We start from the raw sequence: 72,089 nt of genomic DNA, 5'->3' as shown, positions 1-72,089 counted from the left end.
TTAATCTTTGGTTTGAAATTTTAAAAAATATGAAATTTTAAGACCAATGAATTTGATTATAAATTTAGGTAAATTTCGGGTCTAAACTAGACAATTGTAATGTGGGTGTTGTGAGTTTTGAAATTTTATTGTGACTATTTATTTGAATAGATTGTATTGTTTTGGAAGTCTAATGAAAAGAGAAAGCTCAAGTCCCAAAGTGATCATTCCATTATTTGGGGCAAGTGGATTTCTAAACCTTTGTTAAGTGAATGAAATTCGTGTATTTCTTGTAGTATGTGTTTGGAAGTAATAGGACTCGGTGATGAGTTGATTTGTATGTATTGATTAATTCTAATGATTAAAAAATGGATTATAAAAGGTAATGTGATTAATCGTTGGTGTGTGATATGTTGAGAATGGTTTGAAAGGTTTGTTGAAAGATTGTGTTGTTTGTGAATTGTGCATTATTATGAAAATGATTATCTCCTCAATATTTGCGTGAACATGTCATTTGCATGGTTCTGAGACATGCTTGTGACAAGTGTTATGTGAATTGAGAAAGAATAAGAAATTAAAGAGGATGTACCATTTTGAGGGACGTATCGCTTGCCGCGAAGGATACTATGTATATTGAGGGACTGTCGTGTCACGACCCAAATCGAGCCGTGAGTGGCACCCACATTTTTCCTCCTATGTGAGCGAACCAACCAATCTAAACCCCAACATTTCAAACATAATAAATAGAAAAACAATGCGGAAGACTTAAAACTCATTAACAAAATCAATAATCAACTTCTAAAACTCAACTTATCATTATCCCCAAAATCTGGAAGTCATCATCACAAGAACATCTATCCTTAAATTACTAAAGCTAAGAGTATCTAAGAAACTAAACATAAATAATGGCTAGTCTATGCCAGAACTTCAAGGCATCAAGACATGAGGAAGAAGATCCAGTCCAAGCTAGAAGCTTTAGCTCACCCTGAAATCTGGTATGACGAAGACTGGCTAGAGCTGCGGTTGAGTTGAAGATGACGGTACGTTTGCTGCACTCCACAAATAACAAAGAAAAACAATTACAAGTAGGGGTCAGTACAACCACAAGTACTGAGTAGATATCACCGGCCAACTCAAAATAGAAAACAGTATATATCAGATAATATCATAAAATCAACTACAATACTCAACATGCGGCATTTACAATTACCATAACCCTTGGTCACAACACCAAGCACAACAATGAGGACTCACGCCTCCCCATCATACTCATTTGGGATATAGGTTCTTTTCATTCGAATTTATTATCATAATTTAAAGATTCATTATCTTTATTCCTCTTGTGTCGGTACGTGACACTCCGCTCCCCTACTACTATGTGCCGGAACGTGACACTCCGATCCCCTAATTCTACGTGTCGGTTCGTGACACCCGATCCCCTAATTCTACGTGTCGGTTCGTGATACCCGATCCCCTAATTCTACGTGTCGGTTCGTGACACCCGATCCCCTAATTCTACGTGTCGGTTCGTGACACCCGATCCCCTAATTTTACGTGTCGGTTCGTGACACCCGATCCCCTAATTCTACGTGTCGGTTTGTGACACCCGCTCCACTAATCTCATTCTATTAATTCATCAAGCCTTCTTTTATACCAAGGCATCATCAATCTCATTACTTTAGTTCATCAAGCCTTCTATTAAACCAAGGCATCATCAATCTCATTACTTTAGTCATCAAGCCTTCTCTTATACCAAGGCATCATCATTAACAAGGTAAATTTAGGATTATAGATTCAATAGACTCATCATGCTTATTCATCACAATTATATAATCACATCATGTAAGCACACAATAAAGCATATAGAAGGTTTTATAATACTACCCAACACATATCATTCGCTATTAAGAGTTTACTACGAATAGCATAAAAAACATAACCTACCTCCACCGAAGATTCGTGATCAAGCAAGCAATTTTCCAAAGCTTTGTTTCCTCTTTGTTTCCCTCTTCTCTCGATTGTTCTCTTTCCCTCTCCTTGTTCTTTCTATTTTTCTTATTCAAACTCTCTTTCTTTTACCCTAATTAACATATAATTAAGTATAAAAGATGATGAATTAACCCATTAATTAATTCGAGGTTATCTCCTTTAACCCTCAAGTAGTTAAATTATTAACAGTTGTTGACACCCAATTTTGACCATCTCCGATAGAAATTAATTCATGAGCTTCTTAAATTTTCCAAGCAATTTAAAATAATTAGTTTTATAAATTTTTAAGAAAAAAAAATAAAGTTTGTGTTATTTTGAATAGTTTTGTCATTTCTTATAACTTTTGAATAATATATATATTTTACATAATTATGTATATAATTAGTATATTTTATGATTATTCAAAAAACCAACTCAAAAATATTTTAATTTTAGTAAATATTCTATTTAGCTAATATAGTTTAAATTATGGTTATATTTTGAACCACTATTTTACAATTTAAATAATTATATTACTAAATTAAAGAAGCTCGTTGATTAATTAATACAAATTCGTTTTATTTAAGGTTTAGCCGAATTTATTATCTTAACTCAATTTGGCTATTTATCAAATTTAACCCATTCTTTAAATCCACCAAAAGATCTTAGTTTTGGGCCACTTACACACTCCCTTTAATTTCCAGGCCCATTTGTATTTCTTCTTCTCCCAAACCCCAAGCCTAATAAATTTCCAGCCCACCTCATTCCCTTCCAGGCCCACTTTATTTTCAGACACCCAGGCCCAATTACATGGCCCATTCCATTTTAATTAATTTCCAACCCAATTCCCTTTTTCCCTTTCCCTCCAACCTTACCCCTTTTAAAATTCAAAATTCAAAATTCAAATTCTAACAAATTTCCCCCTCTTTTTGCCATAATTTGGCTTATAAATAATCCTCATCTTCTTTATTGTTAGGGGTTGGTGGAGAGAAAGAAGAAAAGAGGGATAAAGAAAAAGAAGAGAAAAAGAAAGGGATGGTTTTTGGAGAGAATTTTTTTTTTTTTACATCTTGTAATAGAAAAGAATTATTGAAAGAGTTTAGTCATAAGAAGATTTTACAATAGTTTAAGCACACCTATATATCTATTGAAGTTGAATTAAAAACAAAAGGATTGCGGGATTTTTGATTATCATTTGAACTCGAAGTTGTGTAGTGGAAGGTCATCCCCTTGCTCGTTTTGTCTCCAGCTCGCTGCCCCGAAGAAGGTGAAATCCTTTTTTTTTCCTTTCTTTTTTTAGACGTTGTCATTCCACTTGCTAATTTTATTTTTTTTGTTTTGTTTTCTTGTGTGACAATTCGAGTCCACTTAGGATTCCATTCTTGCATTCCTCGTTGAGCCATAAAGGCTCAAAACATATTCTTTGAGTCGTAGACCCCCTCAAAACTGGCGTACAGGTTGAACAAAAGAAGAGAGCTGCTGGAAATTAATTTACAGGTCGGAAAACCAGCAGCTTCAGTGCTGGAAAGCAAGTCTGCAGATTTGAGAAGCTGTATACCAGCTGTATACATCCGTTATATACTGATATACAGTTTGAAATGTGCACAGGAGGTCAAATTCAAAACCTGGGTTGATGTCAGTAAATACGCTGCCGAAAGGGTTTTTTTTTAGTTTAAAAAGTTGAAAAAATAGTCTGATATACATCCTGTATACACTGATATACAGACACGATATACTATAAATATGTGTAAGAAATGTGAATTGCAGGTTAACGTACGGGGATGCCGATTTTGAATAAAATACGGAATTAGGCAATTAATGCGGACGTAGGGTGCAGCCCGTATACATTAGTATACATTATCGGGTGACGATATACACTTGTTAAGTAAGTTTGAAAAATAATATAGGTACAAATACGCGGGGAAATACAGGGAAAAGTATCGGAAAATATGTATTCAAACAGGTTCAGGGATCAAGAGGTCCAAATGAGTCAAATATGTGTTGTACAACATGTATACATTTGTATACTTTATGTCTCTTTTCAGGGAATTGGGCCAGGGCCCTTCAGTCCCCTTTTATCAACAGACCCAATGACCATTTGTTTTTGCAGGTTTTTTTTTTAAAAAAGGGCCCAAATCTAAGTAAATAGATTAGGACAGGTGGGCCAAAGCCCAATTGGATGGATTTGGGCAATCAAGCCCAAGTTCAAATATTTTCCTCTCTTTATTTATTATTTGTTTGAATTAATTAGTGTTTTGGTAGAATTTTAATAATCTCCTAAAGATTAGCCATTTTTCATTATTTTAAATTTTACTATTTTATTCACTTTTATCACCATTTAGTTTTCCTTAAATTAATTCCTCTAAACATTTCCCTTTAGGAAAAAAAAGTAAAAACAATGAAATACAAAATATCAAAATGAATTTTTCTCTTTACTTAGTTAAAAATTTTATTTTAAAAGTCATTTAGTCAAATCGCCGGTCAATCGCAAGTTAGCGGGCATCCCGAGGGCCTAACACCTTCTCGAGATGTACATTGAACTTCGAACCCTTTTCAATTGATTTTTAATCTGTTTTTTAAATCTTTTGAAGTTTTTCTTGATTTTATCGAAAATCAAGTGGCGACTCCGATTTTGAAGGTCGGTTTTTCTTAAACAATAAGATTAATTGATTTTTCGAAACCTAGTCAATTTTTCTCATTTCTCCCATTAAACATAAACAGTAGTATTTTTATTTTTTTAAGTAAAACAGAAATGGCGACTCCGCTGGGGATGTTAAAGTTCTAACCACAAGATTTGATTGTTTGACTACTTGCTTAATTTGTTTCATTTATTGTTTGTGCGGAATTGTTTAATCTTTCATATATTGTTATTGTATGCATAACATATCATACTTCCGTCAAACGACAATTATTTCATTTCCACTAAAGGACGATTATGCGGGTTCGCAGTCGTTTGTTAACCAAAGATTTTCTCGGGGCACCTTGACGAGTGTAGTTGACTACTTGATAGTCAACGATCGTTAATTGTCCCAGCCCAAGTAGTCCGCTTGGGTTACCCATTCCACTTTAAATACAACTCACTCTTAGTCAAACTAAGATAGAGCGAAACGCAATCCCGAAAATAGCGCATTTGCCTAAGATGACCCAATACCCATGGCGTGTTGGGCCCATTAGAAGACCACCTTGAGTCCGAAACGGCCCACGGCCTAAATGGGCGTTCATACTTATGTGTTTAAATTTGAAGGATGTATACGCTGTTTGAGAGAATCATTAATGAAATGTTTCAAATGACGTATACATCCCTCAAATCGTTAGGCCCACCTTTGGCACAAAAGGGTCACATATCTGTTTAGAACGCGCAATATGTGTTACAACTGCTTATGTGAATATGTTGTTTTATTTGGAGATATTCTAGCTCACTCCTATTCAAATACTTTTAGAACTCGTAAGCACAAATATCGAGTCACTATCAAAAGTGCGTCCAAACACTCCTCGAGTCTTTAGTTTCCTTAAAAAAAAACTTCATTTTTCTTTATTATACTTGTCATACCAGAAAATGATTCGTTATTTCGAATCAAAAGAATTTTGAGAAATTTTATCTTTTCCAACTCTTACAAAGAAATTAGAGTTACATCTCAATCAAAAATCAAAGTACGGTGATGAAAGATACCGTCAACTTCGTCTCGACTCAAGTCGACATTTTTATTCACTAATCCCAAAGTCAAGTAGACAGATTCCTGTCTATTTAATCATTTCTCTATATTGGTTTCTCTATACTTGTGAGCCAGTTTATCTCTGAATAAAGCAACTCTTATGTGTTCGCACCTATATGTGATATCTTGTATAATTTACCACCTCAAGGCATTAACATATTGGTCTTTTGAGTTTTTTTTTTTGACAGGTATTTAAGACTGATTTGTGTTGGTAAGTTGGTTTATCATCCGAGGTCTAAGTCTCCAAAGATTCCTTCCCCGCAAATTTGCAAAAGGAAAAGACAGCGATGGGGGATAACAATGAGGAGATTGACATGAATGATGTCGCCGTGGCTCAACCTGCCGCCACTGATAAAAATGAATTGATTGTGCAATTGATGCAACAAATCGCCGAAATGAGGGTCGAAATGCAAAGGATGCAAGATGGGTCTAATCCAGTTTCATCCTTCAATCCTCCAAGAGATGGAAGACCTCCACTCCACTTTCCTCCCTCAAGCACGGAACAAGTTCAAAACCTTCTCTCTAACCCCGCTCAAAATCCTCCAACCATTGACTTAACTACCCCCAACCCCCGTAACGACACCACATCGTGTCAAGCACCACATCATCCTCAAAATACTAACCTTCAAATCCTCCATCTCCCTCAAAACCAAAGTACGAACAATGCTCAGACCTTCCTCCATCTTCAAAACCAAAATACCGATCCTCAAAATTTCCCCCAAAATTATCAAGTCACTCAAAATACTCAGGATCCCTCCATTATTCCACCCATACCTCAGAAGACTACTTTCCAAATTCCAATTCCAAATGAACCTTATGCCAACTGTTCCGAGCTTGATTACTATAAGGAGCAGGAGAGAGAGTGGAGGTCAAAAGAAGAGGTAGTCAAGGTGAATATGAAAAAAGAGATCAGGAAAGCCATGAAGGAGTTGCACTATGTTTCCGAAGTTGATGGATTGAGCTACGAGGATTTATGCATCCATCCGAATCTCGACCTTCCAGAAGGGTTCAAAGTGCCAAAGTTTGTCACTTTTAATGGAACAGGAAATCCTCTAGCACATCTGAAAGTTTATTGTGATCAACTTGTGGGAGTTGGCCAAAATGAAGCATTATTGATGCGTCTCTTCGGTCGAAGTCTAAGTGGAGAAGCACTGGAGTGGCTTACATCACAGGAGCTGAAACAATGGAAGAGTTGGAATGCACTCGCAAAGGATTTCACGGAAAGATTTGGGCATAACATAGAAGATGCCCCAGATCGCTACTACTTGGAGAAGATCAAACAGAAGTCTACAGAAAATTATCGAGAGTACGCTTTTCGTTGGAGAAAAGAGGCCGCGAGAGTTCAACCTCCAATGTCCGAGCGTGAGATCACCGAAATGTTCATTCGTACTCAAGAGCCTGAGTACTATGAAAGAATGTTGTGTATGATGGGACAAAAGTTTGTCGAGATTGTCAAAGTGGGAGAAGCTCTGGAAGATGGTTTCAAGACTGGAAAGCTCATCAGACTTACCGCATTGCGATCTAATGGAAAATCGGCTAGAATAAGTGATATGGATAAATCAAAAGGAAAAGTGGAGGAGGTAAGTATGATCACGGCTACTCATACGAGGTCAGCTTCTCAACGGAAATATCAAAACCATAATGTCAGTCATGAAAAATTTCCTCGCCCCAAATTCAGGAAGGCCCCTAAGGTATTTACCCCATTAAAGGAGTCTCAAACTCAACTTTACGAAAGGTTGAAAGCAATGGGTATGCTCTATCCTATAGAAGGAAGACCAGCCAATCCTTTGGGAAAATTTTACAGAGCTGACCACAGATGTGCTTATCATTCAGGAGCCATTGGACATGACACAGAGAATTGTTCAACTCTGAAGCACAAGATACAAAACATGATCAACAACAACTTGATCAATATCGAGGAAACCACCTGAATGGATGACATATTGGATACTCGAGGATGAGTACAAGATATTTATGAATTGAGTCATTTGAAGATATTCATCATCAAAGGTCGAGAATAAGAATGCCCAACGTTGACCAAATTTTGCATATGAAGTTGTTACCTTTCTTTTGAAAATGTATCGCACATTTCTGTAACGAACTACGTCTGACCTGAATTCTCGAGAACGAGATACGTAGGCGGCCTATGTCGGCTTCGGTCACCCCATTTATTCTCCTTGATTATTCCTTGTGTTGGAACTACGTTCGACCTGAATTCTCAAGAATGAGATACGTAGGCGGCCTATGTCGGCCTCGGTCGTTTCATTATCAAAACTTCCTATTTTGGTTAATCCTTGAGAGGGGAACTACGTTTGACCTGATTCCTGCTCCAACGGGATACGTAGGCGCCACAACGGCTCGGTCATAATACCCAGCAAGATTTCCATTTCTCTTCATAATGGAAACTAGGACAGATTGGAAGTTGGACTTCTTTAACAAAGTCAAAACAGAAGACCAAAATTCTACGAAGATTAGCCTTAGGTGGATCTCAAAAATTACGACAATCTAGCTTGCAACTGGGACAGATTTTTTGAGATGATCTCAAAAATTCCACAAATATCATTTGTTACTTATTGAGGTAAACTGGGACAAAATGTTGAGGAGGGGCCTCAATATTCCAGAATGAGCAACCTCAGAGTTAACAGAGCAAGTTATGAGAGTTCTTATATATTTTAGACCGGGACAAATTTTTGAGGAGGGTCTTCAAAAATACCATCAAATATGTCATATAAAGACGGGCGAGCGTGCAAGCCAACTGCAAGAAGGAGAATGGAGACAAAACCAACACAAATCAGTCTTTCAAACTAAGAATTTTTCTTTGGATGCAGGAACATTGAAGTCAAAAAGTGGCTATGTAAAGCTGTCAAGAATGACAAAAGGCGTCACTTGCACCCATCGTGGACTCCTCAACAAAACCTAGAAAATCTTCCACCTTATTTTATCTCTATTCCTTTATATTGCCTCAAGTGATTTCTAAACAAGTCTCTTTTATCTTGCAGGAACATTATCGAGCCGTCCACCTCGTTACAGTTGGAACATTATTGAGCCGTCCACCTCGATACAGTGGAACATTATCGAGCCATCCACCTCGTTACAGTTGGAACATTATCGAGCCGTCCACCTCGTTACAGTTGGAACATTATCGAGACATCCACCTCGTTACAGTGGAACATTATCGAGCCATCCACCTCGTTACAGTGGGAACATTATCGAGCCGTCCACCTCGTTACAGTTGGAACATTATCGAGACACCCACCTCGTTATAGTGGAACATTATCGAGCCATCCACCTCGTTACAGTTGGAACATTATCGAGCCGTCCACCTCGTTATAGTTGGAACATTATCGAGCCATCCACCTCGTTACAGTTGGAACATTATCGAGCCGTCCACCTCGTTACAGTTGGAACATTATCGAGCCGTCCACCTCGTTACAGTTGGAACATTATCGAGACATCCACCTCGTTACAGTGGAACATTATCGAGCCATCCACCTCGTTACAGTTGGAACATTATCGAGTCATCCACCTCGTTACAGTTGGAACATTATCGAGCCATCCACCTCGTTACAGTTGGAACATTATCGAGCCATCCACCTCGTTACAGTTGGAACATTATCGAGTCATCCACCTCATTACAGTTGGAACATTATCGAGCCATCCACCTCGTTACAGTTGAACTATTATCGAGCCATCCAGGCCTCTTTAAAAATCATGCATTGCAAAAAATCATGCATCGCCAAAAATCATGCATTGCGCAAAAATCATGCATTGCGAAAAAACATGCATCGCGAAAATCATGCATTGCGGAAAAACATGCATCGTGAAAATCATGCATTGCGGAAATTCATGCATCGCAGAAATCATGCATTGCAAAAAACATGCATCGCGAAAATCATGCATTGCGGAAAATCATGCATCGCGGAAATCATGCATTGCGAAAAAACATGCACCGCGAAAATCATGCATTGCGGAAAATCATGCATCGCGGAAATCATGCATTGCGAAAAAAAATGCATCGCAAAAATCATGCATTACGGAAAAACATGCATCGCGAAATCATGCATCGCGAGTCAATAATTATGCACGACGAGAAGATTTCATACATCGTCAAAATTTATGCATCGCGAGAAGACTTTATACCTCGCTGGAATTTATGCTCGACGAGAAGACTTCATGCCTCGTCAAATTTATATATCGCGAGAAGACTTTATACCTCGCTTGAATTTATGCACGACGAGAAGATTTCATGCCTCGTCAAATTTATATATCGCGAGAAGACTTTATACCTCGCTTGAATTTATGCACGACGAGAAGATTTCATGCCTCGTCAAATTTATATATCGCAAGAAGACTTTATACCTCGCTTGAATTTATGCACGACGAGAAGATTTCATGCCTCGTCAAATTTATATACCGCGATAAGGCTTCATACCTCGCTGGAGTTAATGCATCACGAGAAGAATCCATACCTCGTTGAAAATCATGCATCGCGAATTTGAAATTTATACATCTTGGGAAGACTTTATACCTCGCTGAAATTTAGACACGACGAGAGGATTTCATGCCTCGTCGAAATTTATGCATCACGAGAAGGATCCATGCCTCGTTGAAATTTGCACATCGCGAGAAGATTTCATGCCTCGCTGAAAGTTATACATTGTGAGAGGATTTTAGACCTCACAAGAATTTACGTATCGTGGGAAGATATTCATGCCCCACAAGAGGACATACATGGATAAAGAAAGGGAAATCGTGTATCCCAAGAGCAATATTTATCCATCGGCCTCAACTGCATCCTTTGTTTTTGAAGAGAAAAAAAAGAAAAGAAAAGAAAAATAAACATCAAGAAGAGCATCGAAGATGACGACAAAAGAAACAGCAACATTGCATCAGCGTCTATTTATTTATTTTGGCATCAAACGAAGAGTACATTGAAGATTATATCGCAAAACACAAAGCATAAGCTTTATTTGCTGGACGCCAGACTGATCGAGTCGACGTCGAATATTGAGGATAACAATGAAGTGTCGACATGGTAAAAAGACACTATCTCTCATCCTAATTGTATTTTTTAAGCTAACGAGTTTTATCTTAGTCTTTGTTGAGAGCATCCCAAAGGATGAATTCTCCAAAAACCACAGGTGCGGACGACATAAAAAAGGATGCAGCACAACGTGGAACTTTTTCTTAGCAGCGAACTGGGACACAATCCAAAGAGGAATGTCAAACTCTTAGGACGCGAGCAGAGGAGCGACTTCCACCACTATCAAACCACACCCCTATCTTAAGGCATGTGGGTTTTTCTTTAGTTTTGTCAGTTTCAGTCTCGCATCCGAAAATTTCGATTTACCGGAAGCAAGTTTCCAATCTGAGTGACAATGCGCCAAGAGCTTTGGAAATTATGTCCGTGTAAGCTCTTAATTATGGGTGTGAAGCGCGCCACATTCATGGCTAAGAGGTTACAAGCCTCTTTTTCATACTCGTTTAATTTGTCACTTGTTCGAAACCAAAGGTTATCTAGCATAATAGATTTCCTTTTCAACCGATCGAGTCGAACTACACACAGCCTGATTCCTGAAGGTTTAAGGATATGTAGGCGGATTCAATGTTGAAAACTCGGTTGTATTCCAACATTCGCTCTCCAATTTTATTCTCAAGCATTTCGATACCTTCATAATTCGGTATCGAGGTGGTTTTTGAATTTTTTTCAAAATCGTGCGTTAAATCAAGCTTATCGAACTACAAGTGGCCTGAATTCTCATATAGCCTGAGATATGTAGGAAATCCGTTTCAAGGGTTCGGCCACAATTCCTCAACCCTTTGCCAAATCCTTCCCTTAAAGATGAATGAGGTTGGTCAAAATTGGTTTGGTCAATTTCATTTTCCTCGAATTGCTTGCATCAATCCAAGTAAAATGAGGGACAGCTGTTGACACCCAATTTTGACCATCTCCGATAGAAATTAATTCATGAGCTTCTTAAATTTTCCAAGCAATTTAAAATAATTAGTTTTATAAATTTTTAAGAAAAAAAATAAAGTTTGTGTTATTTTGAATAGTTTTGTCATTTCTTATAACTTTTGAATAATATATATATTTTACATAATTATGTATATAATTAGTATATTTTATGATTATTCAAAAAACCAACTCAAAAATATTTTAATTTTAGTAAGTATTCTATATAGCTAATATAGTTTAAATTATGGTTATATTTTGAACCACTATTTTACAATTTAAATAATTATATTACTAAATTAAAGAAGCTCGTTGATTAATTAATACAAATTCGTTTTATTTAAGGTTTAGCCGAATTTATTATCTTAACTCAATTTGGCTATTTATCAAATTTAACCCATTCTTTAAATCCACCAAAAGATCTTAGTTTTGGGCCACTTACACACTCCCTTTAATTTCCAGGCCCATTTGTATTTCTTCTTCTCCCAAACCCCAAGCCTAATAAATTTCCAGCCCACCTCATTCCCTTCCAGGCCCTCTTTATTTGCAGACACCCAGGCCCAATTACATGGCCCATTCCATTTTAATTAATTTCCAACCCAATTCCCTTTTTCCCTTTCCCTCCAACCTTACCCCTTTTAAAATTCAAAATTCAAAATCTAACAAATTTCCCCCTCTTTTTGCCATAATTTGGCTTATAAATAATCCTCATCTTCTTTATTGTTAGGGGTTGGTGGAGAGAAAGAAGAAAAGAGGGATAAAGAAAAAGAAGAGAAAAAGAAAGGGATGGTTTTTGGAGAGAATTTTTTTTTTTTACATCTTGTGATAGAAAAGAATTATTGAAAGAGTTTAGTCATAAGAAGATTTTACAATAGTTTAAGCACACCTATATATCTATTGAAGTTGAATTAAAAACAAAAGGATTGCGGGGTTTTTGATTATCATTTGAACTCGAAGTTGTGTAGTGGAAGGTCATCCCCTTGCTCGTTTCGTCTCCAGCTCGCTGCCCCGAAGAAGGTGAAATCCTTTTTTTTTCCTTTCTTTTTTTAGATGTTTTCATTCCACTTGCTAATTTTATTTTTTTTGTTTTGTTTTCTTGTGTGACAATTCGAGTCCACTTAGGATTCCATTCTTGCATTAGTATACATTATCGGGTGACGATATACACTTGTTAAGTAAGTTTGAAAAATGATATAGGTACAAATACGCGGGGAAATACAGGGAAAAGTATCGGAAAATATGTATTCAAACAGGTTCAGGGATCAAGAGGTCCAAATGAGTCAAATATGTGTTGTATACAACATGTATACATTTGTATACTTTATGTCTCTTTTCAGGGAATTGGGCCAGGGCCCTTCAGTCCCCTTTTATCAACAGACCCAATGACCATTTGTTTTTGCAGGTTTTTTTTTAAAAAAAGGGCCCAAATCTAAGTAAATAGATTAGGACAGGTGGGCCAAAGCCCAATTGGATGGATTTGGGCAATCAAGCCCAAGTTCAAATATTTTCCTCTCTTTATTTATTATTTGTTTGAATTAATTAGTGTTTTGGTAGAATTTTAATAATCTCCTAAAGAGTAGCCATTTTTCATTATTTTAAATTTTACTATTTTATTCACTTTTATCACCATTTAGTTTTCCTTAAATTAATTCCTCTAAACATTTCCCTTTAGGAAAAAAAAGTAAAAACAATGAAATACAAAATATCAAAATGAATTTTTCTCTTTACTTAGTTAAAAATTTTATTTTAAAAGTCATTTAGTCAAATCGCCGGTCAACCGCAAGTTAGCGGGCATCCCGAGGGCCTAACACCTTCTCGAGATGTACATTGAACTTCGAACCCTTTTCAATTGATTTTTAATCTGTTTTTTAAATCTTTTGAAGTTTTTCTTGATTTTATCGAAAATCAAGTGGCGACTCCGATTTTGAAGGTCGGTTTTTCTTAAACAATAAGATTAATTTATTTTTCGAAACCTAGTCAATTTTTCTCATTTCTCCCATTAAACATAAACAGTAGTATTTTTATTTTTTTTTAAGTAAAACAACAGTAACCCACTAAATTTATAATTATAGCAGGAATAGTCCAAAACGTCCCTTAAAACATTTAAAGAAATCCGACTCAGCCTGGGATTACGCAGCCTGTGACGGTCCGTCGTGCCTACGACGGTCCGTCCTGCTGCTTCCGTCACAGAGTTCAGAGACTCAATTCCTTGAAGAGTCTGTGACGGTCCGTCGTTCCCACGACGGTCCGTCCTGCCATGTCGTCACGAAGTTTAGAGAGTCGATTTCAGTACCCAAATTTCAGAATTCTAAGTGTTTTGGAACGAGACCCCCTCGACAGTCCGTCGTGGGATCCGTCGACCAAGACAGTTTTTCCAGAAATAAAATCTGCTGCTCAAAACGACTAAACAGGTCGTTACATGTCGCGCCCCATTTTCGCAGAAAACGGGTTTTGTGCACGACCTAACAACTCTTTTGGGATTTCAAGTTTGGAGTCGCCACCTAACGAATTAAGGCGCGTTAGGGCACCTATCTAACCTAACTAAGTCTAACTAAGGTCAACGAGCCAGAGATTAGGGTAAGGGTTCAAATTACCTCGAGGGGAAGGTGTTAGGCATCCCTCGAGGTCCACAAGTGTGGGTCCCGGCCATATCTCATGCAATTTATGTGGGGATTACAATTAGCAATCGAAGTCACTTCATTTATTGATTTATTTAATCTTGCTAGGTAATAACAAAAAAAAAACAATTAATACTATTTTATTATTTAATTTGAGCATGCAAGACTAGGTGATAGCAATAAATAAACAATCAAGTTTTACTTTTATTTAACATATGAGACTATGTTATAAACAAAATTTGCAAATATTAAGCAATTAATATGTGTAAAAGTAAAGTTTTGAAAATTGAGCAAGTTTTGAATATGAATTTTTATTTAAAAAAAATGTTTGTTTCTTTATAGGGATGATGCCACGATATTGTTGATCGCGCTCCTCCACCATAGAAACAATTTTGATTTGAGGTCGGTTTAAAAAATAGTTTATATTTTTTGAAAAATGATTTAAAAGATTTAATTTGAATATAGGCACATAAACATTTACATATAAATACACATAATTTCTTTTGAAATTCATGGGTAGGTGGTACTTCCGGGGATGCGTCGGGTTTTAAAATTGGAACTAGACCTCGTAGTTCCTTTAACTTTCCCACTAACGATAGGTTAGGAGATAGTGCTTATAATTTATTTTCAAAATAAACAATGTCATAATCAATCCAAAGTTTTAAAGGAAGATTGAATAATGACTTTTTAAGAAAATTATGTTGCAAGGTTTTGATATGAAATATATTTAAAACCAAGTAATTTGTTAAATGACTCTAATTTAGTGTCATTATAAAAAAAACATATTGCATCATAAATGCGGAAATCTTCAAGAAGACAAATAGGATTTCTAATTAAATAATATTAACTAATTTTAGGGGAAGGGCACAAATATGCACAAACAAATTTTATTTTTTATGGATATGTAAAAAGTTATTTACAAGCCTATAGACATGATTTCTAGGTGTTCAAAAAAAAAAGAGTAACACATATATGCATGATTTTGTAAATCTAAATAATATGAACAAATTAATCCTTAGCCATGGTTTCTACATGACAAGACAATGCTAAAAGTTATAATATTTTAAAACACCTAATCAGCCTACTAAATTATTATGATTTGATTTTAACATTCAAAAAATTAATAAAATCTAGTTATTTTTTAAGACTTATTAACAAAAGCGTCAAGCAAAATTGAAAATTGGTTAGATTGTAACACCTACAAACAACAATTCTAGGTGGTCAAAGATAAACCTATAGGCATGATTTCTAACTTTTTTTAAAAAAAACAATGAACAAGTAGGCATGTAAATCTCCCTCCCCTAGACGATCCCCCAAATAAATTTGAATAAATAAAATAAGAAAGAAAAAAATATATAGAGATTCAAATAAACAAATAAATCTTGCTTCAATTAATCTTCAACTTGAACTTCAAGTTTGAAACCTGTCAAAGCAATCAAATAACTACACAAGTAATCACACTTATTAGTCAAGGTGAGACAATATGCAATTGTTTAACAACGGTTAAGTAGATTAGGAAAGATAGCAATGAAAAACAAGTTGATCCAACCTTTACTCGAACAAAAGCAATATAGCAAAATAGCGAAGAAGAGCACTTGAATATTTACCGAAATCTTAATGTATTAAGAGTAGCAAGAGAGCAATGAGAGAATGAAAAGTGATGAGAGAACTTGTGATTGAGAGTGAATGATTGTATGATTTATTCAATAATGAAGGGAGGGGGTCTTATTTATATAGCAAAAAGGGGGAAACAAATAAGGAAAAAAAATATTTAAAGGAATCAATTTAAATGTATTTTCCTTATCATAATATTTTCAATACAAATAATATATCAAACATAGACAAGTAAGGAATCTAATAAAAATTAAATTAGGCAGAGTAATATTTTTTTTCTTAAATAAAGAAGAGTCAAAATCAGATTTTAAATTATTATTATGTTACCAAAATAAACAATAAGAATAAATTAGGAAGACTAATATATTTCCTTAAATACAGAGAAGTCAAAATAACAATACTATTTCAAGATCAGCCAAATATAAATTTATTTGAATATATATCAGTAAGCATCAAATCAGCCTTAATTAAGGATCTACAATCAATTACCAAGCATTACTAAGCAAAAATCACCTTACCACAAAATCTTCTAGGATTCGTACAAGGCAACAAAATCATCTTAGTACCACTAAATTGATATCAATCAAGCAAGTAAGAGGGAGGAGAAACAGTGAGATAACAATATTACATGAAAAATATGTATTAATCCGTCATATAAGCAATCTATAGTTATTTACACCAACGGTAAATGTCAACAGAGCAATATTAGTAAGTATATGATATAATCATCAATAACTCCAAGATTAATTGAAAAGTAAGAAAGCTAAAAGGAAATACTCGATTTGGAGCCAATTAATATCTCCACCGAATCAGATTCAAGAAGGGAGGAGAGTAAGAGAAGATTTCTAATATCTCATGAACAAATTAAGAACAAGAAATTACTAATTCATAGTATAATCAAGTATGCAAGAATTAGAAAGCTACCAGTAAACCCACATAGAGGCAAACATGAAGAATAAATCCTAAGTTTTAGTAGTCAAATTAACAAATTTATTAAAGGATGAAATAAATTTAAACAAGAACTAACCTTCAAGAAACCTGAAACCTTTGAACCGCGCCGACTCTCATTGTTTTTGGTTGCTGTTCACGATGGTCGGAGCTGCTGCTTGCTCGTCGGTTGAAGCTGCTGCTCGCCATGGTCTCGCCTGGCTGCTGGCTGTTGCTTGTCGCCTGATAGTTGTCGTCGCCGGTGGTCCTGCAAAGAGATAAAAAGAAGAGGGGAAGAGGCGAAGAGAGGAGAGAAAGAAGAAGAGGGAGGCGGAGAAAAGGGGAAAGGGAGAAAGACGAAGGGAGAGGGAGAAGAATGCATAGAGGAGAGGGAGAGAGATGGGAGGAGGCTGGTTTTGGGGCTGCTAGTCGCAGCTGCCTGGCAGCTCGCCGGTCACTGTTGTGCGGCTAGCGGGAGGCGCTGGAGAGAGTGGTGGAGGTGGAGGAGAAGAGAAGGGAGAAAGAAGGTACGAAAAGGGAAAGGGAAAGAAGGGAGGAGAGACAGGCGGTGTTGGGCGGAGAAGGGAAAGAGGGATGGTTGGAGAGGAAGAGGGGGAAAACGAGAAGGGAGAGAGGGAGAGAGGCGGCGGCTGGTGAGGAAGGAAGAGGAAGAAGAAATGAGTTAGAATTTTAGGTTTTGGGGTCTTTTGATGTTTAGAGAATAGGAGATCTAATCACAACCACTGATCTAATTTGAAATGAAGGGCTAGGATTCAATTAATAAAATAGATAGATGAGATTAAGAGATGAGATGTATTGAAATTAGATTGGGTTGAATATGGAATGGCTACAATTGCAATAAAATGGCTAGAATTGAAATGAACAAGAGGCTATGATTGAAATAAACTCGAATTCAAGTGGCTAGAATTGAAAGAAATTATGACAGAATAGGCTAGAATTTAAAATTTAGGGAAAGTGTAGAAATTACTATTTAATTAAAATACTACATATATTAAAATATTTTTATATAATTGAAAATCATTTATTTTTTTAAAAACATTTGAAATTCATTAAAAAATTTAAAATATAAATATATTTATAATAATTTTATAAAGTAAACGATACTAAAATATATAAAAAAATTTTTGAGAAAAATCGACTAAAACTTCAAAACTTTAAGTAAATTTTAAAATACGTATTTAGTCGAATATAATCCTAAAAATGGTTAAAGGTCGGTCAAAATTGGTTGTCAACAGGGACGTATCGCTTGCTGCGATGGATACTATATATATTGAGGGACGTATCGCACGTCGCGATGGTTACTATTATCGAGGGTCGTATCGCACACCGCAATGGATGCATGGACATATATGTCCCACATAGGTCCCAGACTGAGAGACACGGGTGTGCATCACTAGGTTAAACATGCATCATTATACTTGACATTGCATTCCATTGCGTTGCACATACTTTATTATCATTAGTGAACTTGATATTGTGTTTTGCTGATCTTGTGAGTGCCTTTATGTGAAACTTGTGATTGATGAATCCCGAGCTTGTTGTTGAGGATATGTAATTTGTTAAAGTGTTGTTGAGAATATGTAATTTGTCCAAGTATTGTGTTGAGGATATGTAATTTGTCTAAGTGTTGTTGTTGAGCTATGTTCTATGTGAACTGTGAGTTGTTAGGTTGAGCTGATTTCTATGCATGTTGTTGTGGAGGTTCGCTTCGGGTAGTAGGAGTACCCGTATTTCATCCCCTTAGCTTGTGTTTATAAGTTTACTTGTTGAGTACCGTGTGGTTTGGTACTCACCCCTTGCTTCTACAATTTTTTTTAGGTTACTAACTCAGACCTTTGTGATATATTCTTTTTTTTCGAGGCTTCTTGGAGAATTATGAAGTAATTGTTTGCCATCTTAGCAGACCTTCTTACTCTTGTTTATGATTTTGTTTAGCTCTAGAAACAATGTCATATGAGATTTATATTTTCTTTTAATTCAAGTGTAATACTTTAGATACTTGTACACATGACAACCATGTTTTTGGGGTATAATTTAAGTTGATAGTAATTTTTTTTTGCATTTTTATTGTAATAGTTGAGTTTTAGGCTGAATTGTCTTGGCAAGATAAGACGAGTGCCATCAAGTCCATTTTTGGTTCGTGACATCCGTTTGTATATTTTGTTTGCAAATATACAAACAAGGTAAGTATATACAAATTCTGCATTTATACATATAAGAAATTTTCAGAACTATTGTGCTTGTCAATATACAAACATAGTAATTTATTACTCCCTTCGTTTCAAAAGGATGACCTAGTTTGACTTGGAACAGAGTGTAAGAAAAGAAAGAAAACTCTAATCTTGTGGTTCTAAATTAAAGTTATGTCAAATGTACCAAAATGCTCTTTAATCTTGTGGTCTTAAATATGACACGTGGAAAGTTAAAGTTTAAGTGTTGCCAAAAAAGGAAAGGGGTCATTCTTTTTTAAACAAACTAAAAAGGAAATAGGAACATTCTTTTTGAAACGGAGGGAGTGTATATATATATATATATATATATATATATATTTATTTATTTATAAATTGTATATAAATAGCTTGAGTAAGCATATACAAATTCTAATTTTAAATTAAAGACTGAAATATACGAATTTTGGATTACACTAATTAGGTACCCGACCTAGCTAGGTGCTTGATTTTAATTGTGATCATACTCAATTTAATCAATAGTCTAAAGTTAAAATTTACAATATGTCATAAATTTTAAGATAAAATTCTAAGTAGGATTTTTGTTTTGTATTCACTCGGTCATTTTTTTAGATGGTAAATTGTAAATTTACATACACTTTTTTATTGGACGTGTAGATGTATTTTATTCTTAAAAAATTATAGTGAGTATGAGTGCGTTGAGTATCAGTTTTTCAAGTTTTTAAATAACAAATTTCATTATCTTCTTGTATATTAACATAAATATAATTTTCAAGACTTTTTAATATCAAATTTCATTATTTTCTTTTATTTAACACAAGAATGCATTACCAACATAAGCTATGGTGCACTGGTGGGATTGCTTTACCCTTAACCAGATGTCTCAAATTCGATCCCTGGGTATGGAGAAAATCTTATTCGGAGTGCCATCTCCGAAGGGTCCTGGTGCGATCCAAATTTAGTCGAAGCCCTAATATATACTCCGAACACCGAGTGAAAAACAAAAAAAAAACAAAAATACATTTAATGTTCTTTCAAAGTTGAATTTTAATTTCTATATTCCAAATTATATTTCAGTTTAATTTTTAGGCAAACACATTCTTATAACCATTAGAAAATGGGATAATGCCCAAGTACCCCCTCAACCTATGCTCGAAATCTCAGAGACACACTTCTACTATACTAAGGTCTTATTACCCCTTGAACTTATTTTATTAATAATTTTTTACCCCTTTTTAGCTTACGTGGCACTATCTTGTGGGCCCAACGATTGTTGACTTTTTTTTGAACTAGTGCCACGTAGGCTAAAAAGGGGTAGAAAATTACATATAAAATAATTTCAGGGGGTAATAGGACCTTTGTATAGTATAAGTGTGTCTCTGAAATTTCGGGCATAGGTTAAGGGGCTACTTGGGTATTTTCCCTTAGAAAATTAATGTCTCAAAAGATCACAATGAATATTTAATTTGTATTGTCATGACATTAGAGATCTAGTAAATTCCTTTATAGTTTTTAAAGTTTTTAGTTAGAATATTTTTTTTTATTTTGTTTTTGTAGAACTTTGCCTACTATTTTAGGACCTTGAATTAAATTACTTAAATATTATCTCTATAAATAAGATTTCGGATAACAAATTCAAGGTATTGTATTTCAATAAATGGCTAACATTTTATTAATCTGAAAAAAATACTTGATAAAATAAATAAAGTGTAAAGGATAAATATAATTTATTTATTTTTTGTTATATTTCGTGTGAATCTGAAGTGCTTCGTGATATAAAACATCGAACATAGATATTTGTTTTAATGAATTAATAATGATATAGTTATAAAAAAAAATAACACAATTCAGTATTATCAATATTCAAAAGTAACTCAATAATGCAAAATGTAACAATATTTTTTAAAGATTTATTTATGAAATTTTTTAAAAATAAATGGAAAAAAATATAAATTCAACCGAAAATATTAATCTCTCTGTCCCTTTTTAGTTGTCCAATTTTAAAGTGACAAACATATTAAGGTACCAATTATTATTATAGGTTAATTACAATTTTACCCTTAACTTAAAAGATTATGCAATTTCTCGAATATAATAAATCTTGTTTCAAAAAACATGCATTACAAGAGTAAAATTACATTATTTCTTAATATATGTACAAAATAAAAACGTGACATATAAAATGAGATGAAGGAAGTAATTATTTATCATAATTAATATTGAACATTATGGACTTTTTGGCCAACTAATTAAGATTTAGCTAACTTTTAGAACTATTCAAATCTTAGTTAATTATTAAATGAAAAAAAATAATATATAATTTGCTGTTGACATTAAATTTTAATCGATTTTTAATCATTTTAGAAATATTATTTGATTAAATATGTATTTTAAAATTTATTTACTATTTAGAATTTTAATCGATTTTGCTTGGAAATTTTATATTTTAGTATGTTTACTTTATAAAACTATCGTAAATATTATTAAAGTATTTTAAAATAATTAATAAATTTCAAATGTTCTAAAATTCAAGTGATTTTCAATTATATAAAAATATTTTAATTTTAATCAAATAGTAAATCCTAATTTTTCCTCAAAATCATTTAAATCTTGATATATTCTATTTTAATTTCTTTCAATTCTAACCACTCGAAATTCAAATTTTATATCAATTATAAATATCTTTTTTCAATTCTAATCGATTTTATTATAATTTTAACTATTTCATATCCAATCGAATTTAATTTTTATGACTCCATCTTTTGATATCATTCATCCATTTAATTAATTAAATCCTAAATTAAATCGTAGCCCTCATTTGTTCTAAAATCAATGGTCTAGAGTTAAATCTTCCATTCTAAAGACCAAAACCTTTTTTTCAGTCTCTTCCTCTCCTCCCTCTCTCCACAGCCGCCCCTCTTTCTCCTCCTCACCGCTGCTCCTCCGACCACCGCTGGAGCCAGCGAGCCAGGCGGTGCCGCCTTATCCCTTCGCCTCTTCACCCCGGCGCCCCTCTCTTCCTCCTCTCCTCCGCTTCTTCCTTTTCTTTCCAGCAGAAAGCAGCGACTGGTGAAGCTGCCAGCAAAAGACAGAAGCCTCCGACAGTAAACAACAGGAGCAGCAGGAGACGACACCAGCAGGCTCCACCGGCATCAACCAGAAGCGCCCAACGGCAGCAATAACTTCGAGAAGCAGCAGCAGCTACAACGGACAGCAGCTGCCACTGCCTCTGTTTGCCTCCGTCTTCTATCTTCTCCAGCCAGCAGCAGCCGACAAGACCATCAGCAACTCCGACCAGTTGAAGATCCGGTGAGGCTCGAGATTTCAGGTTTGTTCAAAACGATCTCGACAGATCCAGTGAGGTGTTTTCTGTTTATTATCCATCTATCTCCTAACATTTTTACTGAATTAGATTATGATTTTCTGATATCCTCTATAATTGTTTACTCAAAAATAAATAAATAATGGTTGTCAATCTAGTTTTTTTTTTAGCATGATTTGTTGGATCCCTTGATTGCTAAGTTGACTCAGATATTGTGTAAAGCCTCGATGTTGTGTTGTATATTGATTTTATTTGATGTTAGCAGTCGATCCTGACTAAAATTGATAGTGTACTTGTTTCAACATGAGATTGTTTGGAGGATCACTGATTTATTGCATAAGTTTGTCTCCAAATTTGCCCGTTAATATCTATGATAAAACCAGCAATGTAAGCTGGAAAACTTCTCACTACTCCATTAATGGAGGTTGAGCTATAAACAGCAAAACGAAAGAAGAAGAAGGTGCCTTTTGATTTAGAATCCTTGCCTTGATCAATGTAATGTATGTGTATATATACACATCAATGAGAAACAAACTAACAGATTTAACAAATCAACAAAATACAAAAAAATGTGAATGCTAACTAACTATAACCAACTAACTAACTACTTGAAGTGAATAACCAACTATAACTAACTAACTAATTAGTAACTAACTCACTAATTAAACTACTAACTAATTAAGCTAGTTTTATCACCCCCCTCAAGTTGGAAGTGAGCTACTTACAGACAACTTGTTCAGTAAACTAGTATGTTTAATTCCAGTTAATGCTTTGGTGAAAACATCAGCCAGCTGAGAATCTGTTGGAATGTATTGGAGTGTAATGAGTCCTTCTTGTAGCTTTGTCCTGACAAAATGGCAATCAACCTCTATGTGTATAGTTCGTTTATGAAATACTGGATTCTTAACAATGTGTACTGCTGCTTGGCTGTCACAAAATACGTGTATAGGTAAAGACACTGTCACTGAGAGTTCACCAAGTAACCTTTCCAGCCACACTACTTCTCCCACTACTTGTCTCATAGCCCTGTATTCTGCTTCTGTTGATGATAGTGACACTGTGGGTTACTTCTTAGACTTCCAACTGATAGGACTATCTCCCATGAGAACCAAATGACCACTCACAGACTTCCTTGAATCAAGACAAGAGGCCCAATCTGAGTCACAATAAGCATTGATAGTGATATCAGGTTTATTATTGATAAAAACTCCTAAAGTAGGATCATGTTGTAGATACCTGAGTACATGATAAGCTGCCTTTAGATGAGGCTCTCTAGGAGATTGCATGAATTGGCTAAGATGCTGGACACTGTATGCTATATCCATTCTTGTGTTGGCAAGAAAATTAAGCTTGCCTACTAATTTTCTGTAGTAAGTAGGATCTAATAACAATTTGCCTTCTGTGAGCCTCAGTTTCTCAGTAGGATCCAATGGTGAGGTGGTAGGCTTGTAGTGCATAGAATCAAATTCCTTCAAGAGATCAAGAGTAAACTTTCTCTGTGAAATGAGAACACCATCCTGTCTATACAATATTTCTAATCCAAGAAAATAATGTAATTTGCCTAAGTCTTTTATTCTGAATTTCTCATGCAAGAAGAACTTCAAAGACTCAATCTCCTTTGTATCAGTACCAGTTAAGATAATGTCATCAACATATACAGCCACAAACACTAAAGATTTTCCATTTTTCTTGTAAAACAGTGAGTAATCACTGTCTGAATGGATGTAACCCTTTGAACAAAGGCTATTGGCCAGTTTCTCATACCATTGTCTACTGGCTTGTTTTAGACCATATAAAGACTTCTTCAATTTGCAGACCATATCACTACTGTCCACTACCAGTCCTGGGGGTAATGCCATATACACCTCTTCATTCAAATCACCATGCAGGAAGGCATTATTGACATCCAATTGATACAAGTTTCAACCTTTCTTAACTGCCAATGAAATTAGTGTTCTGACTGTAGTCATTTTTACCACAGGTGAGAAAGTTTCATTGTAGTCTATCCCAGCTTGTTGAGTATATCCTTTCACCACTAGTCTAGCTTTGAACCTTTCTATGCTCCTATCTTCCTTATGTTTAATCTTATACACCCATTTGCATCCAATGACATTCTTTTCTTTTGGCATTTTAACCAGCTCCCAAGTATTATTAGCATGCAATGCATCAAATTCTTGTTTCATTGCTGCTTGCCAAGCTGGATTCAGGATTGCCTCTTCATAAGATGTGGGTTCAATATCATGTGAAACATTATGAATCAACTGCTGACTCTCAGAACAAAGTGTAGAGAAACAAACATGATCAGGGTGATTTGTGAATGATGTGAGTGAATGTTGAGAATCAGTATTATCTATAGGTGAAGAGGAATGTAGCTTAGGTAATGAATAAGTATAGTCTTTTAAGTAGCTTGGAGGGTGACAAGATCTAGTTGTCCTTCTAGGTGTAAGGGATACACCATCAAGGACAGGTACATTTGGTTCAGTAGAAGATGTTGTAGGTTCAGTAGAAGATGCTGTAGGTTCAGTTATAGGTGTATTTTCAGATATAGGATCTTGATCACAAGTAACTTCATCCAGTGTGTGAGAATTCAACATTTCATCATTAATAAAAGTATTTGTTTTACTAGACATGCAAGGCAACTCATCAGAATAATGAACAAGGAATTGTAATACAGAATTAAAGTTGGAACCAGCAGGAGCAATAACAAAAGGAAGAACAGTTTCATAGAAAAGAACATCTCTAGACACATGAATTCTCTTGGTAGCCAAATTTAAGACCTTGTACCCTTTTGTATTAAAAGGATATCCAATGAAAATGTGAGGCACAATTCTTGGTTCAAATTTGTCTTTATGAGTTCTTAAAGTAGTTGGAAAACAAAGACATCCAAAATTTCTAAGATGAGAATAAACTGGTTTCTTTTGATATAACAGCTCATATAGGGATTTCCCTTGAAGTAGTTTAGTAGGCAATCTATTAATCAAATAAGTGGTAGTCAGCACACATTCTCCCCAATATCTCATACGCATTTTTGATTGAAACAATAGTGCCCTTGCTGTCTCAAGAAGGTACTTGTGTTTCCTTTCTACTACCCCATTTTGTTATGGTGTGTAAGGACATATTTCTGATGTATTATGCCTTTTTCTTGAAAGAAACATGTTGCTTCAGTACTTGAGAATTCTAGGCCATTATCAGACCTGATGGTTTTCAATCTGGTGTGAAATTGGTTTTCTATTAAAGATATGAAGGCTTTTATAGTATGTAGAGCATTACTTTTACACCTAAGAAGCTGTGTCCAAGTAGCTCTACTGTAGTCATCTACCATAGTTAAGAAGTAATGATATCCATCATGTGTTGGTACATTATATGGTCCCCATAAATCAACATGCAACAATTCAAATATTGAACCAGTTGCAGTGACACTTTCTGGAAATGGCATTCTAGTTTGTCTAACCATTGGACAAATTGTGCAAGTGAAAGGTTGCTTGTTAGAAAACTTCAAAGGAATGGTATATATATTTTTCATTTTCACAAAAGGTACATGTCCTAATCTATCATGCCATAAGAATTCATTGTCTTGACTGAGAGAAAAATTAGCAGCTGAATTTGAAATATGATCAGTGGAACAGGCTTCTTTATTGATTATATGAGAATGTCTTACACATGGTGGTGAAGACCTTTTGCAGTAGTTAAGAAGAGAAACAGATTGACAATTTTGATGAGAAGTAGCATTATCATTTACAGATAGAATGTGACACTTTGGACAAAAGAAATACAAACCATTCTTTGCCTTACCAAGTGCCAGAGGGCTCTTCAGAGAAGGGCCCTGCAGTAAGCAAGAACCACTGTTAAAACTAACTATTCCTTTGAGTTGATTAACTAAGCAATAAACTGATATTAAGTTGAACTTGAAGCTAGGTATGTACCACACTTTATACAGAATTAATGTTGAATTCAAACATACATCACCAATTTCAGTCACTTTAACTTTGTATCCATTTGGTAAGGTGATTAAGAAAGGATAAGGTAGAGTCTTAAGGTTTGTGAGATTGTCTTTTGTATAGGTCATATGGTGAGATGCCCATGAATCAATGATCCAAGAGCCAGCAGTCAATTTATCACATTTACATGACAAATCACCTATCTTACTGATGGAAGAATAGCAAGCAAGTATACATGCTAGGCTTGCAGCTCCACTTGACACATTGTTTGAGTAATCAGATTCATTTCCAACATGCAGGGTTCCAAGCAGATTAAGTAATTGTTCATATTGGCCCTTTGACAGATTCACTGGTACTTGTTTTCCCTGCTCAAAATTCTCTTCACATTGACTTCCATCACCTTCAGAAGTATGTACATTTGCTGCAGATCCTTTGCCTCTTCCTCTTGGATTTCTTGTGTTGGTTGGGTAACCATGGAGTTTGTAGCAACTGTCTTTGACATGTCCAGTTTGTTTGCAATATTCACAAAACATATTTGATCTATTTCCAGTACTAGAGTTCCCCCTAAAAGTATTAGTATTGTTGTAACCAGTGCTGTTATAGCTCCCATTACCCCTACTTGTGCTTCCTCTATAAGAACTAGAATTAGTTGCATTATTTTGAGATGACATAAAAGCATTCAGTGAGGTAGAAGCATTCAGTGAGGTAGACTCCAAAACCATATGATTTAGAGGCTTCATTTCCCTCTGCCTTTCCTCCCGTGATAGTATAGCAAATGCCTGTGCCATTGTAGGCAAAATAGACATCATGAGAATGTTCCCTCGCACAGCAGTATACATTTCGTTTGGACCCATTAGTATAGTAACCAGTAACATCTAAAGTACCTTGTACCAAATCATTTATTTCCTTCTGTCTGTCTTCTGTCCTGCTCAGCCTTATACATTTTTACTTTTCCTCCACAAGTACACACACAACTACACTGTGAGTTAACATCAATTGCACTCATTTCCTCCCATAATTTCTTCATTTTAGTATAGTAACCAGTAACATCTAAAGTACCTTGTACCAAATCATTTATTTCCTTCTGCAATTGATATAGTTTGCATCCATTAGTCTGATCATATCGATCCTCCAATTCCTCCCACAGTTCCTTAGCATTGTTAACATACTGTAGGCTATCTCGCAGCTCTGGGGAGAGGGAGCTTAGGATCCAAGATGTCACCATATCATCACATCTTTCCCATTGCATGAATGATGGATCTGTAAAACTTGGTTTCACAATCTTACCATTAATGAATCCTGTTTTATTCTTAACAAACAATGCTCTAAGAACTGTTCGTCTCCATGATCTATAGCTAGTTCCATCAAACACCACAGGAAGCAAAGTAGAAGCAACATTCTCAGATGGATGTAGATAGAAAGGACTATTGAAGTCTGGTCGTTTTAAAGAGTTATTGGTGTTCACATCAGTTGATGTATCACCCATGGAAAATAGATTGACAGAAACAGAGTGCAACAAATGGAGATTGATAAATCAGCAACAAGTAAGGAAAGAAACAGAGAAGAGAAGAGAAGAAAACAAATCGAAGAATCGACTTGAACAAGAGAAATCGATGAATTGATTAACAGCTAGATCAAGAGATCTAGTGTGAGCAACCAGGCTCTGATACCATGATAAAACCAGCAATGTAAGCTGGAAAACTTCTCATTCCTCCATTAATGGAGGTTGAGCTATTAACAGCAAAACGAAAGAAGAAGAAGGTGCCTTTTGATTTAGAATCCTTGCCTTGATCAATGTAATGTATGTGTATATATACACATCAATGAGAAACAAACTAACAGATTTAACAAATCAACAAAATACAAAAAAATGTGAATGCTGACTAACTATAACCAACTAACTAACTACTTGAAATGAATAACCAACTATAACTAACTAACTAATTAGTAACTAACTCACTAATTAAACTACTAACTAATTAAGCTAGTTTTATCAATCTAAATGCGATAGCTGCATATTGTTCCTCTCCTAATTGATAATTTGTGAACATTAGCTTGCTTAATTTTATCATAGACTATTATATAATGGATTCACTTGATTAGAATTTAGGTTTGGTAATTAAATGTATTTGATTCCGTGATTTTGTTAGTATATTATTTACTGTTATCCTTGACTGACCTCCATTAGAGGTTTATACATGGTAAAATATGGTGTTATTATATAGAAAGTATATGTGCTTCATTACTTGTATAAAATTGTAATGTTTTCTTTTTAAATATATTGGTCTTCTTAATTATATCGCATTGGTGTTTACTGGTTTAGTTAAGGTAAATAATGTTGCTGATTTTGTTTGAGTGGGGTAAGGAAATAAAATCTCAAGATTGCTTTTAATTTATTGTATTTCCTATTTTGTGCTCCTATCTAATTTCAAACGGCTAATGTTTGTAGTTATGGTAAATTATGATTTGATTGTATCAGTGCGATTATGGTAAATGTTTGTTTTTTCCTTCTAGAGATAATTCTTTGTCCATATGTGTCATTTATTTTTGGTAAAGGACCTCTATTGATTGCTTTATATTATTTGTTTAAGAAAATTGCCAAGATATGCTCTTCTTAATTTATTTTCTCCCTTAATTATGTTCCCCTCTTTGCTATATAAACAGACACATCTTTCATTCTTTTTCTCATCCATGCTCACTCTTACACTCTTGAATGCTTACTCACTCACGCTCTATAGGCCTTTACCATCAAAACTCTATTACACATTGCTCAAGGATTCAACATTTGCACATTCTAGCAAGTAATAAATTCTCCCTACTCTAAATGAAAAGAAATAAAAACAAGTGTCTTGTGAATTCTAAGAGGTTCTCCAATCGATTTTGCTCTGGCCGGATCGATTCTTGGAGTAGAGTTCGTCTACATTGTTGACATTAGTTTTACCAAACTAGGTTTGTTTTCCGCATTAATCTTGTTCTTTACTTTGAATTATTTGTCATGTGTGTTTGTTGTATGTTCAAAAACGAACAAAAGGAAGCATCCGGTTTAGCTTCTTACCCCTTTTGCTCTATTTGTGATTTCATGCTACTCCTAATTGTCAGAATGCTTGTATGTCTGTCTTTTACTTATATATGTGAAACAATTAATATTGTTCAAGTGAGTTTGATAATTAGTATTATTATATCATTGTCTTTATGCATTGTATACGCCTGTATGTTCTTCTTCTTTAGCAGGTTTGGACATTCTGTCCAATTTGAAGAGTCGCCCGGTTAGGAGATTTGAATGAAGTTATTATTATTATTTTTTAAAGTTTTTTTGGGTGTTGGGTTCGTTCCTATTCGGTTCTGTAATAATCCTTCAATAACTCTTCAACTCTCTCGTATTTGAAATAATTTGGTAGATAAGCTATAAGGGGATGTGTGTGTGCGCGCTAATTGTTTTCTTTGCTTATTCTAATTTTAATATGTGATTGATACAAATATTTTGTCTATTACTAATGTCATTAGAATAGGCAACATATTGGAATCACCCAAATGATCTATTTAAAATCAATTATTTGTTTGTCTTGTTTAATTAGCTTGAATCAACGGGAGCTTGATAACCTTAGTAAAGTTAGTAACCTAGATCTTACCTTTTATGTGTTAATAATTTTTTCTGCATGCTAATGAACTTAACAAGAGAAAGCGAACCTTTTAAAAGTATCGATGCCATAATTATTAATGTAAACCTTACTAATTTCGGCATGTTCACCTAGAAATTATGTTTATAGGTATTATAAATTAACAAGGTTTCTACATGCCTAATGTTTTGTTTAACTAATTTAAGTTTTGATAATGAGTTTTAAAATAATTAGATTCTGATAACTTTTGCATGCTAAAATCAAATCTTAACAATTTAGTAGGCTAATTGGTTAGATGTTAATAATTTTATGTGTTAATAATTTTTCAGCATATTGATCATCTAGAAATCATGTTAATATGGTTGTAGATAATTTTCAGCATATCAATAATATAAGAAAAAACAAACAAAAAAATTGTTGTGCATATTTTCTGTCAGATTATGCTTTTCTGTCCTTTCATAGACGATTTATCAGATTATACTTCATCCTTTCTGTTTCATTTCACAGGTTGGCAGCAACAACTATGGCGGGAGTTGTTAATAAGTTCTTTATTACATCGTTGATTATGTGGGCAGCTCCAGTTGCAATTTTGTATGCCTTCAACCACAACTTAATTCCTGGTAAGCTTACCCTATTTTTATTTTTTTAAGAAAAGCTTCCCTGAATTTTTCTGTTAAAAAATTTACTTTATAAAAATTTTATTTAAAAGTTTGGACTATCATATGTGCGAGAAGTTGATAGCCCGTTTAAAGTAGGTATTGTTTGGTCTTAGATAACTAATGTGTTTTCTTCTGACTAATTCATTATTTAAAAATCTTTGACTATGCCTTTCTTTTCATTTTATGCAACCTTTTCTTTTTTGTGCTTTTACATTTTATCACAGTGGTATTCCGTTCATATTCCCATCAGTTCATGGAACATGAGAGTGAGTGTGACAGATTTATATGCCCATTTATGCTCAACTATTGTTGCCCTGCAGTCTTTGGTGCTTGCGATGATAATTTCTTTGCCTATCTGAGTCAATGTATCCAAAGGAACTAAAGGTGTTTCACATTTTTTGTCTTAGTTCCAGGGACAATTATTGTATGCTGGCTTCACATTATGTTCTGTCAATTGAATTAATGGGATATTAGGGACGGTTTATAGTAGTTATATGTTATGCTAATTGTGTGATTATACTGACATTGATCTCTGCTTGAGAATGGGAGAGGTTGGTCATGGTGAATAGAGAATTCTGAAGTCTTTTGTCAAATATTCAAATGAAAAAGAAGAAAACTTGTTTTGTTGGCTGGGGGTTGTAAGGTTTGGTAGATCACTCTTAAGTGTGCCCCTTGCTTATGTCTTAAATAGCAGTATAGCACACACGATATTTTTTTTAGTTCTTTTTTTGAATGACCGTGGTGTCCAACCCAGCTTTTCTTTGAGTAATATTACTTTGTATTAAGACAAGTACTTAGGTAGTATTGAAAAACCAATTTACAAATAGAATAGATATAGGATATACCAGATATGAACCAAACCTAAGTGGTGCCTGGGACATCTAGGATTGATTCAGTGTCACCAGAACACAGTTTGGTGAACCAAAAACAGGAAAGCAAAATGCATTTTAGCTTAATACCCTGTACTAAACTCCTCCTATCCTCAAAACATCTATCATTTCTTTCCTTCCAAATAGTCCACCAAATACACGATGGGGTGATCCTCCATCTTTCTCTGTTTCTTACACCTGCTCCGGCTTCCTCCTCCCAGCTAAAAAGAGTGTCAGCAATCTTGCATTCTTGCTTGGCATTGTCTAGGCTATGCCTTTGAATATTGATGAAGATATTCCATGGGAACAAACGGTTTACTGTCTCAGCTCCTTTTCACAAGGAAACATCTAAAGCAGAGAGCAATATTCCTTTTGATCAAATTTTCATGTGTCAAAACTGCTTCTTTAGCTAGAAGCCAGGTGAAAGTGTGAAACAAGATACTTTATAAGGTATCTTAGTCTTCGTAATATGCTCCCAAGGCCAATTGGTACTATGTGGCTCTATCTGGTTCAAAATCCTATACCCTAAGTGACCTTATATGTTCCACTTTCATGTCCGCTCCATCATAGGTAATCTGCACCTTCTTGCAACCCTTGAAAACTCTCCAATTGGTTAAACAGTTCCACAAGTCTATGTATCTCCCAATCATTCAACATTCTTCTGAATCTAAGGTCCCACCAAGGTCCCACCCTTGTTATGTCCACATCTCGGCATACGATTTATGTTGGTGTGAGGGTATAACATATAAATTTGGAAACATTTCTTTAAAGATCCTAGTCCCTATCCATTTGTCTTTCCAAAACCTAGTCTTGTTCCCGTTAACACTCTGATGTGGGAGTGTTTTTTGGGAAAAGGTCAATAGCTTCTGATAGTCTTCCAAAGATTGATTCCATATGGAGTATTGACCTCCTTGGAGACTCAATTGTCCTCTTCCCCATACTTGCTCTTTATGGCTCTGCTCCATAGTGTTTGAGGAGCCTGTGAATATCTCCAGAGTCATTTGAGCTTCAAAGCTTTGCTATGATGCTTCAAATTCCTGATGCCAAGTCCCCCTTGTCTCTTGCTTCTGATGATTTCCTTCCACTTGCCTAGGTGTAAAGCTTTTTCTTACTTGTCCTTGCCAAAGGAAGAATATCCTGATCTTGTCAAGTCTTTGAATGACTGTAGAAGGGATTGGGAATAGAGAAGCATATACGTAGGCATCCAAGACAACATTTATCAGAGTGGAAGATGATGAAATATAGCAGGTACTTATGACAGATTTGTGACTAGTTCGCCTCCTGGCGCGGCCAAGTGTAACTGTGCTGAGCTTCCTGGATACATATCTGGCTGATTACCCAATCAATGCTTGCTGATTCCTGCCCTATCTATTAATATTTTTATATAACAAAAAATTGTCAATGAAATGCATGATACGATAGCTAGGAGAAGGGAAGTATAATATCCATGCTATGGCAAATGGCCTAGCTCGAGTGGCAAAACGTGGAAGATTTGTGGCTTACGTCGCAGGTTCAAGCCCCACACCACGCAAAGTGAAGCCTGGTAATTTAAGTGAGGGTAGAGGGGAAGGCGGCGGCCCCATCATCCACTGAGTTTAGAAGGCTGTGATTGGTCCAAAGGGCGGGTCACAGACGAATTTCTCAGTTATCAAAAATATTTAAAAAAATATCCATGCTATGTCTTTCTCATAAAAAATATCCATGCTATGTAGACCAAAGAACCTGGATAATTTTATAAAGAAGCTACTGGAAACTTCCATGCAATTATTATGAAATGTTCTAGATGGATGAGTTTTTGAGACACTTTTTGTTTATGTAATAAGGGAATCACAACAAGATATTGTCATCTTAGATTATTAAGTTGAAATACTGAGCAGTTAGATGGCTTAACACTATCTCCTGTTAATTCTAAACCTCTGCAGAATCTCTGTTCTAATGACTTCTATAAACATTTAACCTTTTTCATCTTTTGTTTCTCATTATCATAATAGTTCTTTTTGTTGAGTACTGTTTGGATTTACAAATCAATTCCCATCGACAGCACTGGAAGTATGGAATGCCATTTATCTCATAATTGAAGACCTGCTGTATGGTCGATGACAAAATATGTTTTATCTTAACTGACTGTAGTAGTAATTCAAGTCTATGTCTTACGAGTAAATTTTGTAAATTTTTGAGGTTTCTCTATGATTACGAGTACTTAACTTGCTCCTGAATAGTTTTGTATGTCGTACAAATTTCACTCATTTCAAGTTCTTTTTCCCCTTTGTTTTGAAATGGTAACATAATTCATTAATAATAATAAGTTCAGCATAATGATACTGCTAAGAGAACCGAACCCTAACATACGAAACTTCCAAAAAGGAGAGAAACCAAAAGCAGAAGACAAAGTCCTGTGTCAGTTACAAGGACCCAATGAGGTCAAGTAAGGACATCTTGTACTAAAGCTTGTTTACACCAAAAGTGAATAAAAATATATAATTCATTTGAATCTCCTGTTCAGAATCTGCCGAGTCTTCAAAACATCTGGAGTTTTTTTTTTCCATCCACACTGTTCACTATATACATGTTGATTCTGGGATGATACCCAACCACTTCTTCTGACTTGGCTTGAAGCTAAGTTGTCTTAGCACACCAAGGAGCCGTTTGGTAGTGTAAGGAAATATAATGCATGCATTCGGTGTGTGTATTAGTAGTACCTTGTTTGATACACTTTTTCTTGCCATGTATAACTAATGTTTAATGCAAGCATTAGTTATACATTCTATTGTGTAATAAGTTGTTTATTGCTAATACCAAGTAATTCTAGGTATTAGTAATACATAGCATGTTAACACTTGCATTAGATCAAATAATTACAAAACTACCCTCAAAGCCTTTTTAAAACATTTCCTAACATTTTCTCCCTTCTCATATGTTTTTATTTTTATTTTTATTAGTTTTTGAATGTTTTTTAATTTGTTGGCGTCTTAATAGACTTTATGGTCTCGTAAATCTTTTTTTTTAAAATATCTAATTTCAAGATAGTACAATCAAAATTTTTACTGTTGTGGCGATAAATTTGATAAAAAAAAATTCTTTGCCAACTTTTCACAATAATATTGACTCAAATAGTACAACTATTTAATATTATTTTTGAAAAAAAAGAAGACCTGATGATATTTTAGTAAAGAAATCTTTTTTAATGTTTTAGCAAAGAACTATGTTACAAAGGAAGTGTAAAAATAAATAGCGTGAACAGTATTTTTGTAAACATATATTTTTATATAAAAATTGTGCAAGCTTTGTTATTTCCAATACATCAAACCAAACGGTGTATAAGAAATAATGCTTGCATAACTAATGCAAGCACTACTAATTGCAAGCATTAGTAATACATCCTATTTTGCATTATTCTTATACACTCTACCAAATGACCCCTAACAGTTCCACAGTATCTGTAGGCACTACCCAACTCAGTCCTTTAATACTCAAAATAGCTGCCAGTGTCTATTGGTTACCCGACAATAGAGGAAAAGATGTTTATTTGTTCCACAATAAAACATTTTGAACATAGATATATTCATCTCTTCATTTAAGCTCACATGTGTCAGGAGAACTTGTTTAACCAAAAACCAGCAAACACAGTTACTTTGCAAGGGGCCTTCAACATCCAGATATGTTTCCATAGCCAGAGCCCTTGTTGGTATACTGAGCTATTTAAAATCATCATACATTTTTGTTGCTATTACATGACAGTCTATGCACTTGCTCAATTGGTCCCTACTTTCTCGTAGTTGTCCAATATCTTGAGGAACTCAGTCACTCTGATTACCTCCCAGTCAAATAGTAGTCTGCTGAAGCTAAATTCCAACTGTGCTGGCTCCATATTTCAGCAATAGAGGCATATCAGGCTGCTGTGCCAAGTAGTACAAATCAGGGAAGCTGCTTTGAGTGGACAATTTCTATCCCCCACCTTTATGCTGACGTTGGGCTTGAGAGTTTGCCGTACTCATAGAGATCTGATAGATCTCCTCACACCAACTCCATAACCACTGCACCTGAAGTCCACTATCCCTCCATCCCATATTTTCTACATATCACTTTCTTCCACAAAGCTCGTTCCTCTAGGGAGAATCTCCAAGGCTATTTCATAAGTAATCTTCTATTATGAAGTCCTCCATCCCTCCAGCTAGTTGTGAGGATTTTCCATTACTTATATCAAGTTTCCAGAACCAAATTGATTTTTCTATATGGATGAGCTAAAGCTGTCAAATTTGATCCATTAATGTTCAACCCCGCCAAGTTGTAAAAGGTTGGGTCAGTAGTATTTTTATTTACTGGGTCAATTGGTGTTGTAACCCAAGATTAGATGTTTCATTTTGGGATACCTAATGGGTCAATCAATCAACATGTGAAGAGCAACACCTGTTTTTTTTTTGAAATAGGTAAGTTGAAGAGCAACACATGTATCTTCTTTCAATTCGTCCGTGTTAACAATAAAACAAGAAATCCATAAGCATGCAATGTTGTAATCATCATTTGTGCCCTTTTACACTTTCATTCGATCCTATCTAATTTTTGAGTATATATTAGTCATAAAATCTTTACTTGCAAAGACTGAGAGAAGCATAAGTTACTTCATAAATTTTTCTCATTTTCAGTTCTAATAAGAAACCGACAGTTAATGAACCATCTATGTCAGGAACAATTATAAAAGAGATTAATGTAAATCTATATAATCATTAAGAATCGTTGTGGAGAGGTGATTAGACAGGACTAGGTGCAACTTCATTTACCGAGGACTTGACTCTAGATAGGAAGAACTGGGTTCGCATATTAGGGTAGAAGGTTTGTAGGGGTGAGTGTTGTCTTGCCTTGTGTAGGTTTAGGTTTGTTAGTACATGTCGTAATCCTAGTTGTACCCTTGTATTTCTTGCCATATGTTGTGTATTGTGTTTCGATTATCACATTATTTTGCTGTTGTTATTGTCTCTTTGATCTAGGATTTACAATTCCTTAAAAACACCTACACATTCTTCATTGTTTTCTTCTTCTTTTACTTGAGTTTGATGCACTTGAGCTGAGGGTCTTTCAGAAACAACCTCTCTACCTCATCGAGGTAGTAGTAAGGTCTGCTTACACTCTACCCTCCCCAGACCCCACCTAGTGGGATTTCAGTGGGTTTGTTGTTATATAATCATTAATACTAATTGAGTAGAGAACAAAAAGTATCTCAGTTGAAATTTTGTAATTTGGCCACACAATTACTCAACTCAGAACTTGTGAATAAGTATTTGGGTCAGTTTTATAATTTGGTCCATGTATAAAGAGAGAATACTCAGGTTATGTTGGGTGGGTTGGATTATGACCCGTTATTTTATGCATATCCACCCAACCCATATTGACCCAAATAAAATTTATCCGTGTTGGATTATGACCTGTTTCATTGACTGACTCAATCCACAAAAAATTGACTGGATCCATCCATTTGCCCCCTCTAGAATTATTGGTTAATACTATTATGGAAATATAAAGAATAAGCACTGGATTTTAGATGGCTTCACATCAGCCTTTTACCCCAAGTGTCAGACAGCCACAAAGCAGAACCTATTAATACAACCAATTATTTTTCACCGGGATGAAAGATTTGAGATAAGGTTTAGTGCTTCATACATTGTTCTAGAGAGAGATCTTTCAACTATGTCTGATGGATATATGAGGTGTGAATCAAACTATGAAATAGTAAATAGTGTCATTGTTATCACAACTATATTACGTCTAAGTTATATTCCCCTGATGTGCATTTCAGAGAGCTGGCAACAATGTTCTTTTCTTGTTCTTCTTGCTTCTATTAGCATTAAGATAAATAATTTCTTTTCTTTTTAAACTAGAAGGCTGATATCTTCATAAGCTTATTATGCTTTTCTGGACTGATTTTCTAAGTGGACTATGTAATTATGATTCTAAACTAATCATTATCAATTTGGAACAGGCGTGACCGATATGTCTCCCCATTCTATGACATTAGTGAGTGGATTCGTTGCTGTCATATCTGTCAATGTGGTTATTGCATTTTATATTTGTCTGGCAATGAGAGAACCCTCAGATAAACATGAGCCTGATCCTAAATTCTTGGCAGAGGCCAAAGCTAGTGTAAAGCAGTTGGGCCAAAATCAAGAAGGGGACTCGTCGAACTCCCGAACAAAAAAAGAGTGAATGTAAGGATAAAGGTAGGCCTTAATGTTCTTGAAGGCATTGGACACAGTTCTAACTTTGTGGGAGTAAGCACAATGATTAAATTTTTTTATAATTTTGATCATTTGCAGGGAGAACTTTGTTGCTAGTTTAACTTTTGGTAATATTGATTTGTTGTGAAGTATAAAATTCCTTATATATTTGGGTTATCCTTTATCTACTTCCTGCAATATTTTTTTTTGTTATTCATTTGTATTTATGCTATCTATATATATCTGGTGCATGAGTTTGTATTTGCTTTATCAGAATATAAGTAATCATTTGAAACTTAACAGGCTCTTTTCTTGACCCTAATTTTTTGGTTACTGAGGCTATTTTTTTTTTTTTTTGTAAAACATGTTTAGCAGTTCACAATGATGAACCATTTGTTTTTCTGTAAGATTAAGATATTTAAATTTTTTTCATAACATAATGTATGTTTCTTTGAATTAATTTGACATTCTACTTCAAGGGACCTGGTCTATTCTTCAGTGTATTTTTGGGTATTTTAAAATAAAATGATTAGGACTTTCACACACATGACACATACTCCACCTCTCTTCTTGGGGATCATTTTTTTCATTGAGTACATCCATAGATTAAAGTATAATGCTACGTGGTCTATATAAAATTTGAGTTAAGATCTAAGTGTTTGTTGTAAAGGAAGGTACAAGTAGCCCTTAATCTATAACTGAATTTTCAGCATCAGTTCTGTGCAAATATCCATCGTTTATTAATTTCAACTAAACCTTCTTTAAAGAAGTTTAAGCTATACTTGAGTGATCAAATTGAGGAAAAAAATTATTTATGTTTAATGGGTTAATAGTTATAACTGAATATCAATGACAAGTATGAGTATGTGATTAATATATAATATTGGCTATATAACATATTTTTTTGTTGTTGATTGTTATCGATTACTCCCTCCGGTCCCATATTATATGTAACTTGTATTTGAGTTTTTGGCTAAAAACATCTCTCAAATATGACTTAAATTTAATGTACAACCTTATATTATCTAAGTGTACAAAAAACAGTAATAACACGTATCATCCTTCGCGCTATTTTTTAACTAAGAAACTGATTGAACCAGTAAAAAAATATCTTTTTTGTTTAAATTTAGTCATGTCTTAGCCACGATGAGAAGATCAAAGTTAACTAAAATGAATAAGAACATGGATAGGAAATGAATCTTTTATTCTCAGGATTTAATTTTTGTGTGTTTTTAGTTTAAATGTTTATTGCATTATCAAGTAAATTGACTTGCAACAGTATATAAGTCTTGAAATATTTAACAATAGGTTCGATAGTTAGAAAGGTAATGTAAAAAATTTCATTTAGAAAATATTAAGTCCGATTAATTAGAAATTTTTTTGAATAAAATATTTAATACGTACCTTATATACAATGCAACTCACATCTTATAAGATATACATAAATGTTGGAAATTTAGTGATATTATATAGTGTTTTGTTATGAAAATAGAAAAATAATTACTTTATTTGAAATTGTTGAAGTTGGAGTTTGTGATTGGCTATACTTTTTACAAAGAATATTTAGAATTTGAATATATCTTGTCTAAAATGATTTAAACTCTCAATTTCTAAAAATTAAAAAAAGATAACTTGACTAGCTTAACCATGCGTACATTTTTTCATTCAATTTGACACATTTTCTTTTGTTGGTGGCGTGAGTTTCTTACAAAATTAGATAGAAATATGAAACTTGCAACTTTTTGGATAGTGCTAGGACGTTTGTTGTTCACTTATAATCCCTCCGTCTGGAATTATTTGTCATGTTGCGCTTTTCAAAAGTCAATTTGACTAATTTTTCAAGTTAAATTAAATCACATTAATTTGATATTTTAAACAAAAAAATTAGACATTCTAAAACTATATGAAAAGTACTATAAATTGCAATTTTTCGCATATTAATATGATGAAAAATATATCTTAAAGTGTTAGTCAATGTTTATAGTTTGACTCTAAAAATAGAAACCATGACAAACGATTCCGGACGGTGAGAATATAATATAAGGATGTACTTTAAGTTTAGATCATACTTAATGGATGATTTTAGCCAAAAAATCGCTCATATTAAATGTTTGCTTATGACAACTTTATAATAAATGATGAAATGTTAGATTTCAATTGCATTTCGATGACTTTTTAAATTTTAGAGTTTATTTTTGGAGCTAAAATTTTTCACCAATTAATCCAAAAAAAAATTGAAAATCAAGTTTTCCCCACCTCAATTTTCATATATATTTTGTGTAAAAAGTTTTTTTAAAAATATATTTTTATATATAAATTCTTAAAGTAAATATAACAACATTAGAGATGATTTATGTAGTTGTAACCTTCATTTTCCTTTTTTATTTTTAATTTATTTGTTAATATCTTCATTTGTATTATTTAGTAGTATAATATTTGGAACTGAATCCATCTTTGTCTATCAATAGAAGTTGAGACACCTATGAACAAGACTTCTAAATCTGTTGAAAATATCATTGTTGCAAAAAAGGTTTGGGGGGGGGGGGGGAGGGTGGTTCAGGATAAGGTGAAAAAATAAATATTTGAAGTTGAAAATATTTTTTAAAAACAAACTTAATATTTTGGGGGTAGGGGGTTGGTAGGGGGATGATGGCAGGGGGTTCACGGAAGGCTGAAAAAATAAATATTTGAAGTTAAAAATATTTTTTAAAACTAAAATTAATATTTGGAGGGTGGGGGGCTGATACTGGGTAGGGGGTGGGGATGAAAAAAAATGAAATTTTGAAGTGAAAACATTTTTTAAAAAACAAACTTACATTTTTTTTTTGGGGGGGGGGGGGGGGAAGAGGGGGCTGGTAAGGGGGTGGGGGTGGGGTTGAAATATTAATAGAGACCCATGTATGAAAATTTTGAAAAATCGCTTCTAAAACTTGGCAACAAACGGTTTCTTGACAATTGAGAAAACTTGCAATACCCATATATGACCCGTAGTTTACCCATAAAATACCCATATTCAAAAGGGAAAATTACGTGGCTAAGCAAACTTATACTTTTTGATTACTCATCGTAGCTATATTTTGCTATAATTACCACTTGCGATAAACATTTACATTAATTACGTGGGTTGACTTCGAGTTTGTATAATTAGTCACCTTTATATGTGTATAGTTCACCAGGATATAAAATACATATGTATGATATACAATTATTTAATCTATATATATATATATATATATACACACACACACACACACAATTCACCTCTCTCTCACTCTCTGCCCTCTCTCGCTTGCCTCTCTCCTCCCTCTCTCAATTTCACTCGTCTCTCTCCTCCCTCTCCCAATCTTGCTTACCATACATACAAATGCATATGTATAATGTACAATTATATACAATTATATACACATACAATTCACCTCTCTGCTCTCTCTCGCTCGCCTCTCTCTCTCGATATTGCTCTCCTCTCTCCTCCCTCTTCCTATCTCGCTCGCCTCTCTCCTTCCTCTCCCAATCTCTCTTTCCATATATACAAATACATATGTATAATATACAATCATCTAACCAATATACATATACAATTCACCTTTCTCCCACTCTTTTACCCCTCTCTGTCGCCTCTCTCCTCTCTCTCCCAGTCTTGCTCGCCTCTCTCCTCCATATAACATGTAGCTACAAAATTGTAAATTATCAAACTATAGCTATGGAGGGTAATTAATTACTTTTAAGTGGCTATATGTTGAAGTTTTCCTATTTAAAATCACTCTTTCAATCCATATTTGATGGACTATTTGAACGGATTAGTGAAAAGTGGACTTAAATTGCGAGCACTAATTGTTGCTACGATGCTCAACAAATATAGCTATCAAAGACATATAAGTGTTTTGATAGTCACATTTATTGAGTATCACAACACAAATAAAAGACAAGTCCCATGATCATCTACCACCAAAATGTTGATAATTTAAAATAGATTTAGAAGACTTCTTCATAGGCGTCTGAACATCGATTAATAGACACAGATGACTTTGTGCCAAATATTATACTAGTTAATAAAGAATGAAGATCTATTAGATCAAACTAAAAATGTCAAAAAGAATACTTTTATTGAAAGTTCAAATGTCTAGATTTTCTTACCATATTATATTAGAATATAAATACCATTTTACTGATTTTGTTACTATAGTTTCAACATCCACTATTAGATCTTTTGCCTATAGCCAGTGTCACCCATTCATTTTTTTTTTAATTTGTACATATTTTTTGGTAAGATTTTAAGTGGATGGTTAACTAGTTGATTATGATTTCACATTATACACACTTGCATGATAGGAATTTAATTTGATTGATGACCAAGTTTGAAATGGCTTTAACTAAAGCAAAATGTTCTTAAAGTACAGTAAGTGACATTACTTGAATTTCGTTGGTCATCTTTTTTTTTTTTTTTTTAAATACTATATCTCCAAAGTGATATTGTTGTAAGCTTAATTGAGTCATACAAATATGTTTTACTTAACAATTAAACTTTTAGATAAGGTTGTTATACTCTGAAATATGATCTTAGCATGCGCTTTCCCCTTGTTACGAAAACAATCAACTATCACCTACTTTAAATCAAGTTGGAATGCTTTATGCACATTCGCTTTCCCCTTGTTATGATACTAAACTTGTTCTTCGCCTATAAACAAGTAATATATATAATACATAATTAAATCCAAATGACCTAATTACATCTGGATTAGAACTAAATTCCAAACTCCAAGCCAAAATCATAATAATCCCATTAGATTGAGGGCTTTTTCCACCATTAATTCTCCTAAAACTACCAATTCGATGGTCACATCACTGAATTAATGTAAATAAATTAAGAAAAAATATTTTTTCAAAATAACCTGAGGCCTTACAACCCAAGATCTTCATAAATCTAGATTTTTCCATCTTTGGATGAATAGAAACCCTCCCCTAAGGCCATAAATAGCACCTCCAAGGCCTAGACATCAAAGTACTAAAATAGGGGACCTTCCACTATAGAGGAAATTAATTCAACCGCTATGACAACTTGATTGGGACAGAAACTCAGAAATCTCTTAAGAAGTTTTCATTCCGCGACACACTTTCGAACCTTCACGTTCTAAGCCAGTCCCTTCACGCCAAATTCAATACTAGAAGTCCTAGTCGCCCGAATTTGCTTTTGAACAGTCCTACATACTTCTTAACCTCTTAGCTAACAGAAAAATCAACTCAAGCTTAGAAATTTTACCTAATTCTTCCCTGGATTTCTAGACCTCACATTACTTAGATTTTATTTGGTCTAGCCTAACCTGAAATTTTTAACACACTAGTCACTACTCCAAAAATTTTCTTGCCCGATTTCTTTCACTAACCACTTACCCATAACGATAGGGAGGTTGTTACAAAACGAAACAACAATAATACTCCCTCTGTTTACTTGTTCACTATTCGAAAACTAGATAGGTAGGTACTCTCTCTCTATATAGCACAATCTTTAGTTTTACTTAAAATTTGTACTCTATAAGGTGCTTTTTCATAGTTCAAATTTTTAATTGACACCTTCATTAATTTGATCAAGTAACATAATATCCTTAGCAAATAGCATTTTCCTTGGGACCTTAATTATATTATATTTGTTAATTACTTATCCTTTATTTGGGTATATAGTGGCTCAATGTTGATGCCTTTTGTAGAGCCACTATTGTGGAAAATTTCTTTGCATCTCCAGCAACTTTTCTTACACTAGTGATGACTCCATTGTACATATATATTTAATATGATTTTTTTAATGTTAATCATCCAAATAAAATCGTTGATGCTGATGCAATTAACGAGTGATCTATTATGCAAGAAAAATATAGAAACATTACCAAACTTTTAAGAATGTTATATATGGTAGATTTTCTTACAAATGTATTCACACTTGATTTTTGTATTATCGTTTTCTCATCCCGCACCTCCCCTTGACCCTCCTAAACCCCACCCCTCATCAACTTAATATTTTGCTAGATAACATTTAAATACTTTTGAGATAATAATATTTTTATTTATCTATTACATATGAAAAATAAATAAGCAATTCACTTATTTTCGAAAAAACATATTCTAGGGGTCTAGGTCAAGTCCTCCGCCACGACCGATTGCTCTTATCCTTCCTTCGTTGACACTGAAGAGAGAGCACACTCCCAAGCCAAGGATGAGTGCCAAAGAGAAGATGTGTAAGCTAGAGAAGATGTGCAAGCTAGTCTATCAGAAGGAGAAAGCGAGGGAGTGATATTTTAGGTTTCATTAGGGGTGACTGAAGACCAAGCCAATCTCGAAATAAAAAAGAAAACTTGTTGCAATACAAACGTGAACATATGCTTTCTCATAGACTATCAAACACAATTGCACTGTATTCATGCGAAAATATCGAAATTCTCTTAAAATTAAAGGAAGAACACAAATCTTTTATCTCATTAACCGGCTAAACAAAAAAAGCTACTAAGAAACCTAATGAAAGATAATAGAAAATTGAGATCGGAGACACGTGGTTTCATCTATTTTGCTCTACTTATGATAATAGTGGCACATATTTATTATATTGGTTAAAAACTATTGGATATAATTTGAAAAAGAAGTGTATAGACGTTTTTCAAATAGATAAATACTATCCAATTTGAATGAACAAATCGATTCCACTTTAAATTTAATTTCTCGAACTCAAAATGGAGGCTTTCATTACCAAGAGAGGAACCAATACCAAGTATAGAAATAGGGTAAAAATAAATGGAGTCTACGAATTAATTTTTTTTCTTAAACTAAAAGGCATTTGTAAAAATAGAATCTTGGCATAGTATAAGAAATTTCCTCATTGGTTCCCCTTCAAAACTAATTAAATATATAATAATCAAATATACAAATCTAAAATGTAATTTTCAATCGTGATAACTAATGATTTTGATTAGAATAAGTATAAGCAAATGATTCAAAAAGAAAAAGTAGAGCAAATGACACAATAGAAATAGAACGAGACAACATAATAACTAGTTAAAACTAAATAATAATAAAATGTTCAAATCAACTTCAACTAGGAAATAGCAACACTAATATTAAGAGCTAATGAACTATCTATCACTAATTTCTAGATCTGTCTCGTCAATAACGATAATAATCATAAAAATTGGTTCTTATCTAAATCATCACAATCATAAATATTGTAATTAATCTGATCAGACAAATTGGTGTTTGGTTCATACTGCATGTTATCAAGAGGAAATGGTGGTGGAAGGTTCAATACATAGTTTAATGTTGGATCATAACAGGAATAAGGATTTATGGCAATATTTGGATTATTCTGATAAGTTGGCTGAGATTCTCCACATGAATTCATAGTTTCTTCATAAAAATAATTCGCGATAGCCCCTGAATTGGTAGGATTCCATACCTCCGCCCCTGAATTGATAGGGTTTTCAACCTCCGCCCCTGAATTGATAGGGTTCTCAACCTCCGCTAAATTGATAGGATTTTCAACCTCCGCTAAATTGATAGGATTTTCTTGCTCGTGGTCATCATCCTTTTGAGGAGGAGTTTGAGTTTTGGATGACTTGTCAACTTTTTTGTAAATCCTACATAGAACCCAATCGTCGAGCTACAATAACATAAATGATAACTATAATTATAGTAAAATCAAAATTAAAGTATAATAAAATAAAACAGATAACATGTTTAATAATATACCAAACAACTAATTAAACACTATTGAATTCAAATAGAAATGAAATACATAATTTACCCTCATATCAGATGCATGAGTTTTGATCATGCGCGATTCATCCACTCTAAATTCGTGCATAATCCAATTTGTTTTAATGCCGTTGGGAGGTTTACCTTCGTAGAAAACCAGAGCCTTTCGAAATCCAACTTTAACATTTTTGTGTATAATAGGCTTGTCAGCTCCAGTAGCCTTCCAATAGCCTGTTCCAGCAGCACGATTTGGCCTTTCACCATTAGGATATTTCCGACGCCTTGGAGTAAAAAAGTACCATTCCTTTTCTCCCAAGATTGGAAAGTTCTCTATTTCATTTGTCAAAAAAAGAAGAGAAAGAATTAATATATGCAAAATGAGTAAAAATGTAAAGATCCATTTATGAATTTTTTCAAAATAAATGGGAAAAATATATACAAAAAGTTTATATTATGCAATTAATTGAGATATTCTATAGATAATTTTAGATGTTTATAAAAGGTAAAAAAGGGTATGTAGTATAGAAAAGATGTTAGATCTGTATAAATCTAAACAATATTTTAGCAGGAATGGAGCATTCATCACAATAAATTCATTACTAGTTCGTGTGTTTACTATAGATAATTTTAGATGTTTATAAAAAGATAAAAAGGGTATGTAGTATAGAAAAGATGTTTAAATGTGATTATAGATATATATATATATATATATATATATGAATAAACATAATAAACAATTTTATGAACAAATATGAACTATAAGAAAAGATTTATTTTACATATAAATAAACTCTAACAATTGAAAATTATTAGGCATGAACAAAACAAGACTTAAAACTTAATTCATACCGTCACATAGACAAAAACAAAAGCAATAATGAAATTTTGAATATGAACGATAAAACTACAAGAAAAGATAACAAAATAATTAGGAAGAAAGAAAACCTGCAAGCTCATTAGGACAATACTTGTAGAGATTAACGTCTTTGATAATGTTGTATGGTAAAAATTCGTTCATTACTTTTTTCTTGAGATAATGAAGAATAAGTTCTTCATCATGAGGACAAAAACGATAACCTGGTGGATAAACAAAGTTATGATCCCTTGTTTCAACCATATTAGGGTTTAGGAGAAAACTATTTGACAAACAAACTTAATAATCCATAGACTTCTAATGTTTCACAAACAAACTTATACCTCATGGACTCTTATAATAGACTCCTTAATACTCTAATACGGTTAAAACAAATTGTAAATTTGTTTGAATTTCAAAAAAAGATTTAGGAGATATTTATCTTATCTAATTAGTTAGGCATTTAGATATTTAAAAAAAGAAAAAAAAATGTGGCTATCTTCTAATTTATTTTTATTTTTTAAAAAAAGTCGATCATCTCTTAATTAAATAAATTTGCGATCAATGTAGTTTATCATATTATTTTTACTATTCCCTTCGTCTCATTTTATAAATAGGTGAATCATAATACTTGTCATTTTATATAATTTGTATATAAATTATCATATTTTTTCTTTTATACCCTTGATAGAGTAATTAATTAATCATGAAATTGTAATCACCATTTATTATAAAGTTTACTTAAGAAAATATTAAATAAGAATAAAAGGGTAAAATTACATCATTTTTTAATCAATGTAAAAGGGTGATGTATAAAATGAGATGAAGGATAGCAACTATTTGGCCCAATAATTAAGATTTAGCTAACTTCTAGAACTACACAAAAGTTTGGTTAACTATTAAATGAAAAAAAAATATCCTTTATTTTCAAATCATTTTTCCGGTAAATTTTGTCATCTGATTTGTGTGTGTTATTTTCTTAAAATCAGTATATTTACAATTTAGTTGATATGAGTAGTATATATCAGTATATTTACAATTTAAATCAAAACATGATTCGATAAAATTACTATTTTAGAACTTTTTTACCACTATTACTATTGCTATTATTACGATTTTTTTATTATTATTAATGATAAATAATAATACTAAAAATAATAATAGTATATTTTATATAATATTAAAGTTAAATAAATTCAAATATCATATATGAAATTAAATTTTGTGAAATAGTAAAAGTTTATTTTTTATATCCTTCTGATTATGAATTTCTATTTTTAATCTAAAAAAGTTAGCTCTTTTTTAAAAATTTAATGAATTTTCTAATTCACATACTTTCTATTCAAAATTTTACTGCTATAGTTGTTAATCTTGTGTTAAAATTATCGAGTAATTTTTCATTAGCTTACCACTTGACTTAATCGTATTGCAAATTATTCTCCTTTATTTTAGTAACTTAAGCGGTTGTCACTGTAATTATTTCAAATTAATTTCTCTCCTGCAAACTGGTATGTTATGCATCTTTCTGCACATATACACCTGTGGACATAATTTTTATTTCATATATACGATTAACAAAAAGATAAAAACAAATTAACAAAAGATACAAAATAAAAATAAAAATACTATAATCATAAAGCTTGTCCAGATTACTAGTTCATCTAGTGAATAATATTACTCCAAGAAAACAACAATAATCAATAGTCTAAAATACAACAAAAAAATAAATAAAAGAAACTCATATCATAATTCACAACCATGTAAAAAGATTACATTTTTATAAACGAATGATGTGATTAATCAAGACAATTAATTTTTTTTTCACACTGAACTGAAAATCATGTTATATTTGTTCAGACATATGCTCCTTTGTTGAAATTTGGATATTTTCATAATTAAGATCAAAAATAAAATTCAAATTGGTGTTATTTGTATGGCTCATTCTTATATATTTCTTATTCATCAACTTCTCACACGTGGAACATATCTCTTGGTTGTAAGATATATGGTTACACACCATTAATCATTAGTTTCATCATCAATATAGTAGATCATATTTGCTTATGATGTTTCTATATAACATTATTAGAATCACACTGCTGGCAAATTCAATCATTTCCTCAGCTTGAATCTCGTTTAATCTATAAACATGTGCAATTCAATCACCATCCTCGCAATAGCTGGTGTGAATTAATTTAGAAAAATTACATGTGTGCCATTGCTTTGTTATGAGTTAAATTATTCATGAGTTGAGAAGAGCCAATGTAATTGTTCAGAATCTTTTCGAGTTTATGTTATGTTTAGCATTTCAACTCGCATACTCTTACATTCTGTTGTGCAGAATTCGAGATAATATGAGAAAATATAAACGCGAAAAAATAAGACAACAGATTTACGTGGTTCACCAATAAATTGGCTACGTCCACGGGGAAGAGAGGGAGCAATTTTATTATGGAGAGGCAAGAACAGAATACAGAATAGGGTTTGCCATAGAGTCTATATATAGTGCTAAGCTACGCCCTAACAAGCTTGGGCCCAAAATACAGAATTGACAGATAATTAAGGGCCCAATACAACAACAACGAAACCCCCGTTCTTTCTGTTGTAATGGGTCCGATTCAAGGCATTCAACAAATCTCCACCTTAACTTGAATTCTCCAAACAGATTCTTCAGACGCACTATGATAGTTTCAGGCCTCCCCTTCTTCCTTAGAATTGCCCCGCAGGGCAATTAACAGCTTCTGATGTTGAGCAAGTCCAAACAGTGTTGAAACTTGCTCTGTGGAACCGGTTTTGTGAACATATCAGCAGGATTATCAGCAGTTCCTACTTTCTTCACCTTGATTCTCTTCTCACTTCTCAGAAAATGATACCTCACGTCAATATGCTTGGTTCTCTCATGATGGACTTGATCCTTGGCTAGACAAATTGCGCTCAAACTGTCACAATACACCGTAGTCTGATCATGATGCAGACCAAGATCACTAACCAGCTCTTTCAGCCAAATCCCTTCTTTTGCAGCCTCTGTCAAGGCCATGTACTCCGCTTCCGTAGTAGACAAAGTCACTGTACGTTGCAAAGTTGCCTTCCAACTGACGACAGATCCTCCAAGGGTAAACACATAGCCAGTTATCAATCTTCTTGTGTCAACATCTCCAGCATAGTCAGAATCAGAATAGCCAGTAACCAAGCACTGAGTATCACCTCCATAAATGAGACCAACGTCAGATGTACCTCTAAGGTACCGAAAAATTCTCTTCACAGCCTGCCAATGTTCTCTCCCTGGTTGTCCCATGAATCTGCTCACTACACTGACTGCATGTGCTAAATCTGGCCTTGTACAGACCATAGCATACATCAAACTTCCTACGGCACTGGCATAAGGGACTCGTGACATATACTCCTTCTCTTCTTCTGACTGTGGAGCAAACATGACAGTGAGATGGATATTGACAGCACTGGGGGTATCAATAGGCTTAGATGAAGACATGCCAAACCTCGCCAAGACCTTCTGAATGTAGCTTCTCTGTGACAAGAAAAGTTTCCTTCTCTCTCTCTCTCTAATGATCTCCATCCCTAGAATCTTCCGAGCGGCTCCCAGATCCTTCATCTCAAACTCAGCACTAAGTAAACCCTTCAGCTTCTGAATGCCATACTTCTTCTTTGAAGCTATCAACATATCATCTACATAAAGCACCAAATAGATGAATGAATCATCCTTGAGCCTATTGTAGTAGACACAACAATCATATGAGCTCCGAGTATAACCCAACTTCACCATATAGCTGTCAAACCTTTTGTACCACTGCCTTGGAGACTGCTTAAGTCCATATAAGGACTTCTTCAACTTGCAGACGTGATTTTCCTTCCCTGGAACTTGGAAACCATCCGGCTGAGTCATGTATATCTCTTCCTCCAACTCTCCATGTAGAAACGCTGTCTTCACATCAAGTTGTTCAAGCTCCAGATTCTGATGTGTAGCTATCGCTAGTAACACTCGGACAGAAGTATGTCTGACCACTGGTGAGAATATCTCATTGTAGTCCACTCCATCTCTTTGGTTGAAACCTCTGGCACTAACCCTGGCTTTATACTTGACTCCTTCTGCTGGTGATATCCCTTCGTTCTTCTTGAAAACCCATTTGCAAGTAATAATCTTTCTCCCCGAAGGCTGTATGACCAAATCCCATGTCTGATTCTTATGTAGGGACTCCATCTCATCTCCCATAGCAGCAAACCATTTTTCAGAATCAGGATTTAAAATGGCTTCTTTGTAAGTAGACGGCTCAGATGTATCTACCTCTTCAGCAACCTGCAGTGCATAACCCACCATGTCCTCAAAACCATACCTCGTAGGTGGCCGAACTCCAACCCTCCTTGGACGATCTTGAGCTATACTCTGATGGATATCTGATGGCATAGATTCTGGAATATCAGTTTCTGTCTGTGGCTCTTGATCCTCCTCTTCAGGTTCTTTCAATTCGCTCTCGTTCTGAATGACTTGAAACTCCGCCTGCTTATCAAGACTCCCAGTTTCTGACGTAGTTGTAGGCTTCACAATGGTTCTAAGCAGAGAACTTTCATCAAAGACAACGTTCCTGCTCATAATAACTCTCTTTTCTGCTGGAGACCAGATTCTGAAACCTTTCACTCCATCTCCGTAGCCCACAAATACTCCCTTTTTAGCTCTTGGTTCTAACTTACCTTCACTGACGTGATAGTATGCCGTACAACCAAAAGCTTTCAGATTTGAATAATCAGCAGCTTTTCCTGACCACATCTCCATAGGTGTCTTGCACTGTATGCCTGTATGTGGTCCGCGGTTAACCAAGTAGCAAGCTGTACTAATCGCTTCTGCCCAGAATCTTCTATCTAGCCCAGCATTAGAGAGCATGCACCTTGCTCTCTCCAGAAGTGTTTGATTCATCCGCTCAGCTACACCGTTCTGCTGTGGTGTATTTCTGGCTGTACGATGTCGAGAAATCCCTTCATCCTTACAGAATTGATCAAATTTAGACCAGCAGAATTCCAGCCCATTATCAGTTCACAACCTCTAAATCTTCTTCCCTGTTTGATTTTCCATCAAAATTTTCCACTCCTTGAACTTCTGGAAAGCTTCACTTTTATGCTTCATCATGTACACCCAAGTCATCCTTGAGTAGTCATCAATAATGGACACAAAAAATCTACAGCCTCCCAAAGACTCAACACGGCATTGACCCCATCAATCAGAATGGATATAATCAAGTGTGCCTTTTGTTCTGTGAATGGCCTTTGGAAACTTGTTGCGATGTAGTTTTCCAAAGACACAATGTTCACAAAACTCTAGGCTCTTAACCTTATGACCAGCAAGAAGATCCTCCTTTGACAGAATTTGCATCCCTCTTTCACCCATATGACCAAGTCTCATGTGCCATAACTTAGTCATATCCTCCTGGTGAACTTCTGACGATGCAACATGGGCTGAACCTGTAACCGTGGAACCTTGTAGAAAATACAAAGTACCACGCATGACACCTTTCAGAATCAGATTTGAACCCTTCCAGACCCGCAAGACTCCATCTTTTCCTGACCAGCTGAATCTCTTGCTGTCCAAAAGACTGAGAGATATCAGATTTTTCATCATCAATGGAACGTGCCTGACCTCGTTCAGTGTGCAGAAGCTACCGTCATGTGTCCTTATCTTGATCGAGCCTGTCCCAACCACCTTGCAGACAGAACTGTTGGCCATCGAGATGCTGCCTCCGTCTACCTGCTCATAAGTCGTGAACCACTCTCTCCTAGGACAAATGTGATAAGATGCCCCATAATCGAGAACCCACACATCTGAATGATGAGTGTGCTCATCCGCAACTAGGGCAATGTCTTCTTCAGAATTGGTGTCTTATTCAGCAACAGCAACAGAAACTGATTGTTTTTCCGATTGCTTCTTCTTCTTCAGACAATCAAATTTCCAATGTCCCTTCTCCTTGCAGTAATTACAAACATCATCCGGCTTTGCACCCTTCAACATCGGCTTATTTTTCTTTCCACCGTTTTTCTTTCCCTTTCTGCTTTTGGTGAACAGACCGGAAGGCTGTATGTCCGTACTTGTGCCGTTAGCCTTATGCCGTAATTTCCTACTATGGAGGGCCGATCTGACTTCTTCCAGCGACACAGTATCTTTCTCAACAATGAACGATTGAACAAAATTCTCAAACGACATTGGGAGAGATACTAATAGAATCAGGGCAGCATCTTCATCCTCGATCTTCACATCGATATTACGCAATTCTAATAACAAAGTATTCAATTGCTCTAAATGTTCTCTGAGTTGTGTACCTTCAGCCATTCGTAAATCGAATAGACGTTGTTTCAGAAGCAGCTTGTTGGTTAGAGATTTTGTCATGTACAAACTCTCCAGCTTCAACCACAGACCAGCAACAGTCTCTTCATCCGAGACCTCCATGATGACATCATCCGCGAGACACAACATGATCGTCGAGTGCGCCTTTTCCTCCAGAATCGCCATCTCAGAAGTAACAACGGCGTTCTTGTCTTTCGACAACGGCGCTTAGAAGCCTTGCTGTTTCAACAAAGCCCACATCTTGATCTGCCATAAACTGAAACTGTTCCTCCCTGTGAATTTTTTGATTTTCATGTTCAAAGCAGACATCTCAAATTCTTCAAGAACACCGATTAACCGAGAGGCTCTGATACCAATTTATTGTGCGAAATTCGAGATAATACGAGAAAATATAAACGCAAAAAAATAATTCAACAGATTTACGTGGTTCACCAATAAATTGGCTACGTCCACGGGGAAGAGAGGGAGCAGTTTTATTATGGAGAGGCAAGAACAAAATACAGAATAGGATTTGCCATAGCGTCTATATATAGTGCTAAGCTACGCCCTAACAGGCTTGGGCCCAAAATACAGAATTAACAGATAATTAAGGGCCCAATACAACAACAGCAAAACCCCCGTTCTTTCTGTTGTAACGGGTCCGATTCAAGGCATTCAACACATTCAATGTACTGATGACAGTTAGCCTGCATCGTCTTATGATACAGACGCAGGTAACTAGGATCAATATCTAGCGCACTGTTGATCTAGTGAGTAGCTCAGAGTCAGTTGGTGAGCCTCCTTGCATTCCGAAGGACTCTTTTTATCACTTGCATACTAGTTTTCAGTTGTTAGGATGATCGGGGGTCCTGTCCCAACATCCCTTCTTATTTTAGAGACTTCATGGACAGATAGTTATATATAGTTCTTTGGTCTTATTTATTTCAGTTGTATTCGTTTAAGATTGGAGTTTTCATTTTTGTTAAGGTTCCAACCCATTTGTTATATTTTTTTTAAGTGAAAGCCCAATCACTTATTGATGTGTGGCCCATATGTTTTGGGCTTTGTTGACTTCTTCTAGAAGTCTTTGGGAGCTGCTGTTTTCTTCTGGGGTTTTTTGACGTGAAGAAAAGAAGAAATTGAGGGGGTGTGTGATAGAGAGAGAGAAACAGATTTTTGAGAGAGGGTTTGAGTGCAGATTTTCTGGACAGCCTTGACAAAATTTCAGTTTTCCGGAGATCCGACCGTTGGATCGTTCTGAAATTTTCATAGCTGGTTCAAAATATATAGCACTACATCTTGATGGTTCAGATCGTCAATCGAAGCTCTTGATCGTCTGTTATTTCAGCTGGTGTAACCTGCATTTTTTGGGTGACATTTCCCAATTTCTCTTCTCTTTTGTGTTTGCTCTTATGTATGTTGTTGTTGGTGGGCTGTGACATCCTTGTAGACTGATTTGGGTGTCTTTACCCTCAATTTGCATAATAAGAGAAGAAGAAGGGTGGACTCCTACAAGTCCCGTGATTTTTATCCTTCATACCGAAGGGGTTTTCCACGTATAAATCTCGTGTGTCACTTGCATATTTATTATTCATATTTTCTTGTGATTTTTTTTATATGTTGCTGATTTGAGCTTGGTTAATTTAGTGGTGAATTTCTTTTGGTAAATTGGGTGAAGTATAATTGGTTGATTGTCTTGAAGTCGATCCTTGTAGGTGTTGTATCCTACTTGTGTTGTTTTGCGCCTCCCCCTACATCTGGTATCAGAGCGGAGTATTAAACCATAGCCATGGAGCATGGAAATAGCTCTATTGTTAAACTGACATCAACCAATTATTCCATTTGGCGCCCGATGATGGAAGATTTGCTATATTGCAAGGATTTGTTTGACCCAATTGATGTGGATAAAACAAAGAAAGATGTCCAGCCCACTAAGCCAGAGAATATGACAGATAAAGAATGGGAAAAGCTAAAGAGAAAGACCTTGGGGACAATCAGACAGTGGATTGATATTAGCATATTCAATCATGTATCCTAGGAGACTGAGCCGCTTGAACTATGGAGAAAATTGGAGGGTCTTTATGAGAGGAAGACCGCTCATAACAAGGCCTCATTGATTAAGAGGCTTGTTAATCTTAAGTTGAAGCCAGGGAAGTCTGTTTCTGAGCATCTTAGCGACTTTCAAGATATTATTAACAAGTTGACTGTTATGAAAATTGTCCTTGATGATGAGTTGCAGGCTTTATTCCTCTTGAGTTCTTTGCCAGACAGTTGGGAAACTTTGGTTGTGTCCATCAGCAACTCAGTTCCAGATGGTACGCTTTCAGTGGATGTCATCAAAGAGAGCATGTTCAATGAAGAGCTTAGAAGAAAGGAGATGAGTGTTGATATTTCGCAGGCACTTGTGGTAGAGAATAGAGGAAGAAGCAAGAGTAGAGGTCCCAAAGGGCGTGGCAAGTCAAAGTATAGGTCAAAGTCCAAGGATGGGAGAGAACCTACGATATGCCACTATTATAGCAAGCCAGGCCACATTCAAAAGTTTTGCTACAAGTTGAAAAGAGACCAGCGAAATAAGAAAAATGACCATCATAAAGAGGGTGATGACAAGAATACAGCTGCTACAACTTCTAGTTCTGATGATCATGTTTTTTTTTATATGTGCTATTGGAGAGTGTTGTCATGTTGATAGTTCTGAAACTCAATGGCTTATTGATACAAGAGCTTCCTATCATTGTGTTCCTAATAAGGAGTACTTTATTGACTACCGAGCTTGAGATTTTGGTAGTGTGAAGATGGGGAACCAGAGCTCATCAAGTATTGTTGGCATTGGAGATATTCGAGTCCAAACCAATGTTGGGTGCTATTTGACGTTGAGAGATGTTTGCCACATTCCAGATCTACGCCTCAATTTATTGTCTGCTAATGTACTTGATAAAGAGGGTTACAAGCACACTTTTGGTGAGGGTAAATGGAAATTGTCTAAGGGTTCCTTGACCGTTGCTCGTGGCAAGCTTTGTTGTACCTTGTATAAGACACATTTGAAAGTGTGTAGTGGTGAGTTGAATGCTATTGAGGAGAAAACTTCTCCTAACTTATGGCATCGAAGATTGGGGCATGTTAGTGAGAAGGGTATAAAGCTGTTGGCCGGTAAATCTCTTATTCCTGCTGATGTTACTATTTCACTTGACCCTTGTGATCATTGTTTAGCAGGAAATCAACACAGAGTTTCTTTTCCGGGGACATCTACAAGAAAGAAAGTGAAGTTAGAGTTGGTTTACTCTGATGTGTGTGGTCCCATAGAGGTGGAATCACTTGGTGGTAACAAATACTTTGTTACTTTTATTGATGATGCTACTCGGAGAACTTGGGTTTATATGATGAAGCACAAAAGTGAGGTGTTCGGTATCTTCCAGAAGTTTCATGCAATGGTTGAAAGGGAGACAGATTGCAAACTGAAGCGTCTTCGGACTGATAATGGAGGTGAATACACTTCAAATGAGTTTAAAGCATATTGCTCAAAATATGGCATTCGACATGAGAGAACAGAACCGGGTACCCCACAACACAATGGCGTTGCCAAGAGGATGAACAGAACCATTATTGAGAAAGTGAGATGCATGCTTAGAATGTCCAATCTTTCTAACTCATTTTGGGGTGAAACAGTTGGAACTACTGTGTATTTGATAAATAGAGCACCATCAGTTCCTTTGGAGTTTGAGATTCCCGAGAGAGTTTGGTTTGGGAAAGACCCCTCTTATTCTCACTTGAGGGTGTTTGGATGCAAGGCTTTTATGCATGTGCCGAAGGAACATAGATTGAAGCTTGATTTCAAGACTTCTCCTTGTGTGTTTGTTGGATATGGTGATGAAGAGTTTGGTTACAGACTTTATGATCCAGCAAAGCAAAAAGTTGTGAGAAGTAGAGATGTTGTATTTTATGAGCACGAGATGGGTTTTCATCTCTTGGGTGCTGATAAGACTTATTATTCTAATTTCTCTCATGATGTTATTGATATGCCCATGCCTCATGTTTCTGCTTCAGATGATCAATTAACAGGTGATGCTCCAGAGGATGGTCATGAAATTGATCATGAACATGACCATATTGAAGAGGTACAACCTGATGTTGTTGTACCACAACCTGATGATGAAGCTGTAGATGTTCAACATGGAGAGTCTTCTAATCAGGGGGAGAAATCCAGCCCACAGGTAGAAGATCCAACACTTAGAAAATCGACCAGAGTTCGTCAACCTTCAAGACTTTGTCCAAGTTCAGAATACATCCTAATCACTGATGAGGGGGAGCCTGAAAGCCTTCAAGAGGTCTTGTCACATTCAGACAAAGACCATTGGCTCAAGGCTATGCAAGCGGAGATGGATTCTTTGAAGAAGAATGAAACCTATGACTTGGTGAAGCCTCCAAAAAGGAAGAAAGTCTTGAAGAACAGGTGGTTGTTTAAGAACAAGAAAGATGACAACAAGCTAGTGAAGCGGAAGGCAAGATTAGTGGTGAAGGGATGCCATCAGAAAAAGGGCATCGACTTCGATGAGATTTTTGTACCGATGGTGAAGATGACTTCCATTCGTATGATTTTGGGACTAGCTGCCTGTTTGAATCTTGAACTTGAACAACTTGATGTTAAGACTGCTTTCTTACATGGTGATTTGCATGAGGAGATTTACATGGAGCAGCCGGAAGGATTTGAAGTTAAGGGAAAAGAGAATTTTGTTTGCAAGTTGAAAAAGAGTCTTTATGGACTCAAACAAGCACCAAGGCAATGGTATCACAAGTTTGATTCCTTCATGAGTAGTAATGAGTATAAGCGAACTACTGCAGATCCTTGTGTGTATTTTAGAAAATTCTCTGAAGGTAACTTCATTATCCTTTGCTTGTATGTTGATGATATGTTGATTGTGGGACAAGATGTTGAGATGATTTGCAGGTTGAAAGAGGATTTGTCAAAGTCCTTTGATATGAAAGATTTGGGTCCTGCGAAGCAAATTCTTGGTATGGAAATTGCTCGTGATAGAAAAGCTGGTAAGCTTTGGTTGTCACAAGAAAAGTATATTGAATGGGTGCTTGAAAGGTTCAATATGAAGAATGCCAAGCCATTTAATACACCACTTGCAGCCCATTTCAAGTTGAGCAAGCGTTGTTGTCCTACAACCGAGAAAGAAAAGGAAAGTATGTCTCATATTCCTTACTCCTCTGTTGTTGGTTCATTGATGTATGTCATGATGTGTACAAGACCGGATATAGCACATGCTGTTGGATTGGTTAGCAGATACTTGGCAAATCCGAGCAAGGTTCATTGGGAAGCTGTAAAGTGGATCTTAAGATATTTGCGAGGCACATCAAATCTGAGTTTGTGTTTTGGAGGTGGTGAGCCTATTCTTGAGGGATTTACGGATGCTGACATGGCTGGAGATCTTGATAACCGGAAGTCTACCTCGGGTTACTTGTTCAAATTTGCAGGGGGAGCCATTTCATGGCAATCCAAGCTACAGAAGTGTGTAGCGTTGTCTACAACCGAGGCAGAATATATAGCAGCAGTGGAAGCAAGCAAAGAAATGCTTTGGTTAAAGCGTTTCCTTCAAGAGTTAGGTTTGAAGCAAAGTGAGTATGTTGTATTTTGTGATAGTCAAAGTGCTATGGACTTGAGCAAAAACAGCATGTACCATGCTCGCACAAAGCATATTGATGTGAGATATCATTGGTTGTGTGTTGTCATTGAAGAGCGACTAATGAAGTTGAAGAAGATTCACACCAACAAGAATGGTGCTGATATGTTGACAAAGGTGGTCCCTGGAAGCAAGCTTGAATTTTGTTCCAAGCTTGCAGGTATGTCTTCTTGATGACCTTTTATGTTTGGTCTCCCCGAACTGGGCTGGAGGGGGAGATTGTTAAGGGTCCAGCCCATTTGTTATATTTTTTTTAAGTGAAAGCCCAATCACTTATTGATGTGTGGCCCATGTGTTTTGGGCTTTGTTGACTTCTTCTAGAAGTCTTTGGGAGCTGTTGTTTTCTTCTGGGGTTTTTTGACGTGAAGAAAAGAAGAAATTGATAGGGTGTGTGATAGAGAGAGAGAAGCAGATTTTTGAGAGAGGGTTTGAGTGCAGATTTTCTGGACAGCCTTGACAAAATTTCAGTTTTCCGGAGATCCGACCGTTGGATCGTTCTGAAATTTTCACAGCTGGTTCACAACATATAGCACTACATCTTGATGGTTCACATCGTCAATCGGAGCTCTTGATCGTTTGTTATTGCAGCTGGTGTAACCTGCGTTTTTTGGGTGATGTTTCCCAATTTCTCTTCTCTTTTGTGTTGGCTCTTATGTATGTTGTTGTTGGTGGGCTGTGACATCCTTGTAGACTGATTTGGGTGTCTTTACCCTCAATTTGCATAATAAGAGAAGAAGAAGGGTGGACTCCTACAAGTCCCGTGGTTTTTATCCTTCACACCGAAGGGATTTTCCACGTATAAATCTCGTGTGTCACTTGCATATTTATTATTCATATTTGCTTGTGATTTTTTTTTATATGTTGCTGATTTGAGCTTGGTTAATTTAGTGGTGAATTTCTTTTGGTAAATTGGATGAAGTATAATTGGTTGATTGTCTTGAAGTCGATCCTTGTAGGTGTTGTATCCTACTTGTGTTGTTTTGCGGCCCCCCCCCTCCTACAATTTTTGGCTAAGATATTATTTATTAAGTTATTTCATGAGTTATATCTCTTGTGTTTAAGTTTTTGGCCAAGCAAGTAAGTCAGGCCAAGAATACCCTTAAAACCAACAATGATTTTTGAGTGCAGCCTATAGATTCGAAGCATGACAAAATATTCATAAACATAAAAGATAATAATAGTAAATTGATTTACTACTATATCAATAAAATATTTTTTTTATATGCCATGGATAGCAATTATGGATGTCAATTGAGGATGATGTTAGCTAATGGTTGTGGTAGAAACAGTTAGCCGTTATTGTGCTTTTAGTAGCAGTAGATGGTGATAGTAATTGGTGTGGTGGTTAATAGTTGTGGTGAACAAAAGTGAAATGTGGTGGTGAATGATAACGATAGTTGACGATATATAATTATTAGTAATGAAAAGAATTTATCGATTATGATTAGTGATAGTTATAATAATAGTGATTTAGTGATAGTGAGACACAAATACTAAAAAAATTTATCATATTTATAGTCAAAAGTTGTGTAATGTTTATTCTATCACTTACACAAATATTACATTCATTTAATGTTGATTTTTATTTTAAAAAAAAAATATATTTATTGTTTGATGTGATATACACGTGCTGACGTGCAATGCATTTGCACTAAAATAATTAGATAAAAGTGTGGAAGCAAATATAAAACACAAATATACTCATACAATCCTTATTCAAAGTGATCAAGCCATGAAGATACTAATATTTAGAATACAAAATACGATACATGGATCAATAATGTACTAGTCTATTAAAGAGGAAGTGTCCTTCAGGATAGTGACTCATCAGGTACTCGACCTAGCTAGGTATTTGATTTTAATTGTGATGACGACTCATAAATATATCTAAAATTAAAACTTATAATATATTAAAAATTTTAAGATATAAATATATCTAAAGTTTAAATTTATAATATATCATAAATTTTAAGACATAAATATATCTAAAGTTAAAATTTATAATATAACATAAATTTTAAGATAAAATTCTGAATAGATTTTTTTTAGTTCACTATATCACTTTTCTTTATATAACTTTTCTTTATAAACTATAAATTTATAATTTTAAGATTAATCCTACATACATTTTTTAATGGAAATATAGAAATAATTATTCTTAAAAAAATTGTAAGTGAATATGAATGTGTTAAATATCATTTTATAAGTCTTTTTAATATTAAATTCGTTATCTTCTTGTATATTGACATAAATATCATTTTCAAAACTTTTTAATATCAAATTTCATTATTTTTCTTGCATCAATACACAAGAGTGCATTAAATGTTCCTTTCAAAGTTTTGAATTTTAATTTATATACTTCGAAAATTACGATTAAGTTTAATTCTTAAGAAAAGACAATCTGATAACCATTATAAAATTAATGTCTTAAAAGATTATAATTAATATTTAATTTTTATTTTCATGACATTAGAAATCAAGTAAATTCCTTTCCTAGTTTTTGCGTTAGAATATTATTATTTTTTGTTTTTGTAGAACTTCGCCAACTATTTTAGAACCTTGAATTAAATTACTTAAATATAATATCTATAAATAAGATTTGTGATAACATATTCAAGGTATTGTATCACAATAAATTGGCTAACATTTCATTAACTTAAAAATTATTTATAATATAAATAAAGTATACATGACAAACATAATTTATTTATTTTTTCTTGTTATATGAAGTTTGTGGGTATGAAGTGCTTCCGACAACATAATGCATGCGACACAAATATTTTCTAACCTTTAATCTCAAATAATAATAAATAGAAAAAGTTTCAAATAAAAATCAAATTATATATGTTTGCAAAAATACAAAATTCAAATGAATGATACGACCACATTCATTACGTTTGTTTTTTTTTGTTATTATTATTATTAGTGATAAATAATAATACTAAAAATAATAATAGTATATTTTATATAATATTAAAATTAAATTCAAATATCATATATGAAATTAAATTTTGTGAAATAGTAAAAGTTTATTTTTTGAATCCTTCTAATTATGAATTTCTATTTTTAATCTAAAAAAAGTTAGTTCTTTTTTAAAATTTAATGAAATTTCGAATTCAGATACTTTCTATTCAAAATTTTACTGCTATATTTGTTAATTTTGTGTTAAAATTATAAGTAATTTTTCATTAGCTTAGCACTTGACTTAACCGTATTGCAAATTATTCTCCTTTATTTTAGTAACTTAAGCGGTTGTCACTACTATTATTTTAAATTAATTTCTCTCCTACAAACTGATATGTTATGCATCTTTCTGCACAAATACACCTGTGAACATAATTTTTGTTTCATACATACGATTAACAAAAAGATAAAATAAATTAACAAAAGATAAAAAAAAAAAAAACTATAATCATAAAGCTTGTCCAGATTACTAGTTCATCTAGTGAATAATATTACTCCAAGAAAACAACAACAATCAATAGTCTAAAATACAACAAAAAAATAAATCAAAGAAACTCATATCATAATTCACAACCATGTAAAAAGATTACATTTTTATAAACGAATGATATGATTAACCAAGACAATTAATTTTTTCTTCATACTGAACTGAAAATCATGTTATATTTGTTCAAACATATGCTCCTTTGTTGAAATTTGGATATTTTTATAATCAAGATCAAAAAAAAAATTTAAATTCTTGTTATTTGTATGGCTCGTTCTTATATATTTCTTATTCATCAACTTCTCTCATGTGGAACATATCTCTTGGTTGTAAGATATATGGTTACACACCATTATGTATTAGTTTCATCATTAATATAGTAGATCATATTTGCTTATGATGTTTCAATATAACAGTATTAGAATCACACATACTGGGAGGGTACGACTTAGACCACAATCTCTATATTCTCATTCTCAACATTCAAGGTTATTTCTTTCACTGCTGGCAAATTCAATCATTTCCTCAGCTTGAATCTCGTTCAATCTATAAACATGTGCAATCCAATCACCATCCTCGCGATAGCTGGTGTGAATTAATTTAGAAAAGTTGCATGTATGTCATTGCTTTGTTATGAGTTAAATTATTCATGAGTTGAGAAGAACCAATGTAATTGTTCAGAATTTTTTCTAGTCTATGTTATTTAGCATTTCAACTCGCATACTCGTAAGTTCAATGTACTGATGACAGTTAGTCTGCATCGTCTTATGATACAGACGCAGGTAACGAGGATCGGTATCCAGCGCACCGTTGATCCAATGAGTAGCTCATAGTCAGTTGGTGAGCCTCCTTGCATTCCGGAGAACTCTTTTTATCACTTGCATACTAGTTTTCAGTTGTTTGGATGATAGGGGGTCCTGTTCCGACATCCCTCATTGTTTTAGAGGCTTCATAGACAGATAATTATATATAGTTCTTTTGTCTTATTTATTTCAGTTGTATTCGTTTAAGACTGGAATAGTCATTTTTGGTTAAGATAATATTTATTAAGTTATTTCATGGGTTATATCTCTTGTGTTTAAGTCTTCGGACAAGCAAGTAAGTCAGGCCAAGAATACGCTTGAGGCCAATAATATTTTTTGAGTGCAGAATATAGGTTCGAAGCATGACAAAATATTGATAAACATAAAAGATAATAATAGTAAATTGATTTATTACTATATATCAATAAAATATATATTTTTTATATGAGATGGATAGCAATTATGGATGTCAATTGGGGATGATGTTAGCTAATGGTTGTGGTAGAAACAGTTAGCGGTTATTGTGCATTTAGTAGCAGTAGATGGTGATAGTAATTGGTGTGGTGGTTAATAGGTGGTGGTGAATAATAACGATAGTTGACGATATATAATTATTAGTAATGAAAAGAATTTATCGATTATGATTAGTGATAGTTATAATAATAGTGAATAGTGATAGTGAGATAAAAATTCTAACGAAATTTATCATATTTATAGACAAAAGTTGTGTAATATTTATTCTATCACTTACACAAATATTACATTCATTTTAATGTTAATTTTTATTTTCAATAAAAATATATTTATTGTTTGATGTGATATACACGTGCTTGCAATACATGTACACTTAAAAAATTAGATAAAAGTGTGGAAGCAAATATAGAACACAAATTTACTCATACAATCCAAATCCAAAGTGATCAAGCCATGAAGATACTAATATTTAGAATACAAAATACGGTACATGGATCGATAATGTACTAGTCTATTAAAGAGGAAGTTCCTTTCAGGATAGTGACTCATCAGGTACTCAACCTAGCTAGGTACTTGATTTTAATTGTGATGATAACTCATAAATATATCTGAAGTTAAAACTTATATATATCATAAATTTTAAGATATAAATATATCTAAAATTAAGATCTATAATATATCATAAATTTTCAGATAAAATTCTAAGTAGATTTTTTTTTAGTTCACTATATCACTTTTCTTTATATAGTAAACTATAAATTTATAATTTTAAGATTGATCCTACATACATTTTTTTATTGGACATATAGAAATAATTATTCTTAAAAAAATTGTAACTGAATATGAATGTGTTAAATATCATTTTATAAGTCTTTTTAATATCAAATTTCATTATCTTCTTGTATATTGACATAAATATCATTTTCAAAACTTTTTATAAATCTCTCTCTCCCTCATATTCTCGCTCGCTTATTCATCTCGCTCGCATCTCTCGCTTTATACAATAAAATTGTATAAATTGTGTTTCTAATTATATAAAGCGAGAGAAAATTATATAAACGCATGCAAATGCATATATCTTCGCCCTATACACTTATAATTATACAATACAAATATTTTCTTACCCAAGTCTCTTTTGCCTTTTTGGTTTTATACAAATTCAAATTGTATATAGCTTCTATCTTTTTCATTTTATACAATTCGATTCAATTGTATATTCCCTGTACAAGTCTCTTTTTGTCTTCTCTCTTTGTCATTTTATACAAATTCTAATTGTATATAATTTTCCTCTTTCTCGTTTTATACAATTCAATTCAGTCTTTCTCGCTTTCTTATTTTATACAATTCAAATTGGATATAATTTTTCTCTTTCTCGTTTTATACAATTCGCTTCAATTGTATATATATACTGAATTATACATATATAAGTTTACTATGGAGCGCAATTATGCAAACTTTGCTATAACATACAAATATGAATTTTATGTTTGTTATATGTGAAATTTGCCCTAGATAAAATTAGTACTGAGCTATCATTGCCGTTGTCGTTTTTGTTGTTGTTATTATTATTAATAAATAATAACATTAATAACTATAATAGTATATTTTGTTTAGTATTGATAAATTCAAATAGAGATAATTGTATAGAATGACAAACTAATAATGTAAAATAAATATAGTAGCTAACATTTGATTTATTTGTGTTCTATAGTGTCACGACCCAAAACGGGCCGCGAGTGGCACCCATACTTATCCTACTATGTGAGCGAACCAATCGATCTAAACCCCAAATTATTTACCAATAATCGAACCATAATGAACAAAATACAATGCGGAAGACCTAAAACTCATTAATATAACCAATAAATAACTTCTAAAATTTATCAATTACTATCCCCAAAATCTGGAAGTCATCATCACAAGAACATCTATCCTCAAATTACTAAAGCTAAGAGTATCTAAGAAACTAAACATAAATAATAGCTAGTCTATGCCAGAACTTCAAGACATCAAGACATGAAGAAGAAGATCCAGTCCAAGCTAGAAACTTTAGCTCACCCTGAAATCTGGTGTGATGAAAACTGGCTAGAGTTGCGGTTGAGTTGAAGACGACGGTACGTTTGCTGCACTCCACAATTAACAAAGAGAAAACATACAAGTAGGGGTCAGTACAAAACACAAGTACTGAGTAGATATCATCGGCCAACTCAAAATAGAAAGCAATATATGCCAGATAATATCATAAAATCAACTACAATACTCAACAAGTAGGCAACCACAAGTACAAGAATCATTGATAAATAACGCCAAGTACACCCATGAGGACTCAAGCCTCCATACCATACTCATTTGGGAAATAGGTTCATTAAATCTGAGTATAACAACATAATTCAAGATTCATTCTCTTTACTATCCTGGTGCCGGAACGTGACACTCCGATCCTCCTCATACTATCCTGGTGCCGGAACATGACACCCGATCCACTACTACTATCCTGGTGTCGGAACGTGACACCCGATCCATTAATACTATCCTGGTGTCAAAACGTGACACCCGATCCATTAATACTATCTTGGTGCCGGAACGTGACACCCGATCCACTACTACTATCCTGGTGCCGGAACGTGACACCCGATCCACTACTACTATCCTGGTGCCGGAACGTGACACCCAATCCACTAACCTCATTCTTTTAGTTCATCAAGCCTTCTTTTATACCAAGGCATCATCATTAACAAAGAGGTTTGAAGGTTTAAGATTCAACAGCCTCATCATGCTTACTCATTACAATTACATAATCACATCATGCAAGCATACAATTAAGCATATAGAAGACTTTACAAAACTACCCAATACATATCATTAGCTATTAAGAGTTTACTATGAAAAGCATAAACCATAACCTACCTCCACCGAAGAATCGCGATCAAGCAAGCTACTTCCCAAGCCTTTTCGTTTCTTTCTTCTCTCGATCGTTCTCCGTTTCTTTCTGTCTCTTTCTTCTTTTCCCTTATTCAAACTCTTTTTCTTTTACCCTAATTACCATATAATTAAGTATAAAAGATGACAAAAGTAACCCACTAATTAATTCAAGGTTATCTCCTTTAACCCCCAAGTAATTGAATTATTAACATTAAACCACTAACTTTATAATTATAAGCAGGAATAGTCCAAAACACCCCTTAAAATATTTAACAGAAATCCGACCCAGTCAGGGTTACGCAGACTGTGACGGACCGTCGTGCCTGCGACGGTCCGTCCTCCTGCTTTCGTCACAAAGTTCAGAGACTAAATTTCACTAAAGGGTCTGTGACGGTCCGTCGTGCCCACGACGGTCCGTCCTGCCATGTCGTTGCGAAGTTTAGAGAGTTGTTCTCAATACCCAAATTTTCAGAATCTAAGTGTTTTGGAACGAGACACACTCGACGGTCCGTCGTGGGATCCGTCGACTCAGACAGTTATTACCAGAAATAAACTCTACTGCTCAAAACGACTAAACAGGTCGTTACAATAGATACCAATTTACCCATCGTTCGTCCCCGAACGATCACAAGAAGAAAAACAAGGACAAAAAAGGAGTACCTGAATCCGTAAACAGGTGTGGGTATCTTTCTTGCATATCAGCCTCCTTCTCCTAAGTGGATTCTTCAACCGGGCGATTCTTCCATTGAACCTTGATGGATGCAACTCTCTTGACCTCAACTTTCGGACTTCTCTATCTAAAATAGCAACAGGCTCCTCCTCATAAGACAAATTCTCATCAAGCAGAATTGAATCCCAACGAATGATGTAGTTTCTATCCCCATGGTACCTTTTCAACATAGACACATGAAATACCGGATGCACTCCTGACAGACCTGGGGGCAAGGATAATTCATAAGCTACCTCCCCCATGCGCTTCAGAACTTCAAATGGACCAATATACCTCGGACTAAGCTTACCTCGCTTACCAAACCGCATCACCCCTTTCATGGGCGAAACCTTCAGCAAGACTTGCTTACCCTCCATAAACTCCAAGTCTCTAACCTTTCGATCTGCATATTCTTTCTGCCTACTTTGAGCCGCTAAAAGCTTTTCTTAAATGCATTTCACTTTATCTAACGATTCCCTCAGAAGGTCAGTACCCTAAGGTCTAACCTCGAATGCATCAAACCACCCAATGGGAGACCTACATCTTCTCCCATACAGTGCCTCAAATGGGGCCATATCAATACTTGAGTGATAGCTATTGTTGTATGAGAACTCTGCTAAGGGTAAGAAGTTATCCCAATGACCACCAAACTCTATCACACATGCACGAAGCATATCCTCCAAAACCTGAATCATTCGCTCAGACAGACCATCGGTCTGAGGGTGAAATGCAGTACTAAGATCCAACCTAGTACCTAATTCAGCATGCAATGTTTTCCAAAACTTAGAAGTAAACTGTGTACCTCTATCTGATATGATGGAAAATGGAACTCCATGCAATCGAACAATTTCTGAGATGTAAAGTTTGGCTAACTTCTCTGCATTGTAAGTCACCTTGAACGGAATGAAATGAGCAGACTTAGTTAACCTATCAACGATTACCCAAATGGAGTCATACTTACCCGTTGTCTTTGGAAGACCAACCACGAAGTCCATTGCAATTCTCTCCCACTTTCATTCAGGAATGGGCATTCTCTGAAGTGTCCCTCCAGGCCTCTGGTGTTCATACTTTACCTGCTGACAATTCGGGCATTGAGCAACAAAATCAACAATGGCGCGCTTCATCCTACTCCACCAGAAATGTTGCTTTAGGTCGCGATACATTTTGGTTTCACCAGGATGTATAGAATACCTTGAACTATGAGCCTCTGTAAGAATAGTGTGAATCAAATCATCTACGCGGGGCACACATACCCTTCCCTTAATTCTCAAAACACCTTCCTCATCGATTTGTGCTTCTTTAGCCTCTCCTCGCAACACCTTATCTTGGATGCGGATCAGTTTCTCATCAGTAAACTGCTTTCCCTTAATCTTGTCAAGAAAGGAAGATCTTGCCTCCATACAGGCCAAAAATCCTCCCTTCTCATTTACTTCTAGCCTTATGAGGTCATTAGCCAGAGTCTGAACTTCTCTAGCCAATGGGCGTCTGGAAACCTGTAAGTGAGCTAGGCTTCCCATGCTCCCTGTTTTTCTACTTAACGCATCTGCCACCACGTTAGCTTTTCCCGGATGATACAAAATAGTGACATCATAGTCCTTCAGTAGTTCCATCCACCTCCTCTGTCTCAAGTTCAAATCTTTCTGAGTAAAAACATACTGTAGGCTACGATGATCCGTATAGACTTCACACTTAGCCCCATATAGATAATGTCTCCATTGCTTTAATGCAAACACTACCGCAACCAACTCTAAATCATGGGTCGGATAATTACGTTCATGCACCTTTAATTGCCTTGAAGCATAAGCAATTACATTCTTCTCTTGCATTAGCACTGCACCCAACCCAGAATAGGATGCATCATAATAAATAATGAAATTCTTACCTTCCACTGGCAAGGTGAGAATTGGTGCAGTAGTCAACAAAGTCTTGAGCTTCTGAAAGCTTTCTTCATACTCGTCCGACCATACAAAGGGAACACTCTGCTTAGTCAAGTTTGTCAATTAGGAAGCAAGAGAAGAAAATCCCTTGACAAATCGACGGTAATAGCTAGCTAAACCGACGAAGCTTTTTACCTCTGTAACGTTAGTAGGTCTTACCCAACTCTTCACTACTTCGATCTTAGAAGGATCCACCATCACTCCATCCTTAGAAACCACATGCCCCAAGAAGGACACTGAATATAGCCAAAACTCACACTTGGAGAATTTTGCATAAAGCTTTTTCTCCCTCAACATTTCCAACGCAATTCTCAAGTGCTCCTCATGTTCTTTCTTGCTCTTTGAGTATACCAGTATATCATCAATGAATACAATGGCAAAGAGATCCAGATATGGCTTAAAAATCCCATTCATCAAGCTCATGAAAGCAGCAGGGGCATTCGTAAGCCCAAAAGACATTACTAAGAACTCATAATGCCCATACCTGGTCCGAAAAGCAGTCTTGGGCACATCCATTGCCCGTATTTTCAATTGATAATAACCAGGTCTCAAGTCGATTTTTGAGAAGGTACAAGCACCTTGTAACTGATCGAACAAATCATCAATGCGAGGAAGAGGATACTTGTTCTTAACAGTTACTTTATTTAGTTGCCTGTAGTCTTCGCACATCCGAAAACTTCCATCCTTCTTCTTCACAAACAAAACGGGAGCACCCCAAGGGGATGCACTTGGTCTAATAAAGCCTTTTACTAACAATTCTTGAAGTTGAGCCTTTAACTCTCTTAACTCAGCGGGAGCCATTCTATAAGGGGGTATGGAAATGGGGCGAGTACCCGGCTCCAGATCAATGCAAAAGTCAATATCCCTATCCGGTGGCATACCAGGAAGGTCTGCAGGAAACTCATCCAGAAACTCACGGACTATCGAACCCGACTCAATTGAAGGTACTTGGGTAGTATCACCCCTGAGGTGTGCCAAGAAAGCTAAACAACCCTTACTAACCATTCTCTTACCACGAAGAAAGGAGATAATAAAAATTGGAGTGGAAGTGTAGTCGCTCTCCCACACTAACGGATCTGTCCCTGGCTTGGCTAACGTCACAGTTTTAGCATTACAATCCAAGATTGCAAAATTTGGAGAAAGCCAAGTCATACCCAGAATTACATCGAAATCAACCATTTCTAAGATAACCAAGTCTACATGGGTATTTCTCCCCACAAAAGTTACAAGACAAGACCTATACACTTTTTCAACTGTTACAGACTCAACCACCGGAGTAGAAACACGAATAGGCATGTCAAGCAATTCACAATGTAAATTAAGACCAGTATCAAATGAGGAAGATACATATGAAAATGATGATCCAGGATCAAACAATACAGAAGCCATGCAATCACAAACCAAAAGATTACCTGTGATGACAACATCAGATGTCTCCACTTCAGATCTCCCAGGAAAAGCATAACAATGGGCCCTATCACCTGTCTGCCCGTTGCCCCTACCATGTTGCATTGTAGTGGTTCCAGTTTGCCCGCCACCCCGGTTGATTTGGTGACCACCATTACCTCGGCCACCACGTTCTCCAGAATAGCGGCCTCTTCCATGACCACCTCTACCTCTGACTATTGGGGGTCTGTAACTCTGTTTTGGACATTACCTCTTAATATGTCCAATTTCCCCACATCCATAACACTCTCTGGGTTCAAGCATAGGTCTTTGTGAGAACGACGGAGTCTGGGGATAACCTCCAAACTTAGAGAAATGTTGATCGGTCTGTGGTGGACCCCCAGCTACAGCCTGTAGTGAAGAATGAATTGGTCGGACTGGGTAACCTCCTGAACCTTGTCCTCTGGAGTAAGAACCACTAAACTCACCTCCCTTACGAAACTTCTTAGTAGTTGATGCCATGGTGAAGTCATCTGGCTTCACTCCCTCTACCTCTATCACGAAGTCTACCACTTCCTGAAAGGATTTTGCTGTAGCCGCTACCTGTAAGGCTTAAATCCGCAACTCTGACCTCAACCCCTTCACAAAATGGCAAATCCGCTCTTGTGGACTGAAACAAAGCTGGGTGGCATACCTGGATAATGCATGAAACTGAGCCTCATATGCAGTAACCGACATCCTACCTTGCTCTAGGCTCAAAAACTCATCTCTCCTCCTATCCCTCAAGGTCCGGGGGATATACTTCTCCATAAATAAGCTAGAGAATGATGCCCAAGTCATAGGTGGTGCCTCTGTTGGTTGACACTCAACATATGACCACCACCACATTTTGGCATTTCCCTGAAACTGATAGGTTACGAATTCAACACCGAACCGTTCCACTATGCCCATCTTATGTAGCAACTCATGACTGTTGACACCCAATTTTTGACCCACGATTGGTATAACTTAATTATCGAGCTTCGTGACTTTTTCAAATTATTTAAGTAATTAGTTTTATAAATCTTGCGAAAATTAAAATATGTATATATATATATATATATATATATATACACACACACATATATGTATATGTATATGTATATGTATATGTATATATGTATATCTTAAGTTTAGAAAGTATTCTATTAAACTAGTTTACTTTAAATCACAACTATATTTTGAATCATTATTTTATAATTTAAATAATTATATTACTAAAGAAATAAGCCCGTTAATAAATTTATACCGTATTCGTTTTATTTTAAATCAGTATGAGTTATATTAATTTGACTCTCTTTCCCTTTTGTTTTTTTTAGCCCATGTCTTTTCCCAATTTCCCCTATCCGCCCAGCCCATTTCGCATTTTGCCTTCAAATCAATTCCCCTCTTAACTCATTTCCCAGCCCACAATATTCCCCAACATTCCAGGCCCACCCGTCTTCCCTTCTCTTCCCTTCCTCCAGCCCAATCCATTCCACCTAGGCCCAATTCCCCTCCTCCTCTCCTCGCGTCTCCCCCATGCGATAATCCCCTCCCCAAAGTTTCCAAAAAAAGAACAAACAATTCCCAGAAAATGGGAAAAAACTCCAGAAAACGCAGGCCTAGGCGACTTCCCCCTCCCCCAACGTCTCCTTCTTCACCCAGCGTACCGTTTATAGCGCTTTCGGCGGATGGCAGACCTGTGTTTTCATCTGTGCCAGACGCATTTTCGTCCTTGAGGGCGCGTGATCGATCCACGTCTCCCCTCAAGGACGATTAGAGCGATCCTAGCCGTCCCCTCCCTTTTTTCCATTTCCGCAAAGGGCGAAACTTTCAGAAAAAAGTGTTGCTCCATTAATGAAAGAGATTTCAAATTTGAAATCAATAGTCACGTTCCCGCCCTCCCTCTTCCAAAAAACCCTAATATCCCCCTATATAAACCCCTTTCGTCCTCAAGAAAAGGTGTTAGCGATTTGGACTGGAAGTTCGAGTTTGAATATTCTTTTGCCTCTCCTATTTACTTAACAAAAACTCCTCGTTAGCTTTTGGGGTTCTGTTCTATTTCAGAAGAGTTCAAATCTTGAAGATATCATAGTAGCCTTCGCGTTGGTTCCGCTAGGTTCTTCTTTCGTCCGCAGTAGAAGAACTGATCAATTCGTTGATTTCCGACGTCATTCGGGTGTTCATGTTTCTGTTT

The 72,089-nt window shown here is 35.0% G+C and overlaps 3 protein-coding genes and 1 long non-coding RNA gene across 5 annotated transcripts; 2 read left to right on the top strand and 2 right to left on the bottom strand.

Annotated features, from left to right (window-relative positions):
• The first annotated feature begins 12,086 nt into the window (after positions 1-12,086).
• LOC138339725 (uncharacterized) lies at positions 12,087-13,588 on the top strand. The gene is made up of 2 exons (XR_011212600.1): positions 12,087-12,633; positions 12,814-13,588. It is a non-coding gene; the product is annotated as an uncharacterized lncRNA (long non-coding RNA).
• Positions 13,589-21,627: 8,039 nt separating this feature from the next.
• On the top strand, positions 21,628-37,787 carry LOC101245915 (uncharacterized). Of its 2 annotated transcripts, none has more exons than XM_010314968.4 (3): positions 21,628-22,313; positions 30,370-30,482; positions 37,365-37,787. In XM_010314968.4, exons 2-3 carry the CDS (start codon positions 30,386-30,388, stop codon positions 37,586-37,588), a joined length of 321 nt encoding a protein of 106 aa, XP_010313270.1. In that variant the 5' UTR covers positions 21,628-22,313; positions 30,370-30,385; the 3' UTR covers positions 37,589-37,787. The 2 variants fall into 2 exon arrangements, with proteins under 2 accessions (XP_010313270.1, XP_069147853.1); XM_069291752.1 differs by lacking the exon at positions 21,628-22,313 and adding an exon at positions 26,460-26,597.
• On the bottom strand, positions 27,141-27,731 carry LOC138339480 (uncharacterized). The gene has a single exon (XM_069291080.1). It carries the CDS (start codon positions 27,729-27,731, stop codon positions 27,141-27,143), a length of 591 nt encoding a protein of 196 aa, XP_069147181.1.
• A 6,825-nt stretch (positions 37,788-44,612) lies between the features above and the next one.
• LOC101259609 (NAC domain-containing protein 2-like) lies at positions 44,613-46,646 on the bottom strand. Its single transcript, XM_004251314.4, has 3 exons — positions 46,279-46,646; positions 45,383-45,663; positions 44,613-45,238 (listed from the first exon to the last, which is right to left on the bottom strand). The coding sequence occupies exons 1-3, from the start codon at positions 46,448-46,450 to the stop codon at positions 44,762-44,764; spliced, it is 930 nt and encodes a 309-aa protein (XP_004251362.1). The 5' UTR covers positions 46,451-46,646; the 3' UTR covers positions 44,613-44,761.
• Between the last annotated feature and the right edge of the window lie 25,443 nt (positions 46,647-72,089).

This window comes from Solanum lycopersicum, chromosome 11, assembly GCF_036512215.1.
Source record: "Solanum lycopersicum chromosome 11, SLM_r2.1".
NCBI classification, from domain to species: domain Eukaryota; kingdom Viridiplantae; phylum Streptophyta; class Magnoliopsida; order Solanales; family Solanaceae; genus Solanum; species Solanum lycopersicum.
Note: the sequence above shows the minus strand (reverse complement) of the source record. Positions and strands in the feature narration are given on the sequence as shown.

Excerpts from the sequence above, each read along its gene's own strand:
- LOC138339480 (XM_069291080.1), bottom strand. The coding sequence starts at position 27,731 with ATGGGTGATACATCAACTGATGTGAACACCAATAACTCTTTAAAACGA.
- LOC101245915 (XM_010314968.4), top strand. The coding sequence starts at position 30,386 with ATGGCGGGAGTTGTTAATAAGTTCTTTATTACATCGTTGATTATGTGG. Across the intron at positions 30,483-37,364 it reads CAACCACAACTTAATTCCTG|GCGTGACCGATATGTCTCCC; the intron begins GTAAGCTTACCC and ends AATTTGGAACAG.
- LOC101259609 (XM_004251314.4), bottom strand. The coding sequence starts at position 46,450 with ATGGTTGAAACAAGGGATCATAACTTTGTTTATCCACCAGGTTATCGT. Across the intron at positions 45,664-46,278 it reads TTGTCCTAATGAGCTTGCAG|AGAACTTTCCAATCTTGGGA; the intron begins GTTTTCTTTCTT and ends CAAATGAAATAG. Across the intron at positions 45,239-45,382 it reads CTCATGCATCTGATATGAGG|CTCGACGATTGGGTTCTATG; the intron begins GTAAATTATGTA and ends ATGTTATTGTAG.